This window comes from Trichosurus vulpecula, chromosome 2, assembly GCF_011100635.1.
Source record: "Trichosurus vulpecula isolate mTriVul1 chromosome 2, mTriVul1.pri, whole genome shotgun sequence".
In the NCBI taxonomy this organism is placed as follows: Eukaryota; Metazoa; Chordata; class Mammalia; order Diprotodontia; family Phalangeridae; genus Trichosurus; species Trichosurus vulpecula.
In genome coordinates this window covers 95,264,669-95,336,757 of record NC_050574.1, presented here as the reverse complement: position 1 = coordinate 95,336,757, position 72,089 = coordinate 95,264,669, and the positions used below count along the sequence as shown (strand labels likewise).

The following is a 72,089-nucleotide window of genomic DNA, read 5'->3' as shown; positions in this document are numbered from 1 at the left end:
ACTCAGGGTTAATAAACTATTTCCTGAGGGCCAAATCCAGCCCATCTTGTTTTTGTATCACCCACAAGCTAAAATAATTTTTACTTTTTAAAATATGATAAAACTTTATTTTGAAATATAAAAAAACACCCGAACATTCTTAGTTCATGAGTGGTACAAGACCAGGCAGACTTAATTTAGCCCTCTGATGCTGGCCCCTAGTTTGCTGGCCACTTTTCTATATCCTGATACCTTTATCAGGTAAGAATATCTCTATTAAATCAATTAATCAAAGTCATTAAACTAGATGTAGGGAAGTCCTTAACCAATTTGGAAGGCATGAAATCCATCCCATAACATGAAATGAAGCTATACAGGAAGTGTAATTAATTAAGGAGACTCAGTTTTACTCCGTGGGTCTTGGATCAAATTGCAAGTCAGTTCAGGACCCAGCATTTTAGTGTCCAGCCAGTCCAATGTTAGAACTAGTTACAGCCAAAGCCCTGAGAGGGAATGGCTTGGAGCAGGGAGAGATCTGCTGTCTCCTTTCCCACCCTGATGACCATGGGAACATCCCACAGGCATCTTAGCAATATCCCTGGAATAGCAGTGGCTGCCGTCAATGTCTACTTTAGGAGTCAAGGACAAACCACACATATTGAGGCAGCTTCTGGCCTCTACAAGTAACAGTAAAAAATTATACTATGCCATAGGAAAACTTCATGATGAACCCCTGAAAGAGAAAAGAGAACTTCCAAAAACCAGGAACTGAGTTACTCCTGTGCCACATATGCTCTAGGTTTGAACTCACTTTCCCCTGGACTCTGCATACACTCATGGGAGAGCATGTTCCCAAGTTTTGAGAAATATTTTGTACCAACTGTGTGGTGGAGTGTGATAGAGTGTTAGGATTCAAGTCAGAAAGACCTTGGTTCAAATCCAGTTTCAGATACTTGCTAGCTGCATGACCTTAGGTAAGTTACTTAACCTCTGTTTGCTTCAGTTTCCTCTATTGCAAAATGGGGATAATTATAATGCCTACCTCCCAGGGTTGTTGTGAGGATTGAATGAGGTAATATATCTGTAAAAGGCACTTCATTCCTGGCACACAGTAGGAGCTATATAAATGCTTATCCTCCTTCCCCTTACTATACTATCTTGGTAAAGACACATCTAAAAAGTAAAGTCTGGCTGGCTAATTGGTATTAATTGATAGTCAATGAAAGATGCACACTGGTGTTTCAACATAGCTTCAAAGTTCTTCCAAAAATCCCTGATACAACACTTTAATGTTGGCAAAGTACTTGCATATATTTCTTTAAATTTTTTTTGATACAGTAGGAGGATGATTTGTATATACGACATTAGGAAATATTGTAGGAAAATGATACTTTTTTGGAAGCAAAAGTAAGATTGTTTGTTTTAAGACAATAATTGGATTGACTTCACCATCCTTCCTATTCTTCTGTTAAAAGGAATCTATTGATTAGTCAATTTAGGGTAAAATTCACATAGCCCGTATTTTCCTGAAGTTTTCATTGCACTGTGCTTTCACACAGTATCTTGCCTAGCTTTTATCTCTTTTGATGGCATATTTACAGTTTCTTGGGTACTTCTCTTATCTCCTCTACTGAGTGGTAAGCTCCTAGAGAGAAGATCTCATTTCTTCTTTTTCATGATCACCACAACATTTAGCTCAGTGCCTGGCAAAAGGGTGCTCTAAAATGTGTGTTGAATTGATTATAACATTAAAATAATATATTCAGCATGTTGTTTACCTCTGAACACAGTTGCCAAAGTGACATTTTTAAAGTACAGGTATGACCAAGTCCTTCTTCTCTTGCTCAAAAAGCTCCAATAGTTATTCTCTTTTGAATAAAATAACTTCTCTGCAGTCTACCTTCCCAGGCTAATGACACATTATTCCCCTTCACACTCTCCACATTTTAGCCAAACTGACCTATTTACTGTTCTGCACACATGATGTTCCATCTATTACTTCTGTGACTTTGTACAGGCTGTCTCTCATTTCTAGAAAACATTCCCTCCTTACTATCACCTTTTGGACAAGCTTCTTTTAAAGCTCAGTTCAAGTGCCACTTACTATGTGAGATGTTTCCTTAACCCCTCAACTGCTAGGCCCTCACTCCCCTTTTCTTCCCCCCACCAAAAAAAAACCCTACCTTGTATTCACCTCCTTATCTTTATATATTTACATTTTTTTCCTCTGGGTAGATTGTAAATTCCTTGAGGATGTCAATTATTTGATTTTTTTTTGTCTTTGTATCCCTAGTACCTGGCACAATGAAAGGCATATAGGAGGTGCTTAATAAGCACTTACTGTCTGATTTGTTGATTGATACAAACTAATTTTTGGAATTCCATAGTCTAAACAACATCTTAACATTCATTCAATGTGTCCTTTCAACAAATGTTTATTGTATCCTCTTGATTCTCAAGACAATAAGGTAAGTGGCCTTAACAAAGAAATCTAAGATATGTTCTGCCCTTTCATCAGGGAGAAAATTTTAGTGCATGAATAAAGTGTAAGATAGTTTGTGTTAAGGGCCATGAGCATTTGGTATGATATTGATCCTGTATAACCTATAAGTCAAAAAAACTCAAAACAAGCCTTCATTTGAACCATCAAAATTATTTCATAAATAAAAATATGCATATGTTGAACTACTGCTGAGAAACATCATCATATAGAAGAAAAACAGGTAGTGAATATATTTGGGATGGGGAGAATAGTTTGCCAAAGGCAAATGGGAAAAGAAATTCTGTGGATGAAGAGAGAGTGGGAGTCAGGCCCTACTTACCATCTGGACTGGAATGCCTCTGTTCCTCTTTTCCCCCTTTCTATGCCTAGTGGTTATACTTAGAGTCACTAGTTCACCACTAATATTTTAAAGATTAAAAATTCCAATGTGCTCTAAAACCCCAAAATGGCATTGTTAAAGTTCTCTCATGTTAATTTTGTATGTGTTAACTATTAATAATTTTGGATTTCCACTAAGTAGATTCCTGATTCATATCATATTATGTGACAAGTCAAATTTAAAAGCATTTATTGTGTGCTTAGGTATGCCAGGCACTACTGGAGATACAAGTACAAGGAAAAAGAAAGATAATACTTTACCTCAGGGAGCTTATATTCTGAGGACAAGTGGTATATGAGTTCATTATCCTTCAAAATACTAAGTTACATTTTCTTTTTTTTATGCCTTAACGCTGAGATGTGGATTCCTCCAATCTATTGTCACTTTACATGCTTTTTTCATGGTTCAGGAAATGATCTTTTGGGGATTCCTTGGTCACTTGAACATCATAAATTTTCCAAGATTAGGCCCAATTTTACACATAGGTCTGTGTAATATAATCTCCTACCTCAAAACAGCTCAGCTTGAAATCCCACCATTTAGGTTAATAAATTTCTATTTTAAAAGAAATAAATATGGTATGATAAGCAAAGAAAGCCAGGTATCAGGCATTTGCACATGATTAAAATGTATGATAAAAAAAAAAGAAGACAGGCTGGTCACATGGCAAGAGAGAAAATGCCTTTGTGATGACAAGATAAAGCATGGGTTAAGCTTCAGGACATCAGTTTCTTCATTTATAAAATTGGTGGTAGAGAACTAGACAAAATTATCCCTAAGGTCTCCTCCAGGTCTAAATTCTATGATCCCAAATGTTCCTGGTCCCTCTACAATAGCCCCAACATGTTGTCATTCAGCCTTCACTTGGTGACCTACAATGAAAGGGAATGTAACACAACATTTTGCAGTTCATTTTGTGGCAGCCCATTCTACTTCACTTGTTAAGGAAAAAAAAATGTTTGAAATGAAATCTACTTCAACTTCTATTCATTGCTCCTAGGATTGTTCTTCTGAAACTAAGCAAAGCAAACCTTAACTCCTCTTTCATAGGACCGAGCTTCAGATATTTGAAAATGGCTATTGTGCCCCCTCTTAGCCTTTCCTTCCCTATGCTAAACATCCTGTATTCCTTCAACTGGTCCAATTATGCCATCGTTTTCTGTGCCTTCATTATCCTGGTCATGATCTCTTGAACACAAATCCATCCCTTATGCTATGATCTTGACCTCTTTCCTAAAATAGTGGGGTCAGATCTGGACACAATACTAGTAAAGTGGTCTAAGCAGAACACCAGAGAGCAGCAGAGGACCATAACTGCCTGCATTCTGTGCTTCTGGTAATTCAGCCCAAGGACCCTTCAAAGTCCTGCTCTGATGTCTCCCCTCTGGTATGAAGAAAGAGCACAAACCTGGAGGGTTCTAATAAGCTGGACAGATTTTGAATACGAGCCCAGCAACAAACTGTCACTCTAGGACCAGCTTAGCTAAACAAAGAGAGGATCATTACAAAATATTGGTCACAAGGTGGAGGAATTTGTTTATCCCTAACCACTCATGAAGACCTTGTCTAGCGAAGGTGCTGAAGGGTTTGCAGCATAAATCACTTGTATTCTGTTCCTGCTGCTGCTGTTATACTTGTAAAATGCAAATATTCAATGTGTTCAATGCGCAGGGGTGTGCTGGTAAATATTTAACGGCGTCTCTCCCCCAGGAAAAAAAAATATACGAAAGATTGCGTTAATAACATTTCTCAGTCACTTTCTTTAGTCTGGAGGAGTGATGTCAAACTCAAATAGAAACAGGGCCCATAACAAACCCACACTTAAGGATCCCTGCTAGTTAGTTGTATATTGACTCAGTTTTAAAATGTAATGTTAACTCTGTTTTATTGTGTTTTATTTATTATTTAAAATAGTTCCCAATTATATTTTAATCTGGTTCTGATATCCTAGGGACTATTGTGAGCCCATGTGCCTGGGGCCCCTATTTAACACCTCTGGTCTAGCCAATAGACAGAACAATAAATCAAGCCCTAATTGATAGTGTTTGCTGATTGTCAAGGTGTGAATACTCACACTGGAAATTTAATAATTGGCTTGCCTGAGCCATTGAGCTGCATCCTCCCCCCCCCCCCACCCCGCCACCTCCTAGCCAAATGGGTTCTCCAACTTAGGATATCTGAGTCCCTCCTCCCTCACCCCCAGCTCAGGCTTTCATCTTTTTTAACCAGCATTTGACATTGTCGACCAATCACTCTCTCTTCCCAGATACTTTCTTCCCCCTGGGAGACACCTCTATGCTCATTCCTCACTATATTCTCTCTTTGATCTCTTCCTGACTGACTGCTCCTTCTCAGTTTTCTTTACCAGATAATCTTCCAGATTATTCTGCCTAACTGTCAGCATATACCAAAGCTTTGTTCTGGGTCTCTTCTATTTTTGTCTCTATACTGATACTTCTTTTTTTTTTATTAGTAGAATCTTTTATTCATATTCCAAAATAAGTTTCCAGAAAAAAAAACCAACAAAAATTTTTTTCAAAAAAAAAAAATCTTCCCAACTACACACAGGAAGGAGGTTCAAAAGGAAAGGGGGGGGGTGCCTGTCCATCCAACCTGGCCCCCCCCCCCCCCCGGTGTAGTTTTGGCAGCAACAAGTGGGTGGAGGAAAGGCCCAAAAAAACAATGGTGAGGGAAATGGTGCAGAAGCCTTGGGGAAGAAGAGGGGGCAGGGAGGGTCAGTATTGATAGCGTCGAAGGTGGGAAGCCATTTCATAACACTTCTTGTTGATCATTCCCCCGTGGATACCTTCCTTCCCCATCAGCAGGACTAGCGTCAATGAGATTCCCATTTTCTCTCTTGAGCTCAAGTCCCACATCACCAACTGCCCATTGATATTTCAGACTAAATGTCCTATAGACATCTCAAAATCAACATACCCAAAATAGAATTATTACCTTTCCCCTAAGCTCATACCTCTTCTAAACTTTTCTATTTCTGTCAAGGATACTAACACCCTTCTTCTTACAAGGTGTCATACTCGATTACTCTTCTCACCCCACATTCCCAATGAGTTGGCAAATCTTGTCCTTTCTACCTCCATAATTTCTTGCAACTGATCCTTTTTCTCCAATCCCACGTACTGCCATAACTACTTCTCTCATTGCTTCTCTGTAGAACTAGTGTAATAGCCTCCCAATTGGTGTTTTTGACTCAAGTCTCTCCCTACTTCAATCCATCCTCCACAGAGCTGGTTTTTCCCAAAATGTGAGTCTAACTATGTCATTCCTCCACTCAATAAATCTCATTGGCCCCTATCACTTCTAAGGTCAAATAGAAAGCTTATGTTTATTACTGTATCCCCTCTAAGGTCAAGTATAAATGCCTACATTTGTTATTGAAAGTCCTTCACAACCTGGTCCCAACCTACCTTGCCACCCTTTTACCACATTACTCCCCTTCATGTATATCATGGTTCAGCTGAACTGGCCTTCTCACTTTTTCTCATACACAATCCTCTATATTCCATCTTAGTCCTTTTGCACTGGCTGTTTCTCATGCTGTGTGCCTTCCCTCTTCATATCGGCCTCTTAAAATCCTTCTTTTCTTTCAAGCCTAAGTCAACTGTTACCTTGTACATGAAAACTTTCCAAAAGCCCCTAGTCACTAGTGTCTCTCCACCCCAAATTATCTTGCATCTGTTTTGTATATTTATATATATGTACATGTTATCTTCCCCAGCTAGATCATAAGCTCTTTGAGGAGGGAAGGGATACTTTCACTTTTTTATTTGCAGCCCAACACCTAGTATTATGCCTGATACTGTGTCATTGCTAATTAATATATGTGATATATATATATATAAAACTACCTACTCTATACTATAGTGTGATACATTATGTCATATAATACATAGCAATAGTATTACATAAATGGTATATAAATGTAAGATTATATTGATGTATCAATATATAGTGAGTAATATTAAATGTATGATTTATGAAATTATGCACCAAATATTATTATACATCATATAATGTTATGTCTTGTATAAAATTATGTGATATATATTTTGTGTTATTATAATATTATTTCATATAATACAATATATCATAGACATACAATCCACCATTTAAGAATAAGGGAAAGATCAGATATTGCTTCAGATATCTTCTCATTTCCCATGTGACTGCACTCATTTTGGACTTTTACTTCTCCACCACGTCCCCATGTTGGGTACATTCTTCCTCCCTCTTTCAATTTCTTTTTGTATGTTGTTTTATCCCACTAGACTGTAAGCTCCTTGAGGGCAGAGACTGTTTTTCTTTTTCATATTTGTATCCCGAGTGCTCAGCACAGTGCCTGGCACACAGTAGGTACTTGATACATATTTGTTGACTATTGATTGTATACAATAATATATCAGATAATATATAAACTTATATTATACAATTATATATGATGCACATATAGCAATAAGCAAGCATTCAGGAAGCACCTACTATATGCCAGGGGCTGTGCTAGGTGCTAAGGCTACAAAGACAAAAGATATCTGTATTTCTAATCTACTCAATAGACAGCAAGCTGTGGTGACTAGAAGACTGCCCTCTGAGTTAAGAAGACCTGGGTTCAAGTCCTTTCTTGAACTCAAACTGGTAATGTGGCCATAGAAGTCACCTAAACTCTCAGTGTCCCCAGGAAATTCTCTAAGATTAAATTACAGTGAAGTTACTGATCTGCATTGGTAGAGGGAGTTTCTACATCAACTGTTCCCTTACCAATAAAATGACTGGTCTGGGTCCTGGGATTCTCAAATAATAGATTTAAATCTAGATGGAAAATAAAGGCCATTTAGTCCAACCTTTTCATTTAACACCTGAGGGAACTGAGGCCCAAAGTTAGTAAACTGTAAGCTCCTTCAATCAAGCATGCAAACATTTATTAAACACCTACTATGTGCCAGCTGTATGCTGGGCACTGGAGAAACAAAGAAAAATAAAACCCCTGGCCTTTAAGGAACTTATATTCTATTGGGGGAAAACAGCATATAAACATGTAAATAAATATATAATATATACAAAGTAAATATAAGAAAAGCTAATATGGAAGACATTTTGAAGAGAAAAAAATAAAGAGAACAAAACTTAGAATCCTGAGTCCTGTGTTCAATGATTGGTGTCAAAATTTTTTAGTTGGATGACTTACACAGGCTACTCCATCTCTCTTACTCCTGTATTCCTCATCTATAAGACAGGAACAATACATGCTCATAGGGTTGTTGTGTTGCAAAGAATAAAATAAGTGTTTGCTTTTATTATAATAATGATTTTGAGGGACTTGAAGGAATGTCATTCATGTAATATATACCCATCCCACTACCTATGTAAAACATAATTGTAGAACCCAGAAAAACATAAAAGTCAATATAAGGCAATTTCTTGGCAGGGGGAGGTCCTGGTAGCTGCAGGGATAACGTAGGGTTTGGAAAGGGAGTAATGTGTAATATGTCTGGAAAGGTAGGCTGCAGTCAGATTGTCAAGGAAATTAAATGCCCCAAAGAGGGGTTTTATTTCACCCTAAAGGCAATAGAAAGCCACTGAAACTTCTTGAGGCAGAAAATGACAGTCATATCTGTGCTTTAGGGATATCACTTTGGCAGCTGTGTGGAATATGGATTGGGGAGGGTAGAAACTGGAGACAGGAAAAGGTTATTGCAATGATGCGGGTAAGAGGTGATGAGGGCCTGGTTAGGCTGCTGGCTGTGTCAGTCAAACAGGCAATAATCATTCATTAAGCATTTATTATGTCCCAGGTACTATGCTAAGGGACTGGGGGTGGGGGATGGCAAAAGACAATCCCTGCCCTCAAGGGGCTCCTAATCTAATGGGGGAGAGAACAAGCAAGCAAATATGTACAGACAAGATAAGTAGAAAATAATTATGGAGGGAAGGCAGTAGAATTAAGAAGAGTTAGGAAAACCTTCCTGTAGAATGTGGGATTTTAGTTATGACTTGAAGGAAGCCAGGAGGCAGAGATGCAGAGGAAGAACATTTTAGGCATGGGGGATAGCCAGAAAAAAATGTCCGCAGCAGAAAGATGGTGTGTCTTATTCGTGGAACAGCAAGGAAGTCAGTGTTACTGGATCAAAAAATACATAGTTGGGAATAATGTGAAAGAAGATTGGAAAAGTGGGCTTTGGGGGGTAGAGCTAGGTTATGAAGAGCTTTGAACACCAGAGGATTTTGTAATGATCCTAGAGGTGATAGGAACCACTGGAGTTTACTGAGAGGGGGTAGGGCTGGGATGACTTGGCTGGATCTGTGTGAGTGGGGTGGAGACAAATTTGAGAGATATTGTCAAGGTAGAATTGACAAAACTTGGCAAAATGACTGGATGTGGGAGGTGAAGGAGAGTGAAAAGTGAAGACCCCCTTTAGGGTAGGATTGTTTTTCAGTCCCAGCCTGAACCCAGTGATACACTTAGATGCTTAATAAATGCTAATTGGATGGATGGATAGATAAATGAAGGAGTGAATGGTTTAGATGGGGAGGAAACAGGCTGGGAAACAACTGGCATACTCTAAGTCAGAAGTGATGCAGTCTTGAGCTAAGGTCATGGTAGTAGGAATGGAAAGAAAAGGATAGGTGAGAGAAATATTGGAAGGGCTAAGGTAGGAAGGAGCAATAAGCCTTGATTAGATATGGTGGACAAAGGAGAAGGCTTTGAATGATGGTGCCATTGATTAGCATCAGCTTCTGATGAATTAGTAGCAATTCACTTTTCATCCCCTTGCATTCTGGGTTATAATGCCATTGGTCAATTGAAAGCGCTCTCTCCAGGGCTATCAACAATCTCTTAAGTGCTAAATCCAATTGCCCTTTTTCAGTCCTTATTCTGCCTGACTTTCCTATAGATTTTGACACCTTCAATCACCCCTTCCTTCTGGATGCTTTCTCTTTCCTTTGTTCCCTTGATTCTGCTCTCTCGGTTTTCCTCCTATGTGTCAGTTTTCTACTTCTCAGTCCTCTTTGCTAAATCATCCTCCTCCCATCCAAGTCTATGCTTTAGGCTCTCTTCTCTTTTCTCCCTTCACTATCACAATGACACCATCAATTTCCTTTATACCTAGGACACCCAAATCTATATACCCTAACCCTTCGTGAATTCCAGTTCCCTACTACCAATGGTCTTCTTTACGTCTCCATTTGGATGTCCTGTAGTTATCTCAAACACAACATACCCCAAATAGGTCTATTCCATTTCCTACCCCACCCCCCAGACCTATCTCTTCTCCAAAATATTCCTCCTAGTCACCCAGGCTCGCCACCTTGGAGACATCCTTGATTGTCTTTTCCTTCAACTCCTACATCCAATCAGTTACCAAATTTTTCAACCCCAACTCTACAGCATTGCTTGCTTTTACCCCCTTCCCTCCACTCATATATTATCTACTCTGGTCCTAACAGTCATTACCTCTTGCTTGGATTATTGTAATGGCCTTTTAATTGGTCTCCCTTTAATCTCTTCCCTTTCCAAATTATCCTCCAAATAACTGCAAATATAAGTCCTAAAACACAAATCTGACCATATCACCTCCCAAATGAAAACTCTTCAAAGGTTCCCTACCACCTCTAGAATAAAATAAAAATTATTTATTTAGCCTGGTATTTAAAGGTCCCCATAGTCTGGTTTCCACTTACCTTTCCCATCTTATTTTAAATTATTCCCTTTCACATGCTCTCTGTTATAGTCACACTGGCCTACTAGCTCTTCCCCATACCTGACATTCCATTTTCTACCTCTTTGCCTTTGAACAAGTGGTCTCTCATATTGGGAATCTGCCCCCGCCCTCCAACACCCACTCCCCCTTAGAAAATCTCTAGCTTCTTTCAAAGCCCTGCTCAAACGAGACCTCCACACCACAAAGCCTTTACTCTTTCTCTCTTGAAACTACTTTGAATATACTGTATTTAGTACTTAGTACTTACTTCCAGAAAAATATAAGCTTCTTGAGGCCTAGGACTATTTTGTTATTTTCATGTTGCCTAGTTCATTGCTTTGCATGTAGCAGGCATATTCCCCTTGTTAAATACAAGCTTTTTGATAGTTAACATTTATATAGCACTTACTATGTGTAAAGCACTGAGCTAAGTGCTTTACAGTCATTATCTCATCTGATCTTCACAATAACTTTGTAAGGAAGCGGCTGTTAGTATCCCCATTCTATAGTTGAAGAAACTGAGGTAAAGTGACTTGCCTAGAGTCACATAGCTGGAAGTATCTGAAGCTGGATTTGAACTTGAGCCTTCCTGACTCCTGGCCCAGCATGCTATTGACTGTACCACCTAGTTACCTCTCTTTGAGAGTAAAGATTGTTTCATCTTTGTCTTTGTGTTTCCAATGCCTAAACACAATGCCTGACATAGCAGGTCCTTGATAGATTCTTATTGATTGATTGATTGAAACACACCTGTCTCCACTTGAGAGACTATAGAATGATTCCTACTTGTGTGGAATGTGGATACTGTGTACATTCTGCCAGTTGACTTTTTAAAAGTTTTTTGTTACAAGGGAAAGTTCAAGGGGGGATGGGGAGGACTAAGGAAAAATGACTAGGGTTCAAACACAAAGGTAACAAATTTTTTTAACCCATTTAGTTTTCTCTGCAGAATTTGCAGAGCACTTCCAAATTTTGAAGTACTGCAAGTTTGGGGTTTTGGGCACCACTAGCTCCCCAGGTTCCCAGTATCTTCTTCAGATGGTCCAATAGCTCTCTAGGACCCTTTACTGTATCTCTCCTAAAGGGACCATTCTTCTTGGGAGGGCAGGGGGAAGGAATGAGCATCCCATGCATCAAAACTTTGCTTTGACTCATTTTCCCCAAGGAGCTTCCTTCAACTATGTCTAATTCCCTCTGGTACTTGCTTTTTTTGTTTTCCTAGTAGACAGTTTATCTGATAAATTGCATTAGCATCTTCCTCAAGGCTACATGTGAGCCTTTTCTTAGCTCATATGTTTGCATTTTAGAATACTTCTGGAAAATAAAGAATCAGAGATGCAATGCTTTAATCTTTTATTGTTGATAGTTCCAAGTGGTGGGAATTTCAGATGCTATTGTAAAGCTCTTAGCACAGCACTTGGCACTTATCAGTGCTTATTCCTCCCCTCCCCTTCCCTTAACTAGAAGGACATCCAGGCACTTGACCGCCCTTCAAAGTCAACTTTCTTTACCTCTCTGCCTCCTTTGACTCTGTCGAGCACCTTCTCCTCCTGGATATTTTCTCCTCTTTAGGTTTTAGTGACATCTGCTCTTTCTTGGTAATCCTCTTACCTCTCTGGACTCTCCATATGGTTCCTTGGCTAGATCTTCATCTGGATCACACTCAGCCATGGAGGTCCCCAAAGGCTCTGTCCTGAGACCTCTTCTCTTCCCTCAACACTATGTTGTTCAGTGATCTCATCAGTTCTCATGGGTTCAATTACCACCTCTATGCAAATGATTCCCAGATCCATAAATTCAGCCCTAGTCTCTCTGCTGACTTCCAGTCCTTTATCAGCAAGTGTCTTTTGGACATCTTGATTTGTATGTCCCCTAGGCATCTCAAATTCAGCATGCCTAAAAGTGAGCTAATTATCTTTTCCCCAAAATCTTTCCTTTTCTCAGCTTCCCTATTGACAACAAGAATACTGCCATCCTCCCAATGACCCAGGCTTGAAAACTTGGTGTCATCCCCCACTCCTCCCACGTATGGCACTCACCCTATATATATAGAATCTGTTTGTCAAATCTTGCCATTTCTACCTTTACAGCATCTCACATACACAGCCTTTCTACTTACCTGGCCATCATTCCAATTCAGGTCCTCATCTCCTGTTGTCTTAACTATTGCAGTAGTTTTCTAATTGATTCCCCTGCTTTAAATCTTTCCCTGCTCAAGCAGCTCCATTCAGCTGACAAAGTGATTTTTCTAAAAAACATATGTCATCTTTCTACTCAATAAACTCCATTAAATCATCTCAAATCCCACCTTCTACAAGAGGCCTTTCCTGGTCCATCCAGGATGCTAGTGATTACCTACCACTTACTGCACACACACACACACACACACACACACACACACACACACAGTTGTTGTGCAGTTGTTTTCAGTCACGGCCAACTCTTCACCATTCGGGTTTTTCCTGAAAGGATACTGGAGTGCTTTACCATTTCCTTCTCCAGTTCATTTTACAGAGAGGAAACTGAGGCAAACAGGATTAAGTGACTTGCCCAGAGTCACAGCGTTAATAAGCGTCTGAGGCCAGATTTAAATTCAGGAAGATGAGTCTTTCTGACTCCAGGCCAAGTGCTCTATCAACTGTGCAACCTAGCTCTGTGTGTGTGTGTGTGTGTGTGTGTGTGTGTACACATGTATATATGTGCATGTGTGCATATATATAAATTATAAATTACATTTGTATACCAAAAAAATGTACTATATACAAACTAGAAATAGAAGCACCTAGGTAGTTCAAAACTGGTCTTAGACACTTAGTAGCTGTATGACCCTGGGCAAGTCACTTGACCCTGTTTACCTCAGTTTCCCCATCTGCAAAGTGGGGGAAATAATAGCACCTACCTCCTAGGGTTGCTACAAGGATCAAATGAGATAGTAATTGTAAATTGCTTAGCACAGTGCCAAGTACATAGTAGGTACTATACAAACACTTATTTCCTTCCTTCCAAAATGGTATGTGAATTTGTATATACGTAATTATTTACATTCGTCTCCTATTAGAATGTGAGCTATTTGATGGTAGGGACTGTGTATCCCCAGAGCTTATCATACTCCCTGATACATAATAAGCACTTAAATGCTTGTTTACTATAACTAACTATATAACTTCAGCTCTATGCTTCCACTTCCTTACAGAACAACATATTCTTCTTTGTTAAATTGGATATCTGCTTCCATCTTCTAATCTCAAGACTGAACATGTCACCAACTTGTTAGGGCAGAAGCCATTTTCAATTTCTTAGACATCAATTTATTTCCTATTTCACAAACTCAGATATGGTAGGTTTACGACTTAATTAATTCTCAACATCTCCTTGGAATCATTCCAGGAAAAGAACTGAACAATATCTAATATCCTCCAGCTCTAGGACGTTGCAATGTAGTAGTTTTAAATTTTACTTTGCAATTACGTTTTTTTCCCTTATTGTTAACTCTCTATTATTTAGGAACTGATTATTTCCTTTGTGAATTCTTATTGCTGTTTTGTCCAGCTCTTGCCCCTGACCTTTGGCCATTTTGCTCTTCATTTGGGTTTACATGTACCTAAGCATCAGGAAACCAAGGACAAGGAACAAGAAGAGGAAGTGAAATTCATATCAGTCCACTTGCCACACATTTGCAGCTCTGATAAAATTTGGACAGAAGAGGAAGTTGACTATTGGTTGGCTTTTTTAAAAAAAGTATTTGTAGTATTTGAAATATTATTTATGTTTTAAACTCTTTTCTATTACCATAGATAAATAGAAGTTGGTTATCTGGGAGGACAAGGAAGGGAAGACTCAATCCAGTAGTCCAAAGCCTTTTTTTCTCCTAATGAATACAGTTAAAATTTTCTCTCCTACACAACATGTAGTATTCCTCTGAAATGAACAGCGTTCCAGTTTTGTTTTTTTAAAAGGCAATGTTTACTTCAAGTTCCCAAAGTTTGCTTTACTCTTTCTTAATTTAGATCTTTCCACTTATTAACATCTGCAAAAACAAGATTCTGGAAACAGTAACTTCTCTACCAATGAAGCTGACAACCTGGTTTTACTGTCAATGAAGCACCACATTGCCAAATCAGTCTCAGCATGTCATCATCTTCAGGCCGGAAATTTGACAGTGGAACTGGAAGATTTATAAATGGCCCTTGAGATGGCTGAAAATTAGAACCAGCTGGGTGGACAGATGAACAGAATTAACATTTTTCACTAATGTCTTCCTATGGATTGTTGCCCTTTCCTTCTCTGGTCAGCCTAGGGCTACTGTATCATGAGACGTCCCTGACAAAGCCAAATGAATCCATTCTTAAGACTGGCTCCAGTTGGTCTGCTCTGCCTAATGCTAAAGGCAGGATAGAAAGGGGTGTGTGTGTGTGTGTGTGTGTGTGTGTGTGTGTGTGCGCGTGTGCGCACTTGCTCTAGTGTGCCCATGTGTAACTGACTGAGGGTGTGCCCAGGGTTGTAGCCAGAGTGGGGAGGGGTAGGGAAGTGAATCAGTGTTAGAACAGATTGAGGTATGGGAAGAGCTGTGTTTCCACTTTCAGGTTTCATTTTTACCACTTCCCCAAAACTACTGCCTTATATAACTACCGAATGCTGGAGGGAGAGTCAGAGGACCTGGGTTTGAATCCCAGCTCTACCACTTACTAGTTTTATGACGCTGGGAGAGACACAGCATCTCTTTTAGCATCACTTTCCTGATGTGAACTGAGGGTGTTGGATTAGATGATCTCTGAAGTTCTTTCCAGAATTAAACCTATGGTCCCGTGATGGGTAGCACTTGTTGTACGGGGCAGCTAAGTGGTCCAGTGTCTGGGGCACTGGACCTGGAGTAAGGAAGACCTAAGGTCAAAGCTAGCCTCAGACACTAGCAGTGTGACCCTGGGCAAGTGACTTAACTTCTGCTTGCCTCAGTTTCCTAATCTGTAAGATAGGGATAATAATAGCACCCACCTCCCAGGGTTGTCGTGAGGATCAAATGAGATCATAATTCTAAAGTGCTTAGCACAGTGCCTAGCACACAGTAGGCATCATTTAAATGTTGTGGTTGTTTAGTCATTCTTAGTAATGTCCCATCCTTCACGACCCCATTTGGGGTTTTCTTGGCAAAGACACTGGAGTGGTTTGCCATTTCCTTCTCCAGCTCATTTTACAGATGAGGAAACTAAGGCAAACAGGGTTTGCCCAGGATTACACAACTAGTAAGTGTCTGAGGCCAGATTTGAACTCTGGTCTTCCTAACTCCAGCCCTAGCACTCTAGTTATTGTGCCATCTACCTGCCCCATATAAACGTTAGTTATTATTATTATTAGTTAAAAGGATGGCCAATTTGACCAACAGTAAGCCAGAATTCATCACTGTCGTTGACAAAGGGCTCTGATAGGTCTTCCCCAAAACATTTAATATTTAAACTATTGTAGATGGGGGGAAAAGCCCAACACTTTCCCTTAATGATGGTTTTGTATTGTCATAATGTATCAACATTATATCAATGTAAATATTTCAAAGGACGTATCACTAGTGCTACTTTCAGTTAGAACATAAATAAAAATGAGGAGTCTTTCTTTCTTTACCCTTGAATCAAGGACTCACTTAATTTTAAGTGCTATTTAGAATGTGCCCCAAGGGCTGCTGGTTGGTTATCCCAGTCTATATTCCAGAAAATGTAGGAATCTTTAGATATCACACTACAACCATAGGAAATGTAGGAATCTATAGATTGCTAGTTACAGATAACTTCATTTTTCTTTTTCTCGCTATCAGGAACAAGATATTTCATAGGATTGTAGCTCTGGAGCTAGAAGTGACCAAATCTTTCTCTAAAAGATCAGTGAATCTGGAGATAAAAATTTCAGTCTCTATATCCATAAGTCTATAGATATAGACATAAAATGTCACATAAATATGTGACACACACACATATTAAAAGCTAATTTGGAGGATTAATTCAAGAATTTGGAGGAAGTAATATTGGTATTTTCTCATCAGATCCAAAAGATATGAAGTGTCCAATTAATAAGTTTAATAAAACAAAAGCAAACACTCAAGTATATGCCATATTAGAAAAACATCCATAAACTATGCTTTTAGACTGTATTTTCAGAATTACCTAAATTTTACTTCTAACCTAGCACTATGTTTTGCTACAGAGGTGGGGTGGGGTGGAGAGGGGGACGAGAATATTGATGGGTAGTTTTTCCTCAGAAAATCAGTACCACTAATGGAATTTTAGGGGTTGCCAAAAGTACCATGAGAATTCTGATCTATGAAGTAACATTGCCACAGCAATGCCTGCTTTGGTATTGCTTCTCCTTGTTCAACTCCCTCCCCGCCACTTCCCCTCCAGAAGGGAAAGAAAAATGAACATTTTCTTCTTTTGGTCTCTGAAGCTATCACCTAGGGTAATATGCTGTATTGGGAAGAGTACTAAACTTGGAATCAGTAGACTTGAGTATGATATTTACTATGCAATCCTGGTCAAGTCACTTCTAGAAAATGGAAATAATCCTTGCATTACCCAGCCCCATAAGGTTCTTGAAGAAGGGGATTTGCAAAGCATAAATGCAAGTTTATATATGACCTTAGCAAATAAAAGATATTCTACAAATGCATGTTGATTGATTACTATAAACAAATGGTTCCCTCCATTAGATTGTGTGTCCAACCAGGGGAGGAAATGGGCTAATTTAAGGGCCTGAGGCATGGAGGAAAGAACACTGTTAGCTTCAGGTTCTGCGGCTATATGACCTTGCGAAATTCACTAAACCACTGAGCTTATTTCCTCTTCGGTCAAATGGAAATACTAATACTTACCCTGCCCGTATGTTAGGGTTGTTGTAAGAATCATAATAAGCCATGAAGGTGCTTTGAAAAGGTGTGCTTATTAGTTGGGGAGGGTTGAAAGAGAAGGTGCTCTCCAAGGTCCTTTTCCCTTCTTAGAGGGAAATGACATTAACTATCTCTGCGATTTCACAGAACTATTAAGATCTAGAACTCAAAGAGATCTTACTCATCATCTAATCCAGCCCCTTCATTTTACAGCGGAGGAAACAGACCCAGGGGAAAAAAAAAAAGGATAATAATAGTGCCTTACAGTTGGCAAAGAACTTCACGTATGGCATTCATTTTCTCCTCCCAACAACCCTGGAGGGGTTATTCCCATTTTACAAAAGAGCTACGGTTATTAGCCCTACTTTACAAAAGAAACAACTGAGACAGAAAGAGGTTAAGCTACTCGCCCAGCGTCTCAACGCACTTTTGAACTCGTGTCTTCTGACTCTAGGTCTGCGCTAGACCGGTATGGCTCAGCTGGGATGAGATTTGCCCAAAGTCAAAAAAGGTAAAATTAACGAGTAGAGCTGAGAACGGCACAAAGGTATCCAGCCTTTCAATACCCTCTCCATCTTCTCCTTGATTTGTAAATTGTCAGGATTTGAAGTCCAAGGGCCTTGAGTCAAACTCAGGCTTTGGGTCACCAGCCCCCCGTATGACTTTGGAAAGTCCTTTAACCTCTCTGGGACTCAGTTTCATCACCAGTAAAATAAGAAAACTGGATTAGGCCGGCCTCTAAAGTCCCTGCCTGCCTTAAATCCTAGGATCCTAAGATGGTTAGTTACTCCCGAGGAGGGTGCAGAGTCACTAAAATTAACAAGAGCTAGAGACCAGCGCGTGCGCCTCAGGCAATTAAAGCCCCGGGCCGCGCAGGCGCGCTCCACTCCCAAGGCTGGTGACGTCATGTGTGATTCCTGGCAGCCCCGGAACCAAGTGACCGAACTCCGTAGCTAGCCGGATGGAAGGGAGCGCACACGGAAGAGGTGGGAGGAAGAGAGCAGTGTTGTTCCGCGGAGAGAACGCGTGGCTTCCGGCCGGTTTCTTCATTCGCCGCCGCTATGTTCTCCCGCGTCTCGGCTCTCGGGCCCAGCCGCCCCCTCCTCCTTCGTCTTCCCTGCATCCCCGGTGGCCCCGAAGCGGCGACGGAGACTCGGGTGTTGCGGCCCGTCCCCGGCCCGTTCAGGTACCGCCTTCCTCTCTCCCTCCGCTCCCCGCCCGCGGAGCCTGGGGGGGTCACTCTGGCAACCGCGCGGGCCTCGTGCCCCGCCCCCGTGACCTCTGCCCCCGGAGCCTTGTCCCTCGCCTCCTTCCCCGCGACCCCTTTGCCCGGCCCTACCCCTGGGCCCTCCCTGACCCCACCGGTGTGCTTGCGGCCGCCGGGTTCGTGCCGGCCTCCTCGCCGCCTGCGGGCTTTGGTGGCTAAAAAAAAACACCCTTCCCCTCTCCGTGATTTTCCTGTAGGGTCAAGGGTAGGCCAGCTGATGTGTAATATTACTCGTTAAATTAGCCTTGAAGAATCGTATTAGGTCCTTGGTGGAATAAAGCTCCCGTTCCAACCCCTTCTTGCGCGAGCGGCCACGAGTGTGTTGAATTTAAGCCTTTATTTTAACTTCCTGGTCTTTCCACCCCCAGTGCAAGGCCCTCCCGAGTTTTATCACACAGTGCTGGGCCTGGAGTCAAATCTGGCCTCAAGACACTAGCCGTGTGACCCTGGGCACGTCTCTTAACCCTCTCTGCCTCAGTTTCCTCATCCGTAAAATGAGCTGGAGAAAGGAAATGGCAAACCACTCCAGCATCTTTGTCGAGAAAACCTCAAAATGGGGTGAGTGAGTCAGAGACAACTGAAAAAAGCGATTTAACAACAGATTTCCCTAATCATATGCTGTGTTCCAGCCGAGCTAGATGTATGTCCTGGTTCTGCCCCCATCCTCATTGCGTGTGTTTCATTGTCGTACCTGGAAGGTTTCCATTCCCGTTCAGATGTCATCTCATTCATGAATAATAACTGAGGCCAACACTTATTAGTGATTTATGTATGTTGTCTCATTTGAGCCTCACAACAACCGTGTGATGTAGGTGCTGTAATCATCCCCATTTTACAGATGAAAAAACTGGCCCATGTGGCATTCGTCAGCATTGTCTCCCCAACAAAGTGACCTCTTCCCTCAAATTTCACATGATTTTTTGCATTTAGCTTCTCCTTCTGGACAGCTTAGTTGTTTTACTGTTGGGGCGGTGAACTTGCGGCCTCAAGGCCTTAGGAGGAGATCTGTGCCATATCCTCAGTGTCTGTGTTGTGTCTTCAGTGCCTAATAGCATTCCCCTGCATATAGTAATGTTTGAAGGAATGAATACAAAAATGAATAAGCTTCCCACTCTTGTTGGGGTTAGAAGACCTGTTACTGTCAAGTACAGAAGTACAAACAAAATATTGTAGGAAAGACCTGCATGATTTTTTTGAATAGTGAGTTTTTCCGTTTGGCCGAAGCATAGTATATGAAAAATAAGAGTGAAAAACCTATCAAAAGCCATATGAAAATGTGCTCTAGATAAAAAGTAGAGAAATGTATGAAAATCAACTCTGAGGTACCACAACATACCTATCAGATTGGCTAATATGGCAGAAGAGGAGAGTGATAAATGTTGGAGAAGATGTGGGAAAATTGGAACACTATAATGCGTTGCTGGTGGAGTTGTGAACTGATCCAACCAACTGGAGAGGGCTATAAAACTGGGCTTACCCTTTGACTGAGCAATATCACTACTAGGTCTGTATTCCAAAGAGATCATAAAGAAGGAAAAAGGACCCACATGTACAAAAATACTTATAGCAGCCCGTTTTGTTGTGGCCAAGAACTGGAAATTGAGGGGATGCTCATCTATTGGGGAATAGCTGAACAAGTTGTGATATACGAATATAATGGAATAGTATTGTTCCATAAGAAATGATGAGCAGGGAGATTTCAGAAAAACCTGGAAAGACTTAGATGAACTGATGCTGAGTGAAGTGAGCAGAACCAGGAGAACATAGTACGCAGTAACAGCCACATTGTAAGATGACTGAGCTTGATAGACTTGGCTCTTCTCGACAATGCAGGGATCTAAGATGACTCTAAAGGACTTATGGTGGGCATGCTGTCCACATCCAGAAAAAGAAATCATAGAATCTCAGTGCAGATCGAATCATACTATTTGCACTATATTTTTTTTGTTTCTTCTCTCTTGTGGTTCCTCTCATTGGTTCTAATTCTTTTTTGCAACATGACTAACGTGAAAATATGTTTACTACAAATGTATACATAGAGCCTATGTCAGATTGCATGAGGGGACGAGAATTTAGAACTCAAAATTTTATAGAAGTGAATGTCAAAAACTAAAAATAAATAAATAAACACATTTTTAAAGATGTACATTTAAGCAGCTCTGAGGTTCCAAAAATGACAAAGGAAAATGAGAGTTATTGGGCTGCCGGAAAACAGACATATTAACGTACTATTAGTGGAGCTGTGGATTCTTATACCCATTCTGGAAAGTAATTTGGAGCTAAACTCCCAAAGTCATTAAACCAAATGTGCGTTAACCAGTCAATACCATGATTAGGTCTGTATTCTGAAGAAATCAAAGAAATACTATGGCAAAGAATTGGAAACTGAAGGAGTGCCCCCCAACTGGGGAATGGCTAAACAAATTGTGATATATGAACATGATGGAATAGTATCATGCTACAAGAAATGAGGAAGGAGATAGTTTCAGAAAAACTTAGGAGGACATGTATGAAACAATGCAGAGTGAAGTGAGAACCAGAAGAACACTATATACAGTGACAGAATTGTAATGACAAACAACTTTGAAAGACTTAAGACTTCTGATCGACACAGCCACAATCCATTATTGCAGAGGACTGATGAAGAGCCATACTGCCCATCTTCTGACAGAGTGGTGATAGACTTAAGAAGCAGAATAAGACATGTTTTTGGACTCACCATATTTGTTACAACAGTTTTGTTTTTTTTTCTCCCCCACTGGGGAATGGGAGAATGAGGAAGTGTAAGGGAGAGGAAAAAAAATGAATGTTAATTGAAAAATAAATGAAAAAAAAAACTTTAAAATACTAGACATGTAGGTTGGTATCAAATAAGGCTAGAAATTGTTGAATGCCAACTGCTTTTAGTAGGTATTAGGGAGCCATAGAAGACTTTTTTTTTTTTGGAAGGTTTTATCCTAAAGAGAGCTATGCATGAGAAAGATAACTGCTGGTATATGGGATTGATTAGAATAGGAAAACAGTGTCAGGAAAATCAGGTAGAAGTCTGTTGAAAGAGTCTATGTAAAAGGTGCAGGGGGTAGCATAGGCGTGTAGTGGGAATGTAAAGGAAAGGGATAGATTGGAGAGAGATTTCCACTACAGAATCAGTAAGACTTAACAAGTGATTAGATGTGAGGAATCAAAGATGATTAAAGCTTCAGACCTAGGAGAATGGTAGTGCTATTGACAGGTAAAGGTGGTGCTATTAAATGCTAAGGTTTTGAGGGGAAAAAGTTCCATTTTTGATTAAAAAGTATAGATTCAAAGTCCTGAATGCCATTTAGAGTAGCAAATAGGTGTAAATTCTTGGGTTACCTTCATGTAATATACACATTTCTTTTTCCTTTTCTTGTCTCTTCAAAATTTCTTTCCTAGGACAGAATACAAAATCCAAAGGTGTTTCAGCACAAACAGTGTGATCTACAGCAAGAAAGATGAGTCTTCTATTCCTGTTGCGAAGATTTCTGGCAGTGTTCCAGGGAGCCAGAATAATGAAAAGGAAAGTGCAAAGAGGAAGTTGTTGAATATTATAAAGGGCATGAAAGTTGAATTAAATAGATCAAGCATGGTACAGGACACAAAAACTCATACAACCAAGACACAGAGGAAGGGGGAAGTTAAAAATTTGGAGAGAACAAGTACTGTCAGTCGGAAAGCTGTGGAAGATTCTTCACCTGAGAGGTAAATTGAATTTTCATTTGAACGTTCTTTGATAATGATGGTTTTGATACTCCGTGTTTTTTCCCTTTGAATTTGTATTGTTTAAATTGGTGCTTTTTGAACTTGGTCCTCCTGACTCCTGGGCTGCTACTTTATCCACTGCACTACCTAGCTGCTCCTAAATTTGAGCTTTTTAATAACAAATACATGTTGCTCTCCCTCCATTCCAATCTAATTCCAGTACTTCATTGTGACCTGTAGGTGATCCTGGATTCTCCCAAGACTATGCCCACTGGAGTATAAACTCTGGTAGGTTGTGCTAAGATTGATAGGCTTCGAGTATAGGCCCTCTGACAAACCCACATGACAAGCCCTCAGGCTATAGAGAATAAATTTAAGTCCTCAGAAATTTTCTACTGAGGGAATAAATGTTTTCAGCTACAATGATTCATGAATATGTGCTACTAAGTATGTAAGTAGGTTACAATAGGAACAGATGGAGTCAGGAAAATTAATTACAAGGCTGTCAAAGGAGTCAAAGAGTTACAAAGTACCTGGACTAGGGTGGAGTTAGCGGAAATGGAAAGAAAGGGGAAAGACTTGAGAGGAAAAAGCTAACAAAATTTCAAGTCATACACTTACTCAAGAAAAACATGAATAACACTGTAATATAGTGATGAACTGAAGAACCATCTCATTTTATTTATCTGTTCTTAGATTGTACTTGAAAGTAATAAAATTGAATCTTCTCCAGTGTTACGTAATTTAGACTTTTTACTTAAATGAGTCTGACCTCCCTACTTTATTAGCTTAGAATAATGAGTTTTATAATATATACATACAGATCTATTTAATACATCATTCTAAGGTTACATGTGCCTCAAGAAGTGGGTGTTTTAAAACCAAAGTAATATTGAGGATCTCATTTATTTTTGACTCCTTAAGCTCTAAAACTAGTGGAGTTATATGACCTGGTATAAAAAGGCAGAATAGATTACAAGGCCATCATTTTACATTTTGGATAAGTGATAAATGGAACAATATGTGATACTCTGTTTTCTTTCCTTTCACATTTTTCAGTCACCAGTCACTGAGTCCTGAATTAGTGGCTGCTGCAACTGCTGTTGCTGATTCTCTTCCTTTTGACAAACAGTCAGTCAAATCAGAGTTGCTGAATCAATTGAGGAAACATGAGAAAGACCTCAGAGAACACCAAGGAAAAGAAACAGTTAAAATAAGGTCAGTAAGTTGAATGGCAATCTTCATAATAGTATTCAAAGTAATCATTTTTTCATTTGGCTGATATGTGTCAACTATAGTTTAATATAAATTCATCTTAAAAACAATTAAAATGCCACAAGTAAGACAGTTTTATCCATCAAAAGGCTATTTTTTAAAAACAAAAAAATAGTAAAGTGAAAAGAAAGTGGTAAATCTAAGAACCTCTTTTTCTTCTTTTTTATTTCTTTATTTTTAGCTTCAACATTCACTTTTATAAGATCTTGAGTTCCAAACTTTCCCCTCTCCTTTTCCTCACCAAGACAGCTATACATGCTATCTGATAGAGGCTACACATGTACAATCGTATTAAACGTATTTCCACATTAGTCTTGTTGTGAAAGAAGAATCAGAACAAAAGGGAAAAACTAAGAGAAAGAAAAAACAACAAAAAAAGAGAAAATAGTATACTTCAATCGGTATTCAGACTCCACAGTTCTTTCTCTGGATGTGGATAGCATTTTCCACCATGAGTCTTTTGGAATTGCATTGGATGATTGTATTGCTGAGAAGAGCTAAGTCTATCAAAGTTGGTCATCCCACAATATTGCTGTTACTATGTACAGTGTTCTCTTGGTTCTTCTCACTTCACTCAGCATCAGTTCATGTAAGTTTTTCCAGGTTTTTCTGAAATCTGCCTGCTCATCATTTCTTAAAGATATTAGTATTCCATTACATTCATATACCACAACTTGTTCAACCATTCCCCAGTTGATGGGCATCCCCTCAATTTGCAATTCTCAGCCACCACAAAAAGAGCTGCTATAAATATTTCCCTTTTTTATGATCTCTTTGGGATACAGACCTAGAATTGGTATTGCTTGGTCAAAGGGTATGCATAGTTTTATAACCCTTTGGGTATAGTTCCAAATTGTTCTCCCAGTTCACAACTCCATCAATAATGCATTAGTGTTCCAGTTTTCCCACATCTTCTCCAACATTTATCATTTTCCTTTTCTGCCATATTAGCCAATCTGATAGGTGTGAGGTGGTACCTCAGAGTTTTAATTTGCATTTCTGAGTCTAATCAATAGTGATTTAGAGTATTTTTCATATGATTGTAGATAGCTTTAATTTTTTCTTCTGAAAACTGCCTGTTCATATCCTTTGACCATTTTGTCAGTTGAGAAATGACTTGTAATCTTATAAATTTGATTCAGTTCTCTATATATTTTAGAAATGAGGCCTTTATCAGAGACAGTGGCTGTAAATATTGTTTCCCAGCTTTCTGCTTCCCTTCTAATCTTGGTTGCATTGGCTTTGTTTGTACAAAAGTTTTTTAATTTAATGTAATCAAAATTATCCATTTTGTATTTCATAATATTCTCTGTCTCCTGTTTGGTCATAAATTCTTCCCTTTTCCATAGATCTGACAGGTAAACTATTCCTTGCTTTCCTAATTTGCTTGTAGTATCACCCTTTACATCTAAATCATGTACCCATTTTGACCTTATCTTGGTATACGGTATAAGATGTTGGTTGTGTTTAGTTTTTGCCTTACTGTTTTCTAGTTTTCCCCACAGTTTTTGTTAAATAATGAGTTCTTATCCTGGAAGCTGGAGTCTTTGGATTTATCAAATAGTAAATTACTATAATCATTGACTACCGTGAGAAGAACCTCCATTTAAGGAAATATTCCTATGAAAGCAAACATTTTTCTAAGTGAAATAAATTGCTGGATGTGTACACAGCATGACCAGTAAATTCTTCCTTGGCCTTCATAATCTTTGTCCTTACATTAATTATAGAATCTTTATGCGTAGCTTCTTGACATTTCCATAGGCACAAAATTCTGAGTGTAAATTGCAGAAAAATAGAAGCCTAATTATTATACATATATTTTCAAAGTCATATTAAATAAAGTCAAGGTGAGGCATTTGCACATTGAGGTGAAGAAGGTTAACAATAAGCATTTTGTGGAGGACTCTTTAGAAAAACTAGGAATCAAGACTTTACTAGAGGAGGTAAAGCCTGATGCTAAGTGAAGATAAGCTGGTCTTGGTAGTTTCAGTTGTATTAACCTGTGAACATTTTTACTTCCTCAGTTTTCACTTGTTCTTTTCTCCCCTTATGTGCTGTATATATCAACTCCAACTCCATTCTCTGAGGCAGTTTCAAAGCTAAACAGTAGTAGATCTGGATCTGGATCTCTATATAGATGTTCCATTGTCTTCTCTTTTCCCCTAGCTTAGTGGTATTTTATTTTTTCCAGTTACACATAAGCATAGTTTTCAACTTTAATTTTTATAAAGATTTTGAGTTCCAGATTTTCCTCCATCCTTCACTCTCCCCTCCCCAAGATAGCATGCAATCTGATGTGGGTTATACATGTACAGTCATATTTAACATATTTCCACATTAGTCATGTTGTGAGAGAAGAATGAGAACAAAAGAGAAAAACCACCAAAAAAAATGAAAATAGTATGTTTCAATCTGCATTCAGACTCCATAATTCTTTCTCTGGATGTGGAGAGCATTTTCCATCAGGAGTCTTTAGGAATTGTCTTGAATCATTGTATTACTGAGAAGAGCTGATCATTGCACAGTGTTGCTGTTAACTGTGTACAATGTTCTCCGGGTATTGCTGCCTTCACTTAGCATCAGTTCTTGTAAGTCTTTCCAGGTTTTTCTGAAATCTGCCTGCTCATCTACACTATCTTCTGAAGCCCATCTTATTCTCTTTATCTGTACTTTCTGCCTAGGTGATCTCATTAACTCTATGGGTTCAAATATCTTCACTAAGCAAATGACTCCTAAGTATATATATCTAGTCCCCACTTCTCTATTAAGCTCCATTCCTGTACTACCAAATGCCTTGGAGTCTCTATCTGGATGTCCCATGAGCATCTCAAATTCAACATCTAAATGCAGTTCATATTTCACCCAAAACCTATCCCTATACCAAATTACCGCACTTGTGTTAATGATATCACTATTATTCAACTCACTCAAGTTTACACAGCTGGGGTCATGACTGACTTTTCATTCTCCTATCCCTATATCCAATCAGTTGCTAAAGCTTAAGTGATCCTACCTATACAACATTTCTTATGCCCATTCCCTTCTCTCAGCTCACAACCTTGACCCCTACTTAGGTCCTTGCCACTGCTCTCTTGGACTCTTGAAATAGTTTTATTGGTCTCGATTCCTACTGCCTTTCCAATTAACCATCCACCTAGCTGACATACTGGTATTCCTAAGAGACAACTGACTGTCACCCCTACAGAAAATCTTCAGTGGCTCCCTCCCACCTCTAAGATAAACTACAGAATCCTCAGCCTTTCATTTGATACCTTCCATAGTTTAACTTCTGCCCGCCCTACCAGTCTTATTCTGTATTACTGCCAATCGTGCACGCTCTGTTCCAGCTATACCAATATGCTTGGTATTCATCATATGTGACATTCAATCTTTACTCTCTGTGCCTTTGTACAAGTAGTCGCCATGGCTGGAAGTAATGGCTGAATGAGCATTTATTAAATCCTTCCTATTTTCAGAGCACCGTGTGTGTTGGTAAGCAAAATGGGCTCTTAGCACTTAGTTCAACAAGTGCCCTTGAAAAGTTTGGTTTGTTTCCTTTGAGTAACCCAGTGTATTTCATTGAGCCTTACTAGGTGCTAAGCCTCAGGCCCAAACCCCGATTAGGTGTAAAACCTATGTGGGTGTGGATTAGTAACTAAGGTGGGGCCCAAGGTGGGGCTAACTCAGAGGAGGGCCTAGTTTACAAATGACTTTGAGTGATAGATTTGGGACATCAGAGGCTCTTAGACCAACGTGGGTTTAAGTCGCCTCTTTGTGATGATTTTAGGTCACGTGGGTGAGTCACATGTGTGACTCACCCCTGATGCTGAAAAAGATATAAGACCAGGGGTTGGCCTTTTCTTTGGAGCTCTTTCCCACAGCAGTGGTGGCTTGAGTGACTCTGGGCCAGCCCACGTTATGAGCTCCCAGGCTGAACCTAGATGTTGGTAACTATGAATTGTATTGGGTCTGTCTGTTTGTAATTTGTTTAGGGGCTCTCACTTGTGATGGTGCTGATGCAGAGACTCTGGGCAGCTGTAGCTAAAGAGCCCTCCAGCTTGTAATCTGGATGCTGGGACTTTGTTAAACTCTGCTAACTGTGTATTGGGATTTGAATCAGACAAGGTCTGTCTGTTGATGTTTGTAATCTTGTTTGTGTTTTGTTCTGAAGTTTAGGGTGCTGGATTTATCCCCTGAACTAAGTGAATGATATTTCTATGCTGAATTAAAAGTAAGCTTGTCAACCCCTTCACGTAGCTTTCCTTAGTTAAGCAGATCAAAAGAACCTGTGCTAGCATTCTTGTTGTTGGGCCTATGTTGGTCTTTCACCCCCACAACAGCTGCTAGCCGGAGTGTTGAAACACTGTGCTAGGTGCTGGGGATACAAAAAGAAGAGTAAGATAGTCCTGGTTCTCAAGAAATCGCATTCTAATAGAAGATGATGAGCGGTTTGAGCTATAAGTAAGATGGAAAGCCACAATGGTTTTTAGGGTACAGCAGAAAAGCAAATGATAGTGCATCTCCTTTAATGTAATTTTTGCGGATGAAATCTTACCTTTGTCTGTTGTTGAACCATTTGACAAAGACAAGGACCTTGGTGGCAAGAACTTTCTTTTCCAAGCCTTGAGTAGTTCTGTCTGCTGAAGCATTCACTTCTGCATGAAAGTTGATCCCCTGGATGATGACTGCACAAACTGGGCTGGAAGCAGAATCAGTAGTCTCCCAGCGGAGGTTGTTGGGGGGTGGGGGTTGGAAGGAATGTTGAGGGGATGGGGTAGTGATCCTGGATTATCTCCATGAGGGCCTAAAGGAAAGTAGTGGTGGAAGTGGTATTGGTGACTTAATTTGACTTGCCTGGCACATGCCACCTGTCTTTCCTTCAGCATACTTTGCTTTTTCAGCTAGGCTGGCACTTGTGCCCTGTGGGTGGCATGTGATGGGAGATGGCTGGCCCTTTCTCCACAGAGGCTGCTCCTGTGGATGGTTGCTTTAGTGGCTGGGCTGGAAGCAGGGCCATTGTGTTGGTATGGGAAGGGGCCATATGCACGGAGCACTGTGCTCCTGAGGGCTCTTGAATCTCCCTTCTTGTTGCCATAACCCTCTTTCTCTTCACTTTGCTTTAATAAATCCCTAACTTCTTTCAAATCACATCTTAGCTACCACCTCCTAGATGAGGCTTTTCTGTATACCCTCCCCAACCCAGTTATTAGTTTGCACACTGTCTTTCCCCCCTTTCTCTCTTTCTCTTGCTTTGTTTTACGTGGTATATGTATGTGTTGTATATTCGTATGTGTGCATGTTTCCCCCCACCAGTCCAGTGTAACTTTCATGAGGGTAGTGGCTGCTTTGTTTTTTGTATCTATCTCTACTACCTAAGGCCTTCCTTTAATAGGGACTACATGCTAATCTAATTGAATTTTTGTTATCTCATGTCTGCTTGGTCCACTTGCTGAAGTTTAGTGAGTGATGTTACTTCAATTCAGATACACTTTAAATTCTTGAAGGGTTTCTTTTGCCAGACTCACTGAAGGCAACTGTATAGTTGCAGTGGCATTGGTGCTTTATCAGTTTAGCCCCAAATACGTGTTAGGAATGATGTTATTTAAATAGGGCCAGTGTGTATGACTTAGAAGCAAGTTAGCCCTTCTGGCCAGGAAGACTTCCTCTTACTTGTATCCTAAAGCTGCTTCTGAGCCTTCCCTGAAGTTGACAGGATTTCTCGTCTCTTTGCAAATTCAGTCAGGAGTTAGGTATTGGATCCCTGGAGTTAGGTTTTGGATTCCTGCAATTTCACCCTTTATCCTGACTCCTGATGGTGATTGACTTAGCTCCCTTCATGGGAATTATCATTTGGTGAGACTTGGAATATGGCAAAGCTGTGTCAGACTAAATCTTATGCTTTTTTGGTGATCAAATTCATTTAGAGCCTTCAGTTCAGTGATGCTAATGAAAGCAGTTGAAACATTTCCTGGACTCTAGCTTGGGCCTTCAGCCTTTGTCTGTGTTGTCTTCAAGCCTTTGTGCTACCGCTACACAGTTCTTAGGGTTGTTAGCATATCTTTGCCTCCTGACAGTCTTGAAAACTTTCTGTGGGGGATATGGACTCTGTTCCTTAAATGATTTCACTCTTTTTAAGGAACTTATTATAACTGGATCATTTGCAAGATATTTCTTGAACTCCTTTTTTTTCAGTCACCTGATTGCTGATTTGTGCCTGAATTCCTATACTTTTAGGAGTTCCCTTATTCCCTGGATTGGACAGCTTTTCAGGTTTTTAGATGTCTTTTTACCTACATTACTTTTCAGTTTTACATACAGCTTTTGTTTTGTTAATTTTTTTTTTGAAACTTGATTTTCTTTTTTTATTTGTAATTCATTTATGCAGTGGGTACGAGTGCAAGGCATTGAGGGAAATACCAAGTTCACCTAAAACATATTCCTTTTTCTCAAGGAGTTTTTAATCCATTAGGGAGCATCCTGCCTGTAGTTTAACAGTAGACAGCAATCAGTCAAGAATTTATTAAATGCCTAATAGGTGCCATGCATTATGCTTATCTTTGGGAATAAGGACATAAAATTGAAATAGTCTCTTCCCTCAGTGAGCTTGTATTCTGTTGGCAGAAATAAAATGTACATAACTATATATAAAACATACTGCATAAAATAAGTTGGTAGGGCATGGGCTAATGGAGGGTCAGGAAAGGCCATATGTGTAGAAGGTAGTGTTTGAGCAGAGTTTCAAAGGGAGCAAGAGATTCCAAGGCAGAGGTAAGTGGGAATGCATCTCAAGCATGGAGGACACCCAGTTCTAGGGCACAGAAATAGGTAGGAATATGGAAGAGAAGGAGAGTGGCCTATTGGCTAAAGAGGTGGCTTCAGAGCCAGTAATCTCTGGGCAAATTACTTAACATTTCAGTGCCCCAAGCAGCTTGTAGACTAAAATTTGCAGAGCAGTCGTTGATCTTCATTGCTAACAGGACTTTTACTCACAGAGCTCTCTAGTTGATGAAGTCATGGATTTCATTTTGACTAAAAAATAAAAGTAATTCGCTTACATAGTGAGTGTATTAGAGAGTTAGGAAACACTGAAAGGGAAGATTACCACCAACTTGGGATGTTAGAGAAAACTATTATTTGATGATGATAACAAAAATGAATGAAGGAAGGATAAAGCATTTATTAAGCCCTCATTACATGCCAAGCACTGTACTAAGTGCTGGGGATACACATAGAAAAAACTGGAATAGCCACTGCTTATACTCTAATTGTGAGAGACAGTATTTTCATGTATTAGCCGAAGGGCAGATAAAAAGGCCCAGAGGACCTGGGGGTGTAGAGCTGGGATGGGTAGCAATGCCCAGGGTTCTCTAGGTTATTTTAGGAGGTCAGAAGACAGATTTCAAGAGGTCAGATGACAGCACCGGAGTGCTGCCAGGCATGTAGAGGCAAAGCCTAGTGGACCTCCAGAGGCACTGACAGGGCAGATGATAAGGCCTAGTATTCTCCATTGCATTGGGAGGAGTAGAGTGAGTGACCCCCATCTCCTCCAGGCCCTGTGGGCAGATAAATAGCCCAGGTGGAAGGGTCAAGGCAAGGGAAGATTCACAGTGATAGTTGCAGCTTATGACTCGGGATAGAATATAAGGCTGTTGAGACTGTGGCCAAGGGTTGTAGTTCTTTGAGAAGTCAGCTTTGTGATATTTAGTGGCCAAAAATGTCATTCTTAACCTGCATAGACTTTTCTATTTGTGTGCCATTGATCACAAGGGGAACTGAGCCCTAACAGAGAGCAGAAGTCCCATGCCAAAAGCACTGGCTCTAGAGTCAGAGGGCCTAGGTTCACCTCCCAACCTGCTTATCAGCTAGGTTACCTTGGGCGAGACATTTAACCTCCTTGAAGAGCCTCATTTACGTCTTCTTTAAAAATGAGGAAATTTGACTAGATGATCTCTGCAGTTCTTGCTATCTCTTGACCTACTGTGATCATAAGATATATTGGCAAAATATTAGGGATCATAATGGCCTTTAAAATTTTCTCTGTGTGCAACTATCTGCCAGTATTAAGTAGTTGTGGAAAGGGAGTAGAGATCAAAGTTGTATTCTTGGTTCTCCTTTGAACCAATTAGTTATATGATTGTTACCAAGTTATGTAAACCTCAGTTAAACCTTAGTTTTCTTCACATATAAAAATGAATGGGTTGATCTTTAAGGTCCTTTTGGTGTCTAAAATTCCGTAATTCTAAGTGTTGAAATGTGTAAAATCCTTAAACATGTAGCTTTTGCTTGTTAGGATTATTTGAGAATTAATCTGATTCAAAGGATTATTGTTTTTCAAAAAGAATTTAAACATAAAAATGAGTAAACATTTTTTATAGAACTTTATGAAAAGGAGCATGTTCAGATTTATAAAGATACATTATCATTACCTGGAAATTGTCTTATAAAACAAAACTGTTGCCTTTTGTAGCATTGGACTGATTGTACCTCTGATCAATACAATGACCCAAGACAGTTCCAAAGGACTCATGATGAATAATATTATCCATATCCAGAGGGAGAACTGATGAACTCTGGGTGTAGATTGAAGCATACTTTTTTCACCTTATTTTCCTTGCTTGAGGGGGAGGCAGGGAGCGGCAACATGGAAATATGATTGCATGACTTCACATGTGTAATTGGTATATTGCTTGCCTTCTCAGTGGGTAAGGGACGGACTGGAAGGAGAGAATTTGGAGCTCAAGTTTTTTTTTTTTAAATGTTTAAAAAAATAGAATATCTGTTATAGCAAGAGCAAAATGTATTAGAATTTTTTTTTAAAGCAAAGAAAATGCTTTTGTTTTGTGTCTCTTTCCTAGCCTGCCTGAAGTTCCACAGTCTTTGGGTGTATAATTAGTTTATGACATCATGAAATGGGGGCAGGCATTCCCTGTTCTTTGGGTACTTGCCTGGAAAGACCACACTTGGCAGCGGGAAATGAGGTGCTAATGATATTTTAATTAAACACAGAAGGCATGGGGGCAAGAAGCTTATAAAGACAGAGACAAACAGCAAAAGAGGTACAGAGGCAGATGTTGGTGTGGGGAGGGGGAATAGGATGGTGAAGAAAGAAGAGGGAGAGAGGCAGAGAATATCCCTCACATAACCATGGATTAGAATTGGGAGTACTAGACAGCATGGACCTGATGGAGATAGAAGAGGGCTTGGGGGTCAGGAATTTGAAGTCTCATTTTTATAGGGATTTATTGGGGAGAGGGGAACATTGTTAGTTCATTAACATATACAAATCACCTCGACCTTATCAGTAAAATTTTAAAGTTAACATGTCCTCATTACCTCCAATCAGGACTTTTTTGATATTCTGCTGGTTTGGAACTTCGGAGGTCTGGGATTTGTCTAGAATTAATCTAGCATAGGATCAGAACCCTGACAGCAATACCTGCATGGCTTCTGCTAATTCAGTACATATTACCAAGATGTAAATTTTGGTCACTATATGATACAATTTGTAAATTATGCTCTTTTAATCTTTGTTACATGACTTCCAGGTTCCCCTTTACATCTTAATTTCTGCTATTGCATTTTTACACTGGCTACTTAAAACTTACCATACTGACTAAAAGGGGAGAAGTTCCAAAAACACCAGAATAAGATGCAGTTTTAACACAGTGTTTTCATTTTCTTTTGTTTAATATGTAGTTCATGGGATCTTAGTTGTAGTCAGATTTTACACAGTTCTGATTTTGTTGATTTTTTTTCTTTATTGCTTTATACAACTCTTGCTACATTTCCTTGTGTTTCATATTATTCCTATCACTACGTTATTAATTTAATGTAACATATATTTGGCTGTTATCTAGTGCTAGACATATAGGTTGTTTTCTCAGTATTTTTCTGTTGCAATTAAGCTGCTAATTCTGATCAGTAAAAGAATTAGTGATTGAAATAGAAATGATGAAAACCTATGGAGAATTTGTCACTTTAAAGTTCATGATAGAACCATCTTCCAATTGATAAATGATCAGTGGATGAATAGGTAGTTCTCAAAGCTATCTAAGATATGAAGAAATGCTTCAAATCACCAATAAATTAAAGCAAATTAAAGCAGCTCTGAGGTTCTGCCTCACATTCATCAGATTGGCAAGGATGACAAAAAAGGGTAATGACATGTTAAATGAGCTAAGGGGAAAAAAGACATTAATTTATTGTTGGCAGAACTGTGAATTAGTACAACCATTCTGGAAAGCAATATGTAACTATGTTCTGAGAGTCACTAAACTGTGCATTCCCTATCTTTTTTGGGTCTGTACCCAGAGTAAAAGGATGTAAATGTATAAAAAGTATTTATAGCAATTCTTTTTTTTAGTGGCAAAGAACATGAAACTGAGGGGGTGCCTATCATTTGGGAAATAGTTGAACAAGCTATGGTATATAAATGAATGGAATAACATGTTGTAAGAAATGATGAAGGGTATGATAGCAAAGAAACCTGGGAAGACTTGTATAAACTGATACAGACATTCACCAAAAAAAGATAAATGTGATGTTTTTTTTGAAAGAAACTAATTTCTGCTTAGGTCAAAAGTATGACCTGATACGATACTTTGGCCCATTCAGATTTTCATAGTCAATACTAAGATTCTCTGTGCTAACTGTTCAACTTATTGTCCAGATGTAGTAAGTATGTCGTGTAATTTATACTGAGCTAATTTTAACACTACTCCAACAAAAGCAAAATAGAATTTTGGTGGCTGTTTTTCTTCATGAAGTTCTATGTTTTATATCTTTACATTTTCCAAAACATACCTGTGCATCAGGAACATCAGCAGCGTTGCAAGTGCCTTTTTAGTGTGGCTTTATTTAGTATGGCTTCATTTTAATATGTACAGAATGAAAAACATTCATAGAAACAACAAAAAATAAAATAAAAAATAAACTGATACAGAGTGAAGTGAGCAGAATCAGAACAACATTTACAATAACAACATTCATAAAGACAACTCTGATAGACTTTCAGAGGACTGATGATCTACGATGCTACCCGCTTCTTAACAGAGAGGTGATGAATTCAAGATTCAGAATGAGACACACATTTTTTGACATGGACAGTGTAGGATTTTATTTTGCTTGTTTGTGTATAGTTGTTAAAAAGGTTTTGTTTTTCTTTTAAATTGAGGGCTAGGTGGGGAAGGTGAAAAAAAAAACAATGCTTGTTAATTGAAAGATAAAATAAGATGAAAGAAAAAAATTTTAAGTTCATGATTGCCAGTGAATCTGGACATACAAAAGACATACTCTAGATTTTAAACAAATTTCAACGAGATCAAACATAAGACAGTTATACCCCTCTGGCGTGAGATTATAAAGAAGACAGTTCAAAAGGAATGGAAGAGTTTCAGAAATGAAGGTCTGCCAACACAAAGAGAATGATGAAGCTTCCCCAAAGAGACTATCTGATAAGCCCCGATTTTTAAAAATATATGTATAAAAAGAAGGGGCATGTGACTAAGGAAGTCTTCCAAAGTGGTATAGACCTACAGAAATAGTATCAAGAAGACTAAGGTCCCAAATGAGTTGAGACTTGTTTTTTAAAAGGCTAGGTGTAGAGGGGGAGTTACAAAAAACCCCCAACTTCTCAAAAGTCTGTTTGGGGAAAAAAGGAGGAGGAGGATGGTGCATGGAGCACATGGTATAAAGCTAAGCCATCCAGAGAAAGCAGAGCAAAAGCAAAGTTAGTGAAAGACGGACTAGATGACTACTGAGAGAGTTCATAAGGGCAGTGATAGAGCTTTTGATGAGTTTGGATTTGTTGACTTATGTGGTCACTTTATATTTCTAAGATTCTGTGTTCCTGTTATATGAAAGACTTTAGGGGATAAAATTTTCTCGAATCTGTAAAATTATTCCTAAAACACTGTAAGCTTGAGCAAGTTCTTTCACTCAGCTCCCTGAATATTATTTTCTCTGAGGTAGAAATGAACAAAGTTTATGAATCTATTATTGTTAAAAATTGAGAGAGAATAAGAGAGAGAGCTTCTAGCTGTTCACATATATTAAACAATGAATTAGTGACCAGTGTTTTTGCTGTGGACTGTAGTTTTATTGAGATTGTCTTTTGTTCTTTTAAACTCAGAGCTTGTGGCTTATTTTGAGTTTGAAGGACTTACTGTGGTTTTTAATAAAGAAATCCAAAGAACAATTAAAAAAGATAAAATGAGAACCTTAAAGACCTGTAGTAAGGGAATATTAACTGATGTCTTGTCTGGTTGCTGATTTCTACTTGTCAGTTTCAAAGTGGTTATAATAACCTGATATAAAGATTAAGTCGCATGAGTCATCATTACATGTCTGCAAGCTTATTACTAGTTTGTGGTTAGAATTTTCAGTGCTCATTTAGCCATTTTTGTTGTTTAAATTTCAGTGACATAATTTCAGATATGAAGATTGCCAAGTCATCTACATCTCGAATTTATGCCAGGCCAGACCATCAGATTCAGTTTGATGAAGGACATGGATTTTTGTCTGCAAAAGAGTTGTTGGAACATGATCCTAAGAAAAGGTACTTATCTTTAATTCTCAATATTTATTGGCCTCGTTTTCCAAACTATGACTAAAAGTTTCCTTCTGTTCTCTTGGTTATGGATTTTGACTCTGTATCTGCCTGCCCATAGAGTATTAGGCAGAGAGGGGATGTTAAAATCTATCCTCGCTGTCTGTGCTGCCCCATTCTGTTCACTGGAGGAGGGTTTAGCATCCATGTACGTATATTATTCTGGGAGCATTCATATTATAAGACATGTTTGAAATCCTTCTATACTGATTAGAGTTTTCCTGACTTGAACTAGGTAGACCTGACCAAATCTTACATAAGCAATCTTTGTCTGCAACCTTGTTTTCAGTTGTACATTAGTAACATGAAGTAAACTCTTAACCAGTTTATATTAACATACCCTAATCTTTGTTTTTAGCAAGGGAAATCTTGGCATTGAACCTTGCTATTGCTACTGCCCTAAAATGTAAAGTGCCCCAGAGAAATTGTTGAAATGATAGATCATTTCACTTAATAATGGTAACTTATAAGATGTTGTTTCTTCTTTTTTTGTTGTTGTTGGTTCTCTGATTTAAATATGTTCCATGGACTCAATGATCATGTCTACAGGGATGACTTTTAAGTCTATCTCTATAGTAGTTATCTGTGCCTCCTCCTTCTCCCTTACTTCCATATTCAGTCAGTGGTCAAGTCTTATTCTACCTCCACAGCAGCTTTTCCCTTTCTTCCCTCCATTCACATAGCTGCCAATCTATTTTATTCCCTTATTAAGTTAATTTTAGTAAGTGCCTACTATGTGCTAGGTTTTGGCAAGTTCAGAGATGAAAATGTTAGTCCCTGCCCTCAAGAAGCTTATGTTGTACTAGGAGGGGTACAATATAAGCACAGATGAAAAAATACAAAGTAATTTCATAAGAAGGAGAAACTAAAGGAGAAAGAAAAGGCCTCTGTAGAAATTGGCATCTGGCCACTATTAAACTGGTAGATCAGTGGAATTTTATTAGCTTGCTAGATTTTTGCAGAATATTTGCTAAAGTCACTTATACTATTCTTATGGAAAATATGAAGAGATGTAGACTAGAAGAGAGTGTAATTATATGGATTCAGACCAATTGAGTGGCTAGATTCGGAATAGTTGTTAATGGTTCAGTGTGGTTCAGTGTCGGCTTGATAGGAAGTCTCCTTTGGAGTCACCTGGGGATCTATGCTTGGTTTTGTGCTGATTAACATTTTTGTCAGTGACTTGAAAGACATGCATGGCCTGCAGGTGACACAAACTGGTAGAGGGAGCTAACACACTGCATGATAGAGTCAGGATCTAACAAGATCTTAACAGACAAGAACAACTTATCAAAACTTGAACCTGAAATAGATTAAAACAGTAGAGAAAAGATATGGCCTTTCTACTTCCCACTCTTTTTGATGCACTTGTAATGGTTGAGAAGTGACTGTCAAAACCTGGGAGTAGTAAGGAGTAAAGGAGGGATTTCTATCTCCACCCCTCCAGCCATCTGTGCTTGTTTGGAAGGTGAGTAGCAGAATGGTATACTCTTCCCCTTCCCAAAAGTCTCCCGCATAGATCCCACCAATTAAAAGATTGTTTATATTAATGGTCTCCCCTATTAAAATGCAGATATACCCTGGGGATTTGAGCTGATCAGCAATTCCTGCATTATTGAGAATTACCATAATCAGCTAATTAGATTGCTTGATACCTAGTTGAAATCTCTATTGTGGGGACAGTTTGAATAGCTAGGAAGTGGAAAGAAGCTGTTATTTTAAGTTGAGAGCAGACCTGGAGGACTTTGAATAACCAGAAAAATGTAAAAAAAGCAAAACAAAACACTATGGGGTAGGAAATTGAAGCCCAGGAGGTTGAAAGAGAGATAGAAAACCAATTTTGCCTGGGGTCCTGATGTTGAAAATGGCTTTGCAAGTTATAGAAAATTGTCTCTCCACCTTGGGTGTCTTAGGTTGCTGAGCCTCATCTGTTGGTGGAAAATCACTCTACACAAACGAGAAAGCTTAAAAATCCTATGTTTATACTACTCTCACTTTCCGAATTCATTTGTGATGCACATGTGTGTATGATCCAAAGCTATGCATTCATTGGCTGTAGGAAACTTCCTCTATTAATATGCTCTGCATTTTAAAGGTGTAGAGTTGCCCCGAGTTCGGAGAGGCACTCACCCAGGGCTACATTGCTGGTATTTATCTGAGACGTGACTTGAACCCTTGGCTTTCTAACTTACCAGCCAGCTAATATGTGTTGAAAACTTTTGGATCAGGAAGAGTAGGTTAGAAGTAGTTCAGAAGACCAATTTAGAAGCTGGTTTTTAATATGTCACATTGGTATCTCACTTTGAAAACCCTGCAAATAAGAGCAGGAAGCAGTGAAATATGAGCTTATCAGAGTGGAATATGTTTGCAAAAAGAATGAACTTGAAGTATAGAAAAAAAAAAGATTAACATGCCTTTAATTATGGCTAATTAAAGACTATTAAGTAGAAACTCCATGAATATTCTAAACATTGAGACCGCTTTGTAAGTTGGAATGTTTTGATTTAGCTATTATCTTTTACAATTAGAATCTACAGTATTTTATGCAATTAAAAAGGCAAGAAATGATATTCCTAATGTTGAAGTTATAACTGCTAAATTAAGAATTGATAGTTTTTGCCATTACATTAGGTTTTCTTATGACTTAAATTGAAATAAATCAACTATAAAATGATAGCATATTATGCTAATCCTTTCAGTAGGAATGTTGGGAATTGAACTGCATTACCTAATGAATTGCCTTATGAAGTGAGAATTCAAAGGTATAAACCTCATTTTGTTTCTTACCAAGAAGACGTCAGTCTGGTTTGGGTCAGAATTTGTTTTAACTTCTACCTTTAAAACATTTCATGTAAAATGTTTTTCTCATAAACAACTTAAAATTGGAGCATATAAAAGTGTTCTTAGGAAATATATTTTCTCCCTTTGGTTTTAGAAAAGGATTATTCGCGGGGAAGAGATTGAATATTTTCCCTGTGGCTGAAACCACTCCTGAAGAGGCACCTGAAACAGGTTGGTTGTGAAACAACAATAACAAATTACTTTTCTCAAGGATTCATTTCTCAAAGACCTCAGTGTTTTATATCCGTAGTGGCAAAGTATTTGAATATTCTATCTTGTTAGTGGCCTAAATCTTATCTAGAAATGGTGGTTAATTACATCACTGGCTTCCTCAAATGAACACTCTCCATTCTCTGTGATGAATAAGTTAAATATTCTCCCATGTGTGACTACAAAAATGATTCAACATAGCAGCTAGAAGTATGGAGGAAAACACTCATGGTGTATTCTTTTCCCCTTGTAATTAGTCTTTATCCTCCAAATTCTCCTGTCTTTTTTTTTTTTAGAGTTAGAAGTAAAATTCCTTAGCTTTCAGTTATTAGAAGGAATAATTTTTAAATATGTTACCTAGAGGCATAGGATTAAATACTGCCTCATTTCTTAAGTAGGCCTGATTTCATTTGTCCCTCCACTGATGCATGTTGCAACTCTAAATGAGTTGCTGTGACTAAAAAAAAAAAATTAAGCAGGTTACTTTATTAGGATCTGTGTGCCAGGCACTATAGTAATTGCTAGGGATACAATTAAGAAGCAAAAGTTAGTCCCTACTCTCAAGGAACTCACAGTCTAATAGAGAAGACCACAAACAAAAGATAAATACAAATAAGCTATATGCAGGATAAAAAGGAAATAATTAAAAGAGGAGATTCATTAGAATTAAGAAGGGTTGAGAAAGGCTTCTTTGGTGGCCATCTTTTTGTCTTTCTAGTGATGAAGCCATCTACACTTGCTTAGTCAGCCTTTCCAGCTTCTTGGACTACCAGAACTTGTGTTCAGTTTGTTTGCTTGCTAACCCTGGGCCACCTCCATGACATAATGAGATATTAGGATAGAACTTGAACAGAGCGGATTATGTTAAATAATGTTTTCTAACATTGGTGGCCTCCAGAATTAGTTTAAAATATAGTCTGAGTGTTTCATTCTCTTTCTTTAGAAAAGAGAAACCCAATATTTAAATAGTAAATTAAGGCTGAAAGATTTTATCAGTTACAATAAAATGGTTAATGATAACTACTTATAACATTCTGAAATTTGCTAAAAAAAAAAAGTCTCTAAAGCCACTTTAAATTCTAAATATGACTTTGTTTTCTCTACTATACAGTCTCTATAGTGAGTTTTTGTAGAATGTTGTTGATTAGATTTTAACCAAAACCACATCTTAAAATTTTCATTGTATGCGAATTTGGCCTTGTCAGTCATTAAGTTGAAATTCTAGAGCCACAATTAATGGAAGGTTGCCTTCAGAAGGACACCAAGCTGAAAATAAGTCAGCTTTGGGGGATAGGGGAGGTGAGGAGGGCAGAAATGTGGGGAGAATTAGAAATTTTTTTGTTATTATTTAGTATTTTTTTTCTTTTCTCCAACTTCTGAGTTGTATCACAAAAATCTTTTTTTTTTTTAATTAGTTGGTTGCTTGCAACAAAATTTCCCATAGAAATGGTATATGTGGGGATTAAATTACTGGAGAGCCCACAGAAACCTGTTAAACCTATAAACAGGCTAACCTGACAGACTTAGCACCATGTATAACGTGCTTGTATGGGAAAACACATTTCAAACTGTGGTAGAAGGAAACATTAAGGCATTGGGAATCTTCTCTCTTCTCCTCCCACCAAAAAAATAGATTAATACTACGAACATCCTCACATCTACTGCCCATGGACTACATGGCACGAAAACAATTTTTGGTGTTTGTGGTGTAGAGAACTTTGTATCTATCTTCATGTGGAGTGGATCTTTGGATGTATGAGATACTTGTAAGTCAGGGAATGCTTGTCATTTCCTAGGTTATTTGAAAATAGAGGTGACACATTGACATTGCAAAAAGCATGTACTATAATGATACTGAATATCAGATATGATATCAGATGATACCAAGACATACTTACTAGGTCTCTGAAGTACTGCTTCTCTTAAAATAGTTACAGTTGAAGTTCCTGGATGCTTTTTTGTATTAGTGCCTATAGTTACATCATTCTTGTCAAGTATTGGTAAATCAGACATATAGACAAATAGTCAAAACTTAAAAAGTATTTAAACTACTCTGAAGGACAAAGCTGTCTCTTTCTAGGAGACCCATCTATATGACCCTCTTTTGTTCAGAGAAGTTCATGTCTTTCATTTTCTATACTTATTCTTACTGCTTGAAACCATGATTGCTGCTGTATTATCCTTGCCTAGTAGGTGGAAGAGGAAGCAGACTATATCTCAACTTTAATTTTCATCTCGTTGGTTTGTTTCCCCGTAAATGAGATGACTAGAACATTTGGACTAAGCTTGCAATCATAGTAAAGAATGGGTTTAATTATCTATATATGAATGATGACATCTGGTTACATTGATATATTTTCATTCATTTGAATGGTGAGCCAACTCTCAATAACCTATAGTGCCTGCTATTTGTACGTTAAAGCCTTTGGGGCAGTGGTATAAGTCAAGAAGAGAACAAGGTGAAGTGCAACACCACCAATTGGACATTTTAAAATGGATGTCCTGGAGACTTCACAAACTCAACATGTCCAAAACTGAAATGATTATCTTTTTCCCAAACCCTTCTCTTTTCCCGACTTCCCGTTTCTGTTAAAAGTACTGCTGTCCTTCAGTCTCTCAGATTTGTAACCCCACCACTGTCCTTGATTCATGTTCTTCGTCATCTCACATATCCAGCCATTTACCAAATCTTGCCATTTCTACCTGCACAGCATATTTCTCATTGGACCTCTTCTCTATGTTCACATAACTGCTACCTTATTTCAGGCCCTTATCAACTTCTTGCCTAGATTATTGTAACAGCCTCCTAATTGCTCTCTCTTTCTGAAGTCTCACACCATTGCAGTCTGTGCTACAAGCTGCTGCTAAAGTAATTTTCCTTTAGTGAAAATCTGACCATGTGACTGCCCTAGTCAGTTAACTCCAGTAGCTTCCTATTGCTTCTAGAATAAAACATCAATTCTGTTTAACTTTTAAAGGCCTACATACTGTGGAGCCAACTTATATTTCCAGTCTCATTGGACCTTACTTCCCCATCCTGTACTTTGTGATTCAGCCTTACAGGCCTTCTTGCCACATATAATTGCATCTCAAGGCTCTATTCTTTTACATGACTAGCTGTTCTCTCTGCTTGGAATGCACTCCGTACCCTTTCTTCCTTCACAGCTCAAGGACTGCCTTTTTTCATGAAATCTTGCCTGATTTTTCCCACACTACTGGTGTCCTCTTTACCAAACTATGTTATATTTAACTATTTTGTATATATTTGTATTCTTTTTATATTTATGCTGTATATATTTATATATGTAACTGTTTTTTCCTTCATTAGAACAAAAGATCCTTATGGATGAGGATTGTGTCATTTTTTTGTATTTTTGCCTTCAGTGCCTGGCACATAGTAACCTGTGCTTAATAAATGCTTTTTGAATTACAGTTATAAAACACATGTAGCTTATACAGTGTGATTCCTTCTCAAGTCTTAAGAATTGAAGTGGGTTTTTCTACTGGGAATTTTGTGAGAATTGTTATGAATAACACTAACCACATTATTTGTATTACTGCCTTTACTAATCATCAAAACTAAGAAATACTTAATTCTTATTTTGGTGGAATCTGATATTCCATATGCCAGACAATTATTAGCAACATCAAGTTCAACTTCAATAATAGCTAACATTAATGTGGGAATTTGTTTGATTATACATGTTTATAAGAAAGATTTTGTTTTTCTTGCTTTCTCAGTGGGAGAAGAAGTAGAAGGGAGAGCAGGTGGATCTTCTTTTGAAGAAAAAAGTTAATTTAAAAAAGAATGAAAAGGCATCTGGGACTTTGGAAATTTTGTTCTTTCTGAAATGTTTACTTTTGCCCCAGAGCCTTTGAAATGTACTAAAACCAGTTAGCCAAAATAATAATAACAAAGTAGCTACTGACATTTTTGTGGTATTTCATGGTTTATAAGGTATTTAACATATATGATTCATTTAATCCTCACAGCTATGCTGTAAGCTATATAGAGCAAATATTATAATTCCCTGTTATAATTATATCATTCAGGTCAAAACATTAACCTTTCTAGTGTTTCTTAATTATATAGCTAATAAGTGAAATAGTCTTATGGACTCTTGTAAATTCCCTGAGTCTAAAAACCTAATATTAATGTTCAATTTTAACTTTTTGGGGTAAAGATCTTTATGATTACACTTATTTGAAATAATTTGTTTACTACAGAGACATCACCAACGCTTTGGGATGTGGAATTTGCTAAACAGTTAGCCAAAGTAAATCAACAACTTCCCCAGAATGCTTTTGAAGAGATGATCCAGTGGACAAAAGAGGGAAAACTATGGACGTTCCCAATTAACAATGAGGCTGGTATGTCTTTCTCTTTTTTTCAAATTAGGAGATGGAAACTACTTCTGGTAGATTCTCTAATTTAAGTTCCATATATGTATATTATTTTGATACCTTCATATTACCTTAAAATGAGTTTTTAGAGAGTTTTGAGATAAGTCTTTTAGATTTCTTTTATTCCTGGCAACTTAGTAAGGAAACATGAAAAATGACATGGCAAATGTCCCTTCTTGATGTCATATGCCAGTAAAATTTATTGTATCCATTTAAGTAGTGACATCTTTTTAAATTCTGAAGAGATTATGGTATGGCACTTCTAATGCATTATACCAAGTTGAACAGATTTTGAGTTTGCTTGTTTCTTAGCAGGACTTTAAAATCATCACTATATAAAATCACTTGAGTTAAAAGTACCTCAGCTTATCTACATCACCCTATATCTGAAATATTAATTCCCCTATAGGAAGATGGTTTTCTTACAAATTGAATGTGTTGCTGAGTATGCAGGCAAATAGAAATAAATATGCCAGGTAGTCCTGAAATAGCTTTCATTCTTCCTTTATTTTAAGGTTAAATGTTACATAAACTTTATTGAGTCTTGGTGAATTTTCTCTTGTCATATTGCAATTTCATTGTACACATACTCGTGTGTTACATATGTTTATTTATATTTTAAAATACCTGTATACATGCTCATGGACTATAAAACAGAACACAATAGAATTGGTTTAAAAAAAAAAAACACCTCTTCTCAAGAAAACGATTTCATTCATTCCTAAAACATCAGTAAGTTTTATGCAAATTGGGTGTCTTAAGCCCTGACAAAGTTAACAACATTTTGATAAAATAGTTCCAGTATAATTAGGTATGACCTTGTATTATATGCTCCGGATAGCTAGACTTCTTGTATTGCTGTACTTTTTTTTTCATTTTATACAGTATAACTTTTGAATCTGAAATATCAACAGTGTTTCCTGGTGCAGGTGGCTACCAAGTATGGTTATAGGAAGGGTGAATCAGGGCACGTCGTCATAACAACTATGAGATTTCTTTTTCCATTCCACAAACAGTCTTGAATTTCAGTGCCTAGCAAAAATTTATCTTCAAGTCGATAAAGTCAGTGAGAATGTTTAGTCTCTGAGAAGGGGGAAACATCTGTTTTGATCAGTCAGGGAAGAAAAATGTGACAGGTATCTATATACACTGCATATTATTAATGCCGCAGTGTAGGAAAAGGAGGTGTCTCATTTCCAGCTCCTTAAGACATTTGAATATCTGAAGGAAAAACAGGAAAGAAACCATGGAAACTCTTTGAATTTGATCTCCCTCTTCACCACACATTTGTAAACTACTGAAGACTTTGAGGAACCTGCGCTGTGACCTGGTTCCTCACAATAGGGGGTTATTTTCCTTTTGTTGCCCTTGGTGTTTAATTTTCATTTTTTTAAAAAAGGTTATCAGATATGTTCTTCTCACTTGTCGTTAATAACTTCCATGAAGATTTACACACATTCCTTTGGCAAAGGAAATTCCATTGTTGCTTTACTTAAAACAGTCTTTATTCTTTATGAGATAAGTTTTTTCTTTAGTTCAACCATTGAACAAATGTGAGCATTGGAACATTATAATGAAAATGACACTTTGTGTGTTTACAGTTAACTTCTTGGTGTGTTTTTTTTCTGGTATCAAAAAGTTAGAAAGGGGTGTATATGTGTGTGAGTGTGTTAAAAAAGCTTTTATATTTATGACACTTTAAGCAGCATCCAAATTAACTTTTAAAATTCAAAGTGGTTGTCTCTTCCACTATTCTTCACACTCCTTGGACATTTTCAGAGGCTGTCAGATGATACAACAAGATGATTTTTTCCATGTCTCTTAAGCTTTGGGTTGAGGAGAAACTAAACCTTTTGTGGATTTGACCGTTCAGTAAATTTAGAAATAATATAGCAACATCTAGTTAACAAGCTTTGTTCCTTGAATATGTGCCCAAGCAAGAGTGGTCTTTAATCAAAACAATAATGGGAAATAATTCTCTATTTTGAAGTAGATCAGATATAATTATTTTGACTCCTTGTTCCCTTTTCATTGCCACACTTTCACAATATATGGCATAGAATGAGCCAGTTTGGATATGCTCAATTCGTTTGACAACCTGTTTACTGAGCACCTGTTTTATGCAAGGCAATCTGCTTGGAGTAATGGGGAAGAAGTTCAATATTGTATATTTAGCGCCAGAAGACACAGCTAGAAGAAACTCATGGCGGTAGCATGGAGAGAATCCAGAGCAGACATTCTTAACTTTTATTTTTTGTGTCATGGACACAAAGGAAGTAGAAACGTAATTCAGAGTGAAGATGGCTAAATTTAATCCAGTGCCCAGAGATGTTCTGTATGCAAAAGTAGTTTGGAGAGTATTGTTATAAACTGGTTTTTGCCCTAGTGCATTTTTTTTTATATGGCTCAGGTATTAGATTCTGACACTGGAGTTAAGTTCTTGGTGACACTACCATCCTGTTATGTGTATCTCTTCTTTCTGTTTTGTTTTGTTTTTTACTTCATTTGGCAGTTCAGCCCAGAAATGACAGGTATTTTTACTTAAGAGACATTCTTGGCTAAAATGATTACAGACCCCTCCCTGATGATACAAGGGTAATAAGAAGCATGATTAGTCGTTCTTCTCCTTGCACTTCCTCATCACTCCCTTCCCTCTCCCTCACCTTCTTTACCCAATCAGTGGATAAAGTAATCACTTGCCTGCCTATCCTAGACTTTCCAAAATAATGAGTACCTAGATCATCTCAGACTTAGGGATGGGGATGGAATTGCGAGGTCAGTTTTTTAAGAATCTCTTCAGATGAGGAAACTACGTCTACACAGTGCAGGTTGGCACCTTCTCTGCATTTTATAGATTAGTTTCTAATATGTTAATATTTCTGTGTATTTGTCACAAAAGGATGCCAATTTATTTAATAGATTCAGTGAAAATATCTTTTCAGCTTTTAATGGCTTACTTATTTAAATGAGATTACTGTCTTTATGTGTGTCTCAACACATCACACAATGTAAAAAAAGAAAAAATTCCCCCCCTAGAAAAAGTTCTAAGAAGTTTAGAATTCATTACAGGATCAGTTTACAAAAACACATATGGGAAATAGATATATTCATTTTAAGTCTTTTGTGAACAGACTTGTCTTTCTTATTTGTAATTGATGGAAAGAGCAACAAGCTGACTCCGAGCTTTTAATGTATTTCTGATTTATATTTGTGCATTCAAATTATATATGTTTTGGTTCATTTTCTAGGTATTGATGATGATGGTGCTGGTTTTCATGAACATATATTTTTGGATAAACACCTGGAAGACTTTCCAAAGCAAGGACCAATTCGTCATTTCATGGAACTAGTAACTTGTGGACTCTCAAAAAACCCATTTCTAACTGTCAAAGAAAAAGTTGAGCATATAGAATGGTTTCGGAATTATTTCCATGAAAAAAAGAGTATTCTTGAAGAAAATAACATTCAATTCAACTGAAAACATGGAAATTTTTATTTTTTTGGAGATGGATGCTATCACAGAATATATAGAAATTTTACTTTCCCCCCTTGTTAATTTATGGTGATTAATTTTTGTAATTGATTTGCATTAAAAAAACATTAAGTTGTTTAAGAGATTAGCCACGGTAGCCAAAAAAGTTCTTAGTTGTAAAATTTCATTATATTCTATAGATAATAAAAATTATGACATGAGAATTGTAATTTCAGACAACCTATCCATTCATTTTCTCTTCATCAAGAAGCCATACTTCGACCAAGCAACAAGGACTTCTTAAGCGTTTATAATGTGTGTGTGTGTATATATGTGTATATATATATGTATATGTATATTATATGTGCATATGTTATGTATATTATATGTATGTGTGTATATATTAATTATAATGTGCATATATAATTGTGTGTGTGTGTGTACTGGCAGCAGTAAAATAATTAGGAGTGATATTTTACAAGCAAGAGTTGAAGTTAGAATTGCTTTTTGTATCGTAATACTACTCATCTAAAATGCAGTATAAACACTACATAGGGGATGCTGTAGAGAAGTAGGCTTGTGAAAAGAGATTACAATATATTTTGAAGATTGTTCTGCTTTTTTTTTCTCCTAGTATTTTAGATGCTCTCCCATGTGCCTGATAGGAGCATGGTCCATGTGTCCTGCAAAGTAGAGCCATTTAGTTATTATGTAGTGTGCTGATCACAGGATAAACTTGTGGACTTGGTGAGCAATACCATTCAAATATCAAAAGAAAAAAGTAGCAGGGCAGCTAGGTGGCACAGTGAGTAGAGCACTGGCCCTGGAATCAGGAGGACCTGAGTTCAAATTCGGCCTCAGACACTTGACACATGTACTAGCTGTGTGACCTTGGGCAAGTCACTTAACCCCAATTGCCCTGCCCCCCCCCAAAAGAAAAAAGTAAACATTGAAAAAGTAAATTTATTCTTAGAAAGTTAAATTATTGTTTTCCTGGCACATAGTAGGTGTTTAATGATTGTTACTGACTCTTTCTTTTACCTGACTGGACTGGGAGACTAAAATATACATGCTTGTCAGTCATTTATTAAGCACCTACTTTGTGCCAGCCACTGTGCTAAGTGTTGGAGATACAGAGTAAGGTACGAGACAGTCCCTCCCTGTCCTTGAGGAGCTTACAATCTAAAGGGGGAGATAACACTCACTAGCTGTATAAACAAACTGTACACAAGATAAATAAAAATTATCTACAGAGAGAGAAGGCACTAAAATTAGGAGAGATCAAGAAAGGATTCCTGTATATGGTGGTATTTTAGCTGGAACTTCAGGAAAGCCAGGAGGCTAAGAAAAGGGAGAGCATTCTTTGCATGGGGTACAACTGGTGAAAAGTGTCCAGAGTTGAAAAATAATGTTTGAGGAACAGTAAGGAGGCTGTTGTAACTGGATCAAAGAATAGATGGCGATGGGTAAAGTGTAAGAAGACTGGAAAGGGTTGAGGGTGGGGATAGGTTATGAAGGGCTAAAAACTAAAGTCTAATGACACCTGGAGGATGTAATAGGAAGCCACTGGAGTTCATTGAATAGGGGATGACATGGTCAGACCTGTGATTTAGAAAGGTCACTCCTACAGCTGAGTGGAGGATAGACTAAAGTGGGGAGGAACTTCTGGCAAGCTGTTGCAGTAGTCCAGGCCTAAGTTGATGAGGACCTGCACTCAAATGGTTGCAGTGTCAGAGAAGAGAAGGGGACTGATTTGAGAGGTTGCAAACAGACCTTGGAAACAGATTGGACATGGGGGGAAAGGAGGGACTGAGGAATCAAGAATGACACTTAGGCTATAAGCCAAGGGGAGTGGGAGAATGATGGTGCTCTCTACACTATGAGTGGAGTTCAGAAGGGAGAAGGGTCAGGGGGAAAGATGAGTTCAGTTTTGTACATGTTGAGTGTAAGATGACTATGAAACATCCAGGTCAACATGTCTAATGGTTGGAGATGAAAGACTGGAGGTCAGCAGAGAGGTTAGGGCCAGATAAGTATATATGAGAATCATCAGCATAGAGGTCATCATTGATTGGGAGCTAATGAGATTGCCAGATGAAATATAGAGGAAGATGAGAAGAGAGTCCTGTGGGATACCCACAGGTTCCCTGCTTGGTTAGTGGGCATGGCCTGGATGAAGATCCAGCAATGGAGACTGAGAAAAATTGGTAGAACCAGTGTCACAAAGTATCAAGGAAAAGAAGGTGACCAAGGACTGTCAAAAGGCTGCAGAAAGGTCAAGAAGGATGAGGATTATGAGAAAAGGCCATTAGTTTGGGGGGAAAAAAAGAAATCATTATTAGCTCTGGAGAAAACAGTTTTGGTTGAATGATAAGGTTGGAAACCAGACCATAGAGAATGAGAGGGGAGATCTGTCAAAAGCAAGCAGACACACCAGCAGCTGCTTGGGGAGCTCAGCCTAGAGAGATTAAGAGGGTCAGACAGCTCATCAGAAAGCGATTACAGGGGACCTGTTGCTGGCACTGGGTACAGCCAGCACTGATTGGTAGCTCTATTGCCCATATGCAGTTCTGGTCATAGTTCCAGGGTGGAGTGGAGCACTTATGATTGGTCACAAGAGAGCAAGGGTCCTGATCACAGTTCCAGAGACAAGATCTCTAGCTCTTGCAGTGGCAGGGGAACAAGGGATCTGGTCACAATTCCAGGGCCAAAAGAAGTGCTAGTGCTTGTGGCTTTAAGAGAGCAGTGGCTCTTCCTGGGTAAAGACCAGAGCATAGACCAGGAGAGCAATGACCACACCTCTACCAGGGTAACGCAACCTTGGAAGCACCAAAAACTTGCAGACCCTCAGAACCATCTCTGAAAACAAGCACCATGAAAAAGCCTGAAGCTTGGGACAGTGCCTCCCCATGCTAGTAAGCAGAGAACAACTTTAATGTGGAGTTTAAAGTCAAGAAATAGGCTGGAAAAATGAGCAGCAACAACAACAAAGCTACTATGGTGGCAGAGAAGATCAAGATGCAAACTCAGAAGAAGACAGTAACAAAAAATACTATAACCAAAGCCTCAAAGAAAATGCTAATTGGACACAGCCCAACAAGAATTCCTGGGAGAGAAAGTAGTAAGGAAAAGAGATAAAGGAAAAATTGGGAAAGGAGTGATGCAAGAAAATTATGAAAAGAGAATTAGCAGCTTGGTAGAAGAAGCACAAAAAAAATCAAAGAAAATAACACCTTAAAAAGCAGAATTGGCCAAATGGGAAAAGGAGATACAAAAATTCACTAAAGAAAAGAACTCTTTAGGAAGCAGAATTGGCCAAATGGGAAAAGTACAAAAGCTTACTGAAGAAAATAATTCCTTAAAAATTAGAATTGGCTTGTATTCCTATGTATTTGGCTCAGTTCCCTGTATATTTTAGAAATGAGGCCTTTATTGGAGATACTAGTTGTAAAGATTTTCTCCCAATTTTCTGCTTCCCTCCTAATTTTTGTTGCATTGGCTTTTTTTGTACAAAAACATTTCAATTTAACGTAATCAAAATTATCCATTTTGCATTTTGTAATGCTCTCTATCTCTTGTTGGGTCATGAATTCTTTTCTTTTCCATAAATCTGATAAGTAAACTATTCCTTGCTCTCCTAAATTACTTATAGTATCAGCCTTTACTCCTAAATCATGAACCCATTTTGACTTTATTTTGGTATATGGTGTAAGATATTGCTCTATGCCCAGTTTCTGCCCTACCATTTTCCAATTTTCCCAACAGTTTTTGTGAAATAGTGAATTATTAGCCCAGAAGCTGGCCTCTTTGGGTTTATCAAAGAGTAGATTGCTGTAGTTGTTGACTTCTCCATCCCGTATTCCTATCCTATTCCACTGATCCACATCTCTGTTTCTTAGCCAGTACCAGGTAGTTTTGATGACTGCTACTCTGTAGTACAGTTTAATATATGGTATGGCTAGGCCACCTTCTCTAGCATTTCTTTTCATTAATACCCTAGATATTCTAGACCTCTTGTTTTTCCAGATGAATTTTGTTATTATTTTGTCCAGCTCAGTAAAATAATTTTTTGGTAGTTCAATTGGAATGGCACTGAATAGATAGATTAATTTAGGTAAAATTGTCATTTTTATTATATTAGCTCAGCCTAGCCATGAGCAACTGATATTTTTCCATTTATTTAGATCTGACTTTATTCGCATGAAAAGTGTTTCATAGTTATGTTCATATAGGCCCTAAGTTTGTCTTGGCAAATAGACTCCCAAATATTTTACAGTGTCTACAGTAACTTTGAATGGAATTTCTTTTTCTATCTCATGCTGTTGGGCTTTGTCAGTACAAGCCCATTCCCCAATTGAGAAATGGTCAAAGGATATGAACAGGCAGTTTTCAGAGGAAGAAATTAAAGCTATCTATAGGCATATGAAAAAATGCTCTAAATCATTACTGATTAGAGAAATGCAAATCAAAACAACTCTTAGATACCACATCTCTCCTGTCAGATTGGCTAAAATAACAAAACAGGAAAATGACAAATGCTGGAGAGGATGTGGGAAAATTGGAACATTGTTACATTGCTGGTGGAGTTGTGAGATGATCCAGCCATTTTGGAGAGTAATTTGGAACTACGCCCAAAGGGCCATAAAAATGTTCATACCCTTTGACCCAGCAATACCACTTCTAGGGTTGTATCCCAAAGAAATCACACAAGCGGGCAAAGGACCCATATGTACAAAAATATTTATAGCGGCTCTTTTTGTGGTAGCCAAGAATTGGAAATCAAAGGGATGCCCATCAATTGGGGAATTTGCTGAACAAGCTGTGGTATATGAAGGTAATTGAATACTATTGTGCCATAAGAAATGGGGATGATACGGACTTCATAACAACCTGGAAAAACCTACACGACATAATGCTGAATGAGAGGAGCAGAACCAGGAGAACATTATATACATCAACAGATATATGGATTCCACGAGGACCAACCCTGATAGACTTCACTTTTCTCAGCAACACAAGGTACAAAGACAGCTCCAAAGGACTCACGATGGAGAATGCTATCTGCATCCAGAGAAAGAACTATGAAGTTTGAATGCAGATTGAGGCACACTTCATGCTCGCCTTTTTTTCCTTCTCTTTTGTTTTTGGGTTTTTTCTTTTTTTTTTGGTTCTCTTTCTTCTTTCTCATGATTCATTCCATTGGTCGTAATTCTTCTCCACAACTTGACTAGTGTATAAATTAATTCAATGCGAAGTTATACATGGTAGTTATATGAGATTCCTTGCCGTCTTGTGGAGGGAGGGGGGAGAGAGGGGAGAAAATCTGGAACTCAAAAGTATGTAGAACCATGTGTTGTAAACTAAAAATAAAAATTAAAAAAAAAGAAAAAAAAAACAAAAAAAATTAGAATTGGGTAATTGGAAACTAATGACTCCATGAGGCATCAGAAAACAAAACAGTCAAAAGATGAAAAAAATAGAAGAAAATATGAAATATCTCATTGGAAAAACAACTGACTTGGAAAATAGAGGAGAGATAATTTAAGAATTATTGGACTTCCAGAAAGCCATGATAAAAGAATAAACAATAAGAATAATTTTTTTTGAATTTTAAGAAATTATCAAAGAAAACTGTCCTGATACCTTAAATCTAGAGGGTAAAATGTAAATTGAAAGAATTCATGGATAACCTGAAAGAGATCCCAAAATGAAGACTCTCAGGAGTATGATAGTCAAATTCCAGAAGTCCCAGGTCAAGGAGAAAATATTACAAGCAGCCAGAAAGAAACAATTCAAATATCGTGGAGCCCCAATCAGGATCACAAGATTTAGCAACTTCCACATTTAAGGAGCGTAGAACTTGAAATATGATATTCTGGAAGGCAAAGGAGCTAGGATTACAACCAAGAATAACCTACCCAGCAAAATGGAGCACAATCCCTTGGGGGGAAAATAGGTATTTAAGGAGATAGAGCAGGGCTGTCCAAAATGCAGCCCACAGGCCCGCATGCGGGCAGCCTGCCTACAAGCATAGAAATTTACATATATTAAATGCTTTAGTAAATGAAGAGCTCTCACTAAAATGGCAAATCAAAATATATTGTCCATTGTTTCAATAAAAACCTAAGGTTGGACAGCCCTGAGATAGAGGACTTTCAAGAATTCCTGATGAAAAGACCAGAACTGAATAGAAAATTTGACATTCATACATAAGATTTTTTTTTTTTTGCCTTTTTTTTTTGGCAGGGCAATCAGGGTTAAGTGACTTGCCCAAGGTCACACAGCTAGTACAAGTGTCTGAGGCCAGATTTGAACTCCGGTCCTCCTGACTCCAGGGCCGGTGCTCTACTCACTGCACCACCTAGCTGCCCGTATACATAAGATTTAATCATACAAAGGTCAAGAGGAAAAAGAAATAAGGGACTCAATAGAAGAGTTTGTATTCCTATATGAGAAGATGATTTATGTAACTCCTAAGAACTTAATCAATATTAGCGCTGTTAAAAGTTTACATAGAGGGCATGGGTGTGAAGGCATGGACAGTTAGGTTGGTGCAAAGGATAAAGTGCCAGGCTTGGGGTCAAGAAGACTCATGCTCTTGAGTTCAGATCTGGCCTCAGAAATTTAATAGCTGTGTGACCCTGGGCAAGTCACTCAACCCTGTTTTGCAGTTTGTTATAAGCTATTAAGAAGATTTTAGGACAATTACATTCAGTTCAGTTCAACAAGCATTTGTTAAACACTGTGAGTCAGGCACTATGCCAGACGTTGGAGTTAAAGAGAAAGTCACTTGCCTTAAGGGACTTACTGGGAGCAAACAATTATCCCCATCAATTGGATGTTGGAGTTAAAGATGAGAAAGTCACTTGCCTTAAGGGACTTACTGGGAGCAAACAACATGAGCATGGAAAAGTCTCTTGAAAGAGGTGACATGCTGAGCCTAGAAGGTAGCTAAAGATTCCAAGAGCCTTGAGCGTGAGGAAGGAGACCACTCCAAGCATGAGGGTCAAATCTGTACAAAGTATGGAGGTGAGACGCGTTAACTAGGAGCAACATCAAGCAGGTTTATTTAAAGTGTGCTATATAATTAAGTGTGCTTTTTAAAATTATTTTCATCATGCTGTTTATTTGTGGACAAATGTGAAAAAGCACAACTGATGGGAGTCCAAATAGCTGCATTCTAGTCCCAGCTCTAGTTACTTCACCTTTGGTGAGAATTTGATCAAATCTGAGATCATTTCCTATACAATAAGATGATAATGGCTCACACTCATAGAGACTTTGTTTTACCTGCCCTGGTACATTCGAAGATTGTTGTGAGAATTAGCTCAGAAGATAGTCAAAGTGCTTTGTAAACTATAAAATGCTAAATATAACTATCTCCTTATCGCTGCAGCTATTTGGGAACCAACCCAGAATATTGTGGAAGAGCCTTTAATACTTGCAGATATCATTTGGCCTCCAGTTTTTTCCTATTGTAATCTCCTTTCTATCTCTCAAAATTTTATGAACTTTCTTTCAAGACATTTCTTTAGAACTTGACATTTTTGACTTGAAAAATGATACTGATGATTGATAGGCAAAACTTGGGCTTTCTGCATAGGTTTGAGGAAGGTTGGATTGTTTGCCTGAAATTGGATACCGCTCAATCCTGAGGTGTAAACAACTGTAGCTAGGCTGATTTGGTCAATGAGTTCAGTAGCTTGTTTTATATTAATTTCAATTTCTTCTGCTTCCTATCCATGTGAAGAAAATGAAATAAAAATCTCTGTTGATGCAAGTCAGTTGGTCAATAAGCATTAATCTCCTATCATGTGCCAGGCAGGGTGCTAACCTCTGGGGATACAAAGAAAGGCAAAAAAACAGTCCCTGCCTTTAAGGGAGTGTCACGGCAAGCAAAGTGGGATTTTTTGCTGTTTTTCTGTTTGTATTATTCAGTTTCTCAGCCTCAGTTTTACATACCTCTGCACTGAGCCAATCAGACATGTTCAAGTGGGCTCCAGTCAAACAGATATGTACATGTGGGCTCTAGCCAATCAGATGCTGAGTAGAACTGTATATATAGAGAGCTGTTATTGAGAAAGCAGATATTAAGAGAGCCAGTGTTGAAGAGGTGAGCCAGCATTGAGAAGAAGAGCGTGTGGAGAGGATACCTCTGAGAGCAGAGAGGAGACTTTTGATGGCAGAGATTTGCTGAAGGAGCCTCTGAACTTTGAAAACCAATAGAGCTATACAGCAGAAACCTGCCCATGGGAAGGAGGCTTAGCTTAAGCCCCTTTTAAGAGCTATTAAAGTGAACTGAGCTGTGATCACGGAGCCTTTGGACTTCGGAGGTGGATTGAGATGACAGTGCTGGTGGTGTGTGTCAGTGTTGTTGCCCTGTTGAGCTTTGTTTTCCCAGAGGCAGAAGCTGTGAGCAGGAGCCCCTGCAGGAGCAGGGAGAGCTTGGAGTGGAGCAGTCCCTGTGAGCTGAGACATGGAGCAGGAGCGGAGAGCTGCCTATGTCTGAATCCAGGTGAGAGTTGGGAATGGTCAGCCCACAAAGGAAGAGCCATGGGACTTGGAAGTCAACCTCGAGTTAAGATGAAAGAGGAATTTAGGAGATTGTTCTTACTGTGACTTAGGGGTGGAGGGTGCAGTATTTTCTGCCACCCCTTAAAGGATGTGTTGTGCTAGGGAAGACCCTAGCCTGGGACCCCCTAATTGTGTAAACAAGTATTTGATATATGCTATGTGTCATATGACATACTGAGTATTATGAGATATATATATAGATATAGATACAGATATGTAATGATAGATTTTGCTTAAGGATGTTGCTATGAATGTTATGTTTTAGTTTATTGAACAATATTTAGTTCTGAATAGAGAGTTCATTATACTATGTGATTAGACCCTTAAAATTATTCACAGCAGCAGTCCTCAGGTGTGCTGCTATGGTTGGCATTACAGGGAGTTACAAACTAAGGGGAGAATTGAGAGCATATTCAAACTTACCATTGGCTACTAACTGGAGCAGATGCCAAGTTCAGTGCAGCTGCTTTCTCAGGAAGCCACGCTAGCTTCAGGATAGAGATGACTATCTACCAGATGAAGGATCAGCCAATTAAGGGCGACTCTGGCTAGAATCTTGTTGGCAAGGACTAAGAGAGAAACCCCCTTGTGATTGTCACAGGACAACCTGTTTCCTTTTCCTTTACAGAATGGACAATGGAGGCATCCTTGAAATCCTCGGGGATAACTTCCTCATGGCATATAACCTGGAAGGTTTCAGGCAGCTTTTGTATGAGCAGTGGATCCCCTGCCTTGTAAATGTCTCCTGGAATAGAATCAGCACCAGGGGCTTTGCCACATAAGAGAAACCTAATGGCATTCAAAACTTCTTTAGTTGGACGTTTGCCTAGAGAGGGATTGACTTCAACCTGAAGTGTATAGTGAGTAGCTTCTTCATTGATTGATGAATGGTCTATTGAGAATATTATGGAAGTATTCAGTCCATTGCTCCAGGATCGTGTCCTTATTGGTAATCAATGTGGCTTCTTAGTGCCGAGTAGTTGAGATGCACCATAGGCCCATAAATAGCCTTCAGGACATCATAAAAGTGCTTTGGATTGTTACCATCAGCATAAAACTGAATTTCACCTACTTTCTTACCAAGCCAAGAATCCTGCATCTCTCTAAGCTTCATTTGTACTTTACTTTTGAGGAAGTTAAATGCTACCTTCTTAGAGATAGACAAACTATCCTGCTGGTAAACCCTGTGGAGTTTTTGTTTTTCATTTAGCAACTTCTGAATTTCCCCATCATTTTCATCAAACCAATCTTGATGTTTGTGAGTGTTTTGGCCCAGATGAGTAAATGCAATGCTATACACCAAATCTCTGAAATTTGCCCACTCCTCTTCTGCTCCACTGTTGCCAACTGTGTGCTGGCACATCTTTTCCTCCAAGTTAACAACAGACTCTTCACACAGATGAGAAGCACTCTCAACTGTTAACAGGTCTTCCGGTAGTCATTTTGCCTTGGAGCTGCCACTTCTGTTGAATGCAAATATTTATCTTGGAGAGGATAAATCTATTATCAGTCCAGCACTTTGTACTACACATTGCCTTCATCACTCTCATATCCTGTCTGTCTCTTCTCCTTACAATAACATTGTCTATTAAATGCCAACATTTGCCGCAAGGGTACATCCATGATGTTTTATTGCATTTAGGTAAAGGGAAGACAGTGTTGGTGATGAGGTCATGAAATGCACAAGTCTTGAGTAGTAAGTAACCATTGGCGTTGCTGTTTCCAACTCCATTCCTCCGAAGGACTCCCTGCCATGTGTCTGGTAGTCTGAGCCAACTCTATCATTAAAACACCCAAAATTACAAGCTTATCCTCTTCTTACCAAGCCAAGAATCCTCATCTCTCTAAGCTTCATTTGTACTTTACATTGATGATGAGAGTCTTCAGGTCTTCATAAAATTTTTCTTTGACCTCATCAGGGTTCATCATATGGGAGCATATGTGCTGAAGATGGTGGCATGGTACTTTCCCACAAGTGGCAATTGCATTGTCATGAGCCTGTCATTCACTCCTTTCATGAGGCACACAAGCTTGTTGCCTGGATTAGATTTAATTGTGAAACCTATGCCACCTTCACAATGCTCCCCATCACTGCATCCACTCCAGAAAAAACATGTATCCAGTTCTGACTTTGGTAAACTAGTCTTCCTTTGCCAGCATTGTTTCATTTAGGGCTGCTATTTGGATGTGGTACCTGCAGAGTTCTCTTACAACCAGAGATGTTTGTCTTTCAGGTCTACCAGATTTCATGTTGTCCATAAGCATGTGCACATAGTGAGTCAAATCATCAAAAAAGTTTTTGTACTTTTTTTGTGTTTTAACCACAGGGTAGGATTCTCCACCTGCCGTGGTTAAGCAAGATAGGGTTAAAGGTGAAGCAGACAATTTTTAGGGCACCTTTTCCAGGCCCTTCCTCGTGCCAGAAGGTGAGCAGTGTGGTCCTTTAAAAAGACTGTTCAGATACCCAGGAATTCCATTGCTGCTTTAATCCAGTGAGAAGACAACCATAGGGTCCTGGGCCACCTATGGGTAGGGTTGTGACTACAACTCCCAGTGTATCTGCACCTGCTATTTCATCTCTTTCCTGTCACCACAGGACTTTGAGGTAAAAATGGTAAAATGGAATAGGTGATGTCTTTTAACTTGTGCAAAAATCGGATGTAAGTGGAGCAGACTTGTGTGAAGTCATTTGCCCTCACTCTTCCACAGTCTTCAGAGTCCAGTGTCAAGACAGAAGTCAAGCTGACTAACTATGGCTGTGGATGCAGTGAGTGATATTGGCATCTTTGATGTCTAGCCAAGCTTTGGGCTCCATAGTACCTGCTTCCACCATCTTTGTGGCCCATTGGAACAAACTGTTCACATTTACCTATTCTGGGGTATTCTTCACATGCTTGTTGTAGACACCTCCCTAAGTCACCAGTGGGTTTGAGGCTCATCATTTACCCTCAACTTGATTTAGCCCTTTTGCCAAACAGTTTTACCAGGGTCTGGCCACTGCACGTAATACAGCTTCTTGGAGCCACAGATGAGAGTTGTGTGGCAGGTGGATGCCAGAGGTGGAAAGCAGCTTCAAAAAGGGTTTAGCTGCCCTCACACCAGAAGTACTAGTCTTCCCTTAATACCCCATACTTTTGTGAATCAAAAATAATGGAAAAGGATGGCTTGAATGTAGAGGTACATAGGTTTTCTCTAATCTATATAAAAGAATGTAATGAGACCTCTAACACATTCTGTAGATTTGTGGGAAACACAGGGGATTTATGGAAAGATGTGGACAATAATACGGGATGACAAGTCAATGATAAATGGTACTCTCTCCACGGAGTGAGTACCCACATTGATCAAATCACTACAGTAACAATACCTTACAGAGTTTAAATATTCAGTCCTTATATTTTAACAGACCAAGGCAATCAGACTGAGAATTCCTCTTCGGAAAGTGTTTCTTGCCGTTTATTTGAGTGGGTTGGAAAGAGGGTGGTTTATTCCTGAAGTGTTAATTAGGTAGGATTATGTTCCTCATTTCAATTTAATAGATCATGGGGATCCTAGGATTTACAGCTGGAAGGAACCTTATGGGCCACTTCCTTCATTGGGCAGGTGAGGAAACTGAGACTCAGAGATAAAGTCATTTGCCCAAGCCCACATGGGTGGTAAGTGGCAAAACCAGGATTTGAACCCAAATCCTCTAACTCTAAATTCACCGTATACCCCAAGGAGGTGCTTTCTGATATTGGGAACTCCTTTTCTGCAGGTAATTTGAGAATTTTCAAAATTAATGGTCACAAACTTCACTTTACTTGGAAGAAAAGGTAGCATACAATCAAAATCATTTTGTTTCTTAAATTCTTTAGGCATAATTTTAGTTAGAGATGTTTTAGAAGAAAGAATCTATATGACTCCCTTCTGGGAGAACTTCAGGTGTTTTTTAAAAGGAGAGAAAATTTTTGGCATATGATTCCTGAAGAATATGTGCCTTTTACTAACTAGTGCCTGTGAGAACACTAATATGATAATAGTCTCCCTGCGAGAATTTTTCTTTTTGGAGAAGATCTTTCCGAAACTGAGACAGAACTGTTGGAAACACTGATCCTTTAGCACTCTGACCTTATGTGCTCAAGTACTTCCAAGACCAGCTAATCAGTCATGAGCTAAGAGTCTCTGAAAAGAATTCTACTATGCTTGGATTTTTGCTTTGAGACATTTCTTAGTATTGCTTCTAAATTTGTTCCAGGAATTAGCATTAACTTTGATAAAGGAGGAAAGGACAACCAAACCTTTTTCTCTTTATAATGAATTCCTTTACAAATGTATACATTTAGTGGATATGGGAGCTGTCAAGTTTTTGTTTTAAGAAAATAAGTATTAAGAGGCCTAAGGCTACCCTGCCTTTTGAGCTCTCTTAACCCAGGGACCAGGCCATTTCTAAAAGTAGTCCCAAATGATTTACTTGGCCTGTTAACATCTCTGTGGACTAGGAAACTGATGATGAGGGTGGCAGAAGGGAAAATATTTTGGAGAGAGAAAAATGTCCAGCTGTTTCTTGGACCGCCAATGGACACATAAAAGCACATAACAGCAGCAGTGGTGAGGAGCCTCTTACAAAAAAATTTTTAGCTCCAAAAAAAAGTAGGTACTCATATTTTCCAAGGTCATGGGATAAGTGATTTTCTGAGTAAATAGAAGCTAGAATTATAAGTGTTTGTACTCTATTAGCACATGGTACATTAAGGTTAGGTAATGCTTTAGTAACAGCTTATCTGGTATGAAATTCTGCAAGAGAGAACAGCCTGCTCTTGGTAGTTGCCCATTTTTATTTCAAATAGACCCATACCACCTCTGCGCTTCTCCCTGCCAAGTTCTGGAACAATAATGGGCCTAAAAAATAGGCCTGGAGTTTTCCACCATTTATCTGGAGAAAACCAAGCCACAAAAAATAATCCTTGGGGAAAAGGGAGTAAGAAGTAACACAGGACTTTGGCAGCATCCCATCTGTTCCACAGCCTTGTGGTGTGCAAATCATTCCAGAGTGTCCTTCCTACCTTTTCTTCTCCTTCTCCTGTTACTTTCCTCCTTCCCCTCCCCGCCCCCTGTCCCCCCCTCCTCAGAGCCCCAGTGACAAATAGAAGGAAAAGGTCATAGAATTCTTGTTTTATTTTTTCCTGCACCTCTAACCTTGCAGAGATGACTCTCCCAAGGATGCTATTCCCATCCCCAATTCCTGACATCTCTGGAATTTCTTTGGCAGCAACAGCCTGCTCCCTTTTTCATTTTCCAGATCTAATCAGTCGACACCAGAAAGTTGCAAACTTTTATCTTGTGATAACCTTCCCTGACCCTTTAATATCCTTTTTCCTATCCCATCCTGTCCTAAAAAAAAGAAAAAAAAAAGAAGACTTGAAATAGAAAATAAGAAAGTGGAATGATAGAACAAAAAGGGGAACTTTTTCCTCTTGCTCCCTTCATGCAACTCTGTTCTTAGTGGCTTTAAGTACTTAGGAGCAAGGAAGTAGATGGACTTCAGACAAGCCCATAAGCTATCCTCCACATCAGTATGATATGATTACATTATTTCTGCTTTGCAGCCTAAGCCAATACCTACATGGGTGCCATAATCCACTAGAGTAAAGGAGACTTGCATCATTATATTTGTATTGTCACTTTAACTGACACTTCATTTTCTCTCTTCCCTCAAAAATGAGTGACAGACAAGGAAGAACTAGTAAGGAAAGAAGTGCTAAAAGAGAAGAGACCTGGGAAGACAGTGAATAAGAAGATGGTTAGTGAGTCAGGGACTGCAATCATAGTGCTGTACAGTGGCCAAGGAGTCTTTCCTACTGGTTCTCTTCTTTCCAGCCTTTAAAATCTACTGCCACTTGAAATTAGCATGAAGACTTTTAGCACCTTTTATGATTCTCCTTGATACCCTGCTTCAAGAAACCATGTCTTAATATTTTGTTCAAAAGTACAAAAATAGACCCGTATGTACAAAAATATTTATAGCAGCTCTTTTTGTGGTGGCAAAGAATTGGAAATCAAGGAGATGCCCATCAATTGGGGAATGGCTAAACAAATTGTGGTATATGAATGTAATGGAATACTATTATGCTATAAGAAATGAGGAGCAGACAGACTTCATAATAACCTGGAAAGACTTATGTGATCTGATGCTGAGTGAGGGGGAGCAGAACCAGGGAACATTATACACGATTACAGACACACGGTATATGCGATGACTAACTTTGATAGACTTGGGTCTTCTCAGCAATACAACGTTCAAAGACAGCTCCAAAAGACTCATAATGGGAAAAGCTGGAGTCTGAATGCAGATTGAGGCAAACTATTTGCTCTCTCTTTTCTTTTTTCTTCTTTTTTGATTTTGTTTCTTCTTTCTCATGATTCATTTCATTGGTTGTAATTCTTTACAACTTGGCTATTGTGTAAATAAGTTTAATGTGAAGGTATATGTAGAACCTATATTGGATTACATGCCATCTGGGGTGGGGTGGGGAGAAGAGGGAGGAGGAGAAAATTTGGAACTCAAAAACTTGTGGAATTGAGTGTTGTAAACTAAAAATAAGGAATAAATTTTTTAAAAAAAGTACAGAAATAAAGTTGTGGACTTAGAAAACACTAATGCCTCTAAGACCCTAATGAGAGATATGTAGGGAAGGGGAGGAGAGTTTCTGGTGCATGGACTTGTGATTTTATAAGAGTGGTGTGGAAATGCTCTCCACAGGTGTGGATCAGCAATGATAGCTTAGATTCTTAGAGAGTTGCTTGAAGGCACTAAGATGGTAAGTTCAATCAATCAGTGAACCCTCATTAAGCATCTATTATGTGCCAAGCACTGTGCTAAGAGCTGGTAAGTGACTTGCTGGTAGTCAGCTAGTTAATATGCCTCAGAGGCAGGACTTGAACCCAGATATTTCGGACTCAAAGGGTGGTCCACTATCCATTAGGTCATGCTGTCATATAGAGGCTAAATGTTAACAATTTAGAAATGATAGCTAATGCACTTTAAATTCCACTTTATATTTTAAAAGGGTTGTGAAGGCACACTTACCTCAACTTGTTGGTCTCATTATATTACTTAAATGGAAACCATCTATGTTAGTTGCTTTTTAGCGAATCTTTAGGGTTTTCATACTTTAAATAGTATAGAATCAACTCCATAAGCTACATCAGTAGGAGACACATTACAGGAAGCTAGCATGAAATATTTATTTTAGTATCACATTTCCTTAGCTTTAATTCATAAAGCTAAGGTTTTACTATTCCGTCATTAATAGGATCCCTTCTCGGTAGCTTATTTCTACAAAACAGAGTACCCGAAAAGCCACATGACACCTATTTATTTGTCTGTTGCATTATGTATTTTTAAGTGTTCCCATCACTAGTAAAAATAGTACCAGGTCAAATAATACTTGGTCACAGGACAGGTCAATGCTATTTTTCTTCTATGGCAAGGGAAACAGAAAAGAGCAGGTAATTTTATTTCTAAATTCCTGCTTACTTCTATCACAAGCAGTTATTCTGTAGTCTTTTTTTAATTTTTAAAAAATTCATAAGCATTTATCTTTCTCCCCTCCTACTTTCCCCACAACAATGTAATAATCGAGAGATAAGTAGAGAGATAGATAGAGTCCTTTTAACAAATACTCAGTCAGGCAAAGCAAATTCCTGCATTAGGCATGTAAAAAATGTATGTCTCATTTTAAACAATCTTCTCTTTCTTCTTCCCCTCAAAAAGGGCCAAAGGAAATCCGTTTGTTTGTTTGTTTGGTTGGTTTTTTTTTTGTGATTCATTTCCCCCTAGGAACTCTATATTAACACAATAGGAAGTTTAACAGGTCTTCAAAATAATGACAAATTGCTGCAAAAGGCAAATTCCTTATAGTGAAAACTAGATGTATATAATGAATGTATTCCCAAATTTGTGGGAAAAACATATGGCATATTGGGGACTGAAAGTGTGTTTGTTATCCCATGTTGAGAAGAAATGGCTTCATTGTGGTGAATGACTTTCAACCAGGCTATAAGAATGAAAGGGATGCCATTTTGATGAATGGAAACAACAGAGAAGTAATCTTCCATGCCTGGAAAACTGTAGATGAGGACTTGATGGACATGTGATTATCCCATTCACTTAGGGTTTGTAGAATGGAGTGGGCTGCTCAGAGGGCCACAAAGCCCATAGACTTTAGACTTTGGTTTAATGTTTAGATGAGGCACTACTAAATGGTGTCTCGAAGAAGAACAACAGGGTCAAAGTGGGACACAGCTTTGGCCGAGGCATTAAGATGGACTGAATGAGAGCATCTAGAGGCAGAAAGCCTAGTCCTTCAGCAACAGATTTGGAATTCAGGGTGGAGGTTATATAAATGGAAAAACTTGGACTGGGAAAAGTGATAATTTTTTCACTGAGTGAATTATGAGTAGAATCTGGGTGTTCTAAATTTTGATCCATCCTTCACTTATTTTGTTTAAACCCTTAAATATCCCAAATTGATTCTTCCAAACCATTGACTGACTTCTTTCACTTCTAGTGCCTGCCTTTTACTGGACATCTACCAAGAGAGTTATCAAGAGAAGGAAAAGAGGTGGAATCCAAATTAATCAGTTTTATTGCTGCAGTCACTGAAAAAAAAAATTTAATGGGAATTGGCATATTTTCCCAAAATGAGGTTTGTAAACTATGTGGATTTCATTTGTGTCCTCTTTCTGATGCCCATTACTTTGAGAAATTGAGATTTAAATGAGTTTAAAAGGCAAATGCTGTAATTTTTAAATATTAAGAACAGCATTACTTGCTATCTACATCCAGAGAAAGAACTATGGAGACTGAATACAGATTGAGGCAAACTGCTCTCCTTTTTTTTTCTTTTTTTTTTCTCTTTTGTTTTTGTTTTTTTGGTTTTTTTTTTTTTTGGTTCTGTTTCTTCTTTCTCAAGAGATACTCCATTGGTCATAATTCTTCTTCACAACTTGACTATTGTGTGAATAAGTTCAATGCAAAGTTATATGTAGAAGATATATTGGTTTCCATGCCATCTTGGGGCGGGGAGAAGAAAATCTGGAACTCAAAATCATGCAGAACTGTGTGGTAAATTAAAAATAAAAAATCTTAAGAAAAAAAAGAAACACAAATATAAAAAAAAACCTAATACATGTAATGATCAGCTGTGAATGACTTAGCTATTCTCAGCAATACAGTGATCCAAGACAATTCTGAAGGCCTCATGAAAAATGCTATCCACTTCTAGAGGAAGAACTAATGGAGTCAGAATGCAGATTGGAGCATATTTTTTAAACTTTCTTTATTATTATTCTTTTTTTTGGTCTGCATTTTCTTTTGCAAAAGGGCTAATACGGAAATGTTTTGCATGACTGCACATGTATAATCTATGTCCAATTGCTTGTCTTCTCAAGTAGGTGGGAGGAGAGAGGGAAGGTGGGAGAGAATTTGGAACTCATAATTTTAAAAAAAGCTGAACAATTTTGCTTACATGTAATTGAGAAAAAAATAAGAATTAAATGCTAAAAAAAAAACCTTGAATACTTATGTAATAATGACAAAAAAGAATAGCATTTCTTTTGAAAGCACATTTTCGTATCAGTATTTTAAATCTTGAGAAGCAGTGTGAAGTTCAGTGGCATCAAAATCAAGTGAAAAGGGGCAGAGCACTAAACTGTACCTGTGGCCCACCTATTGGTTTAGATAATCACGTATTAATGTTCTCTATGTTCTATCCTATTTTTATTTGTTTCGTTGGATATTTCCTAGTTCCATTTTTATCTGGTTTGGACAACACTCTGGCAAGGCTAGAGAGGATAGAGAACTGGCCTTGAAGCTAGGAAGACCAGGTTCAAGTCTTTCCTCTGATGTACTCACTATATGACGCTGGGGGAGTTCCTTAGTGTCTTAGTGCAATCCTCTAAGACTCTACATTGCAGAGAAAATGTTGGTTGATAGAGGGACTTTCCTCCCCGGGAGATCTCTATAGCAATAAAAATCACAGATCCATTCCCTATCATATTATGAATCTTGCACATGGTTAACAGACAGACTTGAGCAAACTGAGACAATAAAAGCTGGAAAGAATTTTTCTTGCAAATTTTGGTGCTAGTAGTTTAAATAGCATGATTTAGGGGTCAGGGCCAGTCTGGCTTAGTGGAATTTTTGTTCAATTATCTTCACTGTCTGACTGTGACCCCATTTGGGGTTTCCTTGGCAAAGACCCTGGAGTGGTTTGCCATTTCCTTCTCCAGCTCATTTTACAGATAAGAAAACTGAGGCAAGTCGGGTTAAGTGACTTTCCCAGGATCACATAGCTAGTGAATATCTGAGGCCAGATTTGAACTCAGGAAGAGGAGTCTTCCTGACTCCAGACTCTGACTCCAGGCCCAGCACTCTATCCACTGCCCCACCCAGCTGCCCCCAGCTTAGTGGAATACTTTGGGATAAACATCAGAATTGTTCATACGTTTAAGTGCATGAAAGCTATCTTTATGAATGACAACTAACATTGCTGCCAGATTTCTTTTATGCACAGCTGCTGGTATGTCATTCCTCTGCTCTAATGCCTAAAACTGCTGCCTGTTGCCTACCAAGTAAAGTTCTTAGTCGGTCCTCCAGTATTTATTTGGTACCTACTCTAGAGAGATACCTTGGGGGTACTGTATAGAGAGCTGGCCTCTGCACTAGAAGGCCTGGATCCAGTCCTGCCTCTGACATATACAGGCTGTGTAATCCTGGGCACAACACTGGACCTCTCAGTGTTCTAGGCCAAAAGGGTCAAACGCATGACCTAAATCAGATTAAAATGTAATTGGGAAAGATTTAACAAAATGAATAAGAAATACAATAAAACACAGATAATATTACAGCGACCATGTGGCCCACAAGCATCTTCATGTACAGTTTAGTGCTCCCCCAATTTGAGTTTGACACCATTGTTCTAGGTAATTCTCTAAAACTCTGTGCTATAGAGAAAATGCCAACCAATGTTGTTAGAGAAAGCTCCCTCACCTGGGAATTCCCTAGACAGTGATGTCACAGATCTGTTCCCTGTCCTTACTATGTGCCAAGTGCTGTGGATACAAAGACAAAAATGAATCAGTTTCTAGCCCAAAAGAGCTTACATTCTATTGTAGGAGACAATATGTATGTATATATCAAATGAATTTCTTAATCCACTGAGTTGGAAGCTCCTTCCAGTGATGCAGATTTCCTTCTGCACTCATGCCAGCCCATCCTGGGTGAGTCTTGTCTATTTCTTCCCATACATCGGCCATAGGGGTTCTGCTTCATGTTCTGGAGACCTTCCTCACTTTCTTCTGACATCTCAAGGGTACCAGTAGTGAAATACTATAGCTGTCCACCTTTCCCCTCTCTTTCCCACCCCTTGATCTCCTTACCCCTATGGAACCACTTTCATTCAATGAGTTATGAAGTCATAGAGTATTTTCAAGTTGAAAGTAACTTTAGTACTTTTCTAATCCTAAACTAGACCTTCCCTCCTTTCCTCTACCTTCCCCCAACCATGGCACGGAAACATAAATTCACCCTATAGTATCCTTGACAAATATTTATCCAGCCTCTCATTGAAAACCTATAGTGACCAGTAATTACCACCTCCTGTGACATCTAATTCCATTTTAGACAGCTTCAAATGTTAGACAGTCTTTCCATATATTAAGCTAAAAGCTTCCTTCTGCTCCCTGGGACCAAATAGAATAGATGTTATCCCTTTTCTATATGACAATCTATTAATACCCCTGATTAAGTATCATGTTTCCCCTGTCTTCTGGGTTTGACATCCTTAATTCCCTCAACCAATACATTTATAGTGATTTCAAGCCTTCTATCTGTTTCCTTCCTCAGGATATGCCCTAGCTCAACAATGACCCTTCACAAATATGGACCTCGAACTATGGGCCCCTATGGAAAAGGTTAACCTACCTGAACTCATTCCTCAATGAATAGCATACCTCTATGCTGTAATACTCACTGACCCCAGTGATTTTGAACCCCCCCAGTTGCCTTTGTTCAAATTCTGTTCACCATCCCCACTCCCTTATTCCTATCCCCTTCAGCCCAATCCCTCCAACTTCCTACTCTAAAACTATCCAGTCTTTGCAGTGTGATCTCTGGAATGTCTGCTCTATAGGTAACAAAATATTTTTCATTTTAAACCAGTTTCATTCATATTCTGGCCCTCTCATTGATCATGGTGGGGCACTTGGATTACTTCTTGCTCCCCATTGCTACTTCCATGCTCTCCCTCTACCATTATAATTCAGTAACCTCTCTTCCTTTGAGTTTTATTCAATTCATATTTATCACCCAATCAAGATTCTGATGGGTGTTGTCAACTGACCTCCAGGACCCTTTCCTTCCTTCCTTAATGAATTCAGTGATTGGCTCAGTATTTCTTTCCTTGCCAACTACTGCCCTCTTATAAGGGGACTTCAAAATGAATATTAATACTTCCTCAAACACCCTAACCTCCAGATTCTTCAACTTATTCATTTCCCGTGACATAACTCTTCCACCCCACCACAGCTATACACAGAGATGATCATACTCCTGATCTTGTCATCACCTACAAGTGTTCAACACCCAAGTCCTTAATCTTTGAAATTCCTTTATCTAATCATAGTCTGTTGATATTCTACCCCTTTCTCTGCCTTGCAACCCCAAACTCTGTTCATCATCCTCTCCACTCAGTTCTTCCCTAGGCCATCATCCCTGTACTTGCTACGCTCTGTTCCCTTCTTCATCTTGAACCCTTGGTGAACCAATTCAACTCTATACCATCCTCTTCTCTATAGTACCGTGTTCCATTATCCTTTTGAACTTGCCTTGCCAAACTCCAGCCTTGGATTACTCCCATCATCCGGTATCTTCAGTCCTCTCCACATGCTGCTGAACAAAACTAGAGAAAATCACATAACCATGTTGACTGGGTCCACGACATAATATCAACTTAGCCCTCACTTTGGCAAGGAAATCCCTTTGCCCTCCCCTAATTGATTCATTATCCCACTCTTTCAGCCCCTCACCATAAAAGCCTTTCCAAACCTCCCACAGCTTCCCTTCACTACTCAGCTGAGTACCTTGCCTCACATTTCACTAAAAAAATTGAGGCCATAGCAAAAAGCTCCCTCTTCCTTTCTTCTTCATCTCACACCACTCAGATGTCTTTGGCAACTATCTCCTCTTTCACCCTGGTTTCACATGAAGAGGTAGCTCTTCTCTTTGCCAAGGCAAAATGCTTCTACCTGCATCTGTGTTCCCATTCCATACTGTCTTCTCCAGCAGAGTACCCCCCTGTGTCATTCCTAGTCTCTTATTAATCTTCAGTTATTCCCTATTTACCAACTGCTTGCCTGCTGCCTACAAACATGCCTATGTCTCTTCATCCTCAAAAAATACTTGATCCATCCACCTCACTAGCATCATCCTATACCTCTCTCTTCCTATATCTCTCCTCCTTTTGTGGCTAAACTCTTTCAGAAGATCATATGTAATTGATGTCTTTCATCTCACTCTTTTCTTAAATCTCTGCAGTCTGGCTTGTAACTTTATCATCCAACTGAAGCTGCTCTCTCCACAGTGATCAGTGATCTCTGAACTGGCAAATCTAATGGCCTTTTCTCAATCCTCACTCCTTCTTGACCTCTCTTGCAGCCGTTGACATTGATCATCATCTTGATATTCCCTTCTCTAGGTTTTTATGACACTTCTTTCATCTGGTTCTTCTCCTACCCTTTTGACTACTCCTTAGTCTCCTTTGTTGGATCTTCATCCAGGTCACACCCACTATTTATGGGAGTCTCCACAGCTCTGTCACAAAGGTTCTCATTGTACACATACACATGCACAATATAAATGGTATAAATAAATAAATCTTATGAATATATTTATATATTTATATTTTATATACATGTGTGTATTGACATACATACATATACACATACATACATGCATACATACATACATAATTTTACTTGGTGACCTCATCAGCTCCCTTGGTTTCAATTATCATCTCTAGTGGCACAGTGGATAAAGTACTGGGCTTAGAACCAGAAAGATTCATCTTCATGAGTTCAAATCTGACCCAAGGCACTTACTAGTTGTGTGACCCTTGGAAAGTCACTTAACCCTGTTTGCCTCAGTGGCAAACCACTCCAGTATCTTTGCCAAGAGAACCCCAAATGGGGTCATGGAGAGTCAGACAGGACTGAGAGATGACTTAACAATTCAGATGACTCTCAGATGTATTTTCCAGTCCTAACCTTTTCCTCAACCTCTAGTTTCCTATCTCCAACTACTTATTGGATGTCTTGAACTGGATGTCCCATAGACATTCTAAACTCAGCATGTCCCAAAGTGAACTCATTGTCTTCTTCCAAACTTCCCTATTACTGTCAAGTATACCACCATCCTCCCAGTCACCCAGGTTCAGAACTAAGTACCATCCTTGATTTCTCACTGTGTCACCTTCCATACCCAAGAAGTTGTAATGTCCAAGTCATTTCTATCTTTGCAACAGCTCTCCTGTATGCCCTCTCCTCTACTCTGACACTGCTACTGCCATAATTGAGGCCCTTCTATCTCATCACTGGCGATAGCCTTCCCCCACTCTGATCCATTCTCCACTCAGCTTCCAGCTGATCATCCTAAAGTACAGATCTGACAATGTCACTTTCCCCTATTAAGTGAACTCCACTGGCTACTGGTCAAAGGTTCTCAAACAGTTCTCAAAAGAATTTCAAAGCATTTACAACCACATGAAAGAATGTTCCAAAGGACTAATTATAAGAGAAATGCAAATCAAAACAATCCCAGCATTTCATGTCATACCCTGAAAACTGGCAAAAATGACAAAAATATCAATAGCCCAAATTGGAGGGTTTGTGAGATGATAGTTACACTAATATATTATTGATGGAACTATGAAATGGTAGAGCCATTTTAGGAAAAAAAGTTTGGAATTACACAAATAAAGCAACTAAAAGAACCTCATTCTTTGAAGCAGAGACTCTGTTACTGGCCTTCTCCCCCAAGGAAGCTATCGATAAGAAGAAAGTCCTAATATACACCAAAATATTTATAGCAATACTTTTTATGATAGAATTGGCAATAAAGTAGATACCTGTTGATTAGAGAATGGCTGAAAAAATTGTGGTACATGAATGTAACGGAATATTTCTGTGCTATAAGAAATGATGAATGTGATGAATACAGAGAAGCATGGAAAAATCTACATGGACTGATAAAGAGTAAAGTAAGCAGAGCCAAGAAAACAATATATACAATTAAGAAAACAGTAGCTACAACAATGCAAAGGATAATAACCACACAAAAAATCAAAAGTAAATGTAACAAAATTATAAAGATCAAGAGTGACTAGAATGAAGATATATGAGAGGACACCCCAAACCCACTGCTTTGTGAAAATGAGAAGTTCAGGGGCAGCTAGGTGGCGTAGTGAGTAGAGCACCGGCCCTGGAGTCAGGAGGACCTGAGTGCAAATCCGACCTCAGACACTTGACACACTTACTAGCTGTGTGACTTTGGGCAAGTCACTTAACCCCAATTGCCCCGCCCTCCCCCTGCAAAAATAAAGAAAACGAGAAGTTCACAGGTATTACACATTACACATGTTGATAATATATCCATTATGTTGATTTTTTTCCCTCTTTTTTTGTCTTTAAAAATTCTATTTGTTACATGGGATGGCTCTCTGGAAGGCAGAGGGGGAGGATGATGTGAAAAACAGAAGGCATCAATAAAAAGTTATTTAAAAAAATAAACTCCCTATTAACTCCAGGACCAAATATAAAATCCTTTTGGCTTTTTAAAAGCCTGTCATAACCTGCCCCTTTCCTATCATTCCAGCCTTCTTATACCTGACTCCTTCCAACATGCTTATTGTTCCTTGGTAATGATGCCCTCGTATCTGGACCCTGAATATATACATACACTGGCTATACTTCATGCCTAGAGAACTCTCTTGCTCTTCCATGTACGGATTTCTGTAAGCACAAGAAGAAGAAATTGTGTTCCACGTCTCATCTCTGAAGTTCCACTCCATCACAGAGAAGGTTAGAGAAGCTGCTAACACTTGCAGCCTTATTGTTTTCCCTGACTTTGATTGAGCTGAGAGTCCAAAGCAGCCTGTTCCCAACTGCTGCTGTGAACTTCATTTTCTGATTGCAAAGAGATCGCTTCAATATTCTCCCAGGCAAAGC

The 72,089-nt window shown here is 38.6% G+C and overlaps 1 protein-coding gene across 1 annotated transcript; it reads left to right on the top strand.

Annotated features, from left to right (window-relative positions):
- Positions 1-18,441: 18,441 nt before the first annotated feature.
- Positions 18,442-47,861, top strand: MRPS31 (mitochondrial ribosomal protein S31). Its single transcript, XM_036742590.1, has 7 exons — positions 18,442-18,633; positions 22,132-22,437; positions 23,497-23,655; positions 36,134-36,271; positions 39,258-39,334; positions 43,601-43,744; positions 47,026-47,861. Exons 1-7 carry the CDS (start codon positions 18,509-18,511, stop codon positions 47,253-47,255), a joined length of 1,179 nt encoding a protein of 392 aa, XP_036598485.1. The 5' UTR covers positions 18,442-18,508; the 3' UTR covers positions 47,256-47,861.
- The last annotated feature ends 24,228 nt before the right edge of the window (positions 47,862-72,089 follow it).

What these genes read in the sequence shown, in the direction of transcription:
- MRPS31 (XM_036742590.1), top strand. Translation starts at nt 18,509, where the DNA reads ATGTTCTCCCGCGTCTCGGCTCTCGGGCCCAGCCGCCCCCTCCTCCTT. An exon ending in CCCGTCCCCGGCCCGTTCAG is followed by an intron (nt 18,634 to 22,131) that starts GTACCGCCTTCC and finishes TTTCTTTCCTAG; the next exon opens with GACAGAATACAAAATCCAAA. An exon ending in GAACATGATCCTAAGAAAAG is followed by an intron (nt 36,272 to 39,257) that starts GTACTTATCTTT and finishes CTTTGGTTTTAG; the next exon opens with AAAAGGATTATTCGCGGGGA.